The 72,089-nt window shown below is 35.8% G+C and overlaps 1 protein-coding gene across 1 annotated transcript; it reads right to left on the bottom strand.

Annotated features, from left to right (window-relative positions):
* Positions 1 to 30,054: 30,054 nt before the first annotated feature.
* LOC127809993 (beta-hexosaminidase 1) lies at positions 30,055 to 52,816 on the bottom strand. The gene is made up of 15 exons (XM_052349208.1): positions 52,383 to 52,816; positions 52,191 to 52,274; positions 47,967 to 48,002; positions 47,352 to 47,463; positions 47,191 to 47,261; positions 46,923 to 47,053; positions 43,757 to 43,773; positions 43,518 to 43,566; positions 42,557 to 42,657; positions 40,019 to 40,078; positions 32,428 to 32,461; positions 31,713 to 31,811; positions 31,287 to 31,346; positions 30,956 to 31,206; positions 30,055 to 30,390 (listed from the first exon to the last, which is right to left on the bottom strand). The coding sequence occupies exons 1-15, from the start codon at positions 52,758 to 52,760 to the stop codon at positions 30,215 to 30,217; spliced, it is 1,659 nt and encodes a 552-aa protein (XP_052205168.1). The 5' UTR covers positions 52,761 to 52,816; the 3' UTR covers positions 30,055 to 30,214.
* Between the last annotated feature and the right edge of the window lie 19,273 nt (positions 52,817 to 72,089).

Raw genomic sequence — 72,089 nt, forward strand, 5'->3', positions numbered from 1 at the left:
ATAAATAATAATAAAATAAAAGAGAAGTTATTGAAGAGGCTGCAAAATTTGTAAGGGATAAACACCTATTTATATAATTACCATAATAAAGGTATGTGGTGCTAAAATCAAAATAGTAACTAGAGTTTTAGAAATAAATAAAAGAAAAATTAGTAATGTGGAGATGGAGAAGTTGCTTACGTGGGTACATGTGATATAGGCTCATAGATAGTATACATATAAGTTAATGGCAATATATATATATTTTATATAATAAGATAAAATAGTTTTAATTAATATTAACATTATAATATATAAAATGGGAAATGGGCAGCACCCTCTTGGCTGCGACGTGGCTATCTTCCAACCCTGTCTTTTTGTGGTCTTTAAGCCACCTAATTTCTCTCCAAATTGGAGTCTTGGTCTTTAAAAAGCTTAAAAATTCAGGCATCTTTGGGAGAGAAGCACGAGCAGGCAGTAGGAGAAATTGAAGAGAGAATGAGGCACACCGCAACGAAAGAAAGGAAGAAATGAGGGAAAATTAAGGGATTTTGGAGGTTATTTTGTGTCTAAAATATTCTAGTAATTGGGTAAAATTAGTATAAATATTAAATGTTTAAATTATAAATTTTATATGGTTAAATTATACAATTTACGCGGTTATAATTAATTAATTTAAGTCACGATTGTATTAATTATTAGGAAATATTTTACTTAGCAACGGGAGCACAAAGGAGGCAGGAATCAGTCAATTACAGGCAAGTTCCTAACCCTCTTCTCATGTTCTTTAATTCCCGTGAAAGTCTCCGTGGTTTCTCGTATTTTATTCTCTCATTCACCGTGACTCGGTTCCACGCATTAATAATAATAATCCGCGTGGTAACCACCATATGACTTTTTTTTTATTAATGAGTTTATTGTTAATGGAATGAGCTAAGCAATGATGTCTTGGTGTCTTCCATTTCGATCATCATAGAGCTTCGTATCGCTCCTCTTTGCTTGTGAATGATGCTGAACCCGTTGGGGCTAGGTTCTTAGAAAGTGGCTATGATCAAGATTATGGGGTTATGTTAATAATTTATTATGAATACGGAGATGGTTTCTTGTGTATGAGAAGTTATGAGATCCTGAATGACATAATGGTGTCTATGTTGTTATGGATAAAGTGTGCGAAATGATGAGTTTAAGTGACTAAGTTTAATATCGTCTATGTGTGTCTTAAGGGTATGGGGTACAAAGTCACTGACTATCGACTGTGGGTCGTGGCAGTTGATGGCTGGATGTATGGGCGTCAGTTATCGGTTGTTACGATAAGCGTTAGACGGGCCAGAAGAATTGGTACTACTAGATTCCCGCATTGGTTTGTGCATATCATGATGCGTGTGTTGCATAGGACTGTGTTGCATTCCCTGGAGGGACATGCGTTGTGTGTGATGGGATGTGTGAGCATTTGCATGACCTGGTTGGTCTAAGAGCCAACTTGGGTACTCTAGGTGAGCCAGTGCATTTAAAGCATATCGCATGTGTGTATTCTTATGTGGGCGTAGTATGGCCTGACGCTTGGTTTATGGGGGTTTTGTCATCACGTTTATGCTACATAAGCCATTGCATTTTCTATTTGTTGCATTGCATGGTGAGGATGTGTGGCTTTGAGTGATTGTTGGAAAGTGGGATACTGTAATGCCCAGGGTTCTAATGAATTAAGTTTGGAAAATTAAAATAAAGGAGGCATTAAATTTTCTTTTTTTGTAAATCCATTTTTTTTTAATTCCACATTTTCTTTTTCTTTGAAATGAGCTAAGGGCATTATCCTTTTTAATTTCAAAATAGAAAAGAATCTTTGTTTCATTTGTATGGAAGGAATGACCCAAATTGGGGATCTTTCAAATTTCATTATTATCATGTACTTTGAATTCCATAAATTATATTCAAATGCCCAAATTAATTTTTCGTAGAGAAATCTCTTTATAATGAGGACAACCCAAGTTCACATGATCTATCAGTGTTTAAACATGGAAAACCCATTGTACCAAAACATAAGCCATTGGTCTCTTATGTTGATGTTCAAAAGAATGATTTGGAATTAAGTGACTCATAAATTAATCCCCACTATTTCCTTTATACCTTTATGGAAATGATCTTCCTTAAGGACAATCATTTTTTATAAAAATGGTAAAGAAATTCTTACTTGGTTTTAATTACTATTATTCCTTTTTTAGATATGACTTAAAAGAGATTTGGAATTTAATAACGTTTCTTTGGAGAAAATTAAACATGAACCACAAATACACCACTTATTTACAAAACACCACACTTAACTTTCTTAATTTTCTCAATGAGATTAGATTTTACAAACACCCGACTAGAAATTTATAATAAGACGAGGCGGTATTTAGGAGCTTAATTAAAATAGTCATTTTTACAAAAGCTACTATAATAACGTTAAATTACTGCTTTCCCTTTGTCCTTGCCCGAGCCAGTGGTACCTGAAACATCTGTTGCACCTGGAACGTTGAATGTTCTAGGGGTATAAACACCCAAGTTAGATACAAATATTCAAGTGAGATAACTCATTATTATAGTACGTGCAAATGTATTATGCAAAATGTCGTGGAGTAACCCGATGGTAGTGGCGCCAGGGCGTTGCAATCACCCCCGCGAGCCATCATGTTATCAAAAAGCCATAGCCATCCCTAACTTGGGAGCGTGTGGTCCTAGACCACGTATATGATGCAACCAATCTTAATGCCACTAGCCATGAACGTAGTGATGTATGTCCAAGTATAATAAAAATGCAATACAAAGGTAAATAAATGATATGCCAGCCACCCAAATGTAGATACGACATGTAAGGGATGCGGGAGTTCATAAAACAAGAGTCACTCACTTTAACAAACTGGCTCGGGTACTATTCACGACGACTTGTTGCGTTTTTTGCATAAACAGTATAATTTCGGAAACCAAATGTCAAATGTTTTTATATGGAATGGTAGAAAATAATTTAATACACATTTCTGGAAAATTTTAGGTAAAATGGAGCTTGCACGCGCCCCCACGTGCCGTCAGAAGAAGCCCTCACGCGCCTGTATGGGTAGGAAGATCTGGCGCGTGCGTTGCATGCGCCGATCGTCTTCTTTGGCAGCTTCCGGCGCGACAGCGACCAGCTCTCTATTTTTTTGGATTTTCTCACTCATCTTGACTCCGTTTTGCTCCCTGTTTGATCCTATACCTCCCTTTTTCTTTCCTCTACAAGATTATAACTTAAAATTGGACTTACCGTGTTGCTTCAGATGACCCACGCCCAGTTTTCGGTGAGTGCTCTTGCAGCTCCGGCCACCATTTTTCTCTCTTATTTCTTAGCGAAATCACTCACTCTCACTTTCAGAATACTCTTCACCTTCCTAAGAACAGGATTTTCCCCTCAAACTGCTCGGCCATGCCTTAATCTCTTGAGTTTTCTTCATCTTTATCCAAGAACTTGAATTTATAAGAGAAATTGGCCAATCCCTTCCTTCCAGCTTTCTTGCCACCTCAAGCCTATTCTTGAGGGTTCATGATGGCCTCTCCAACCAGCGGTCAGTCTGTTTGGTTACTCCGGTGAGTCTCCTTGAAGGTTTTTAACAATTTGCACTTTGGCCCAAAGTTTGATATTTTTTACACTTTGCCCCCTTAAGTTTTGAGATTCTTACCGTTCACATAACTTCTCATTTTAATCCTTGAACTCCTTAAAAGAGGTTCATTTGGCCATTTAACGTTTCCTCAAACGTTTTTATGATATTTGGAGAAATTACATTTTTACCCGATTTTCCTTAAAGTAGAGGTTTTAGCCTCGAATTTTCTCTATTCCTTGGGGCATTCCTTATTTATTAAATAATCATGGCTTACAAAAGTCTCAGGTATTACAGGTACGACCCACAGTGTGAGTGATTGTTGGGAAGTGGGGTACGGCCCACGGTGTGAGTGATTATTGGAAAGTGGGATACGACCCACAGTGTGAGTAGTGATAAAGTAGTCTATATTGGGCTACTAACAGGTTTGTATGTGGACTTGGGCGCCAGTGCGTGTGTTATGTGGGCCCCAAGGACTGTTTATGTACAGTTTACTTTATGGTTATACATTTGAGACAAGGTAGGCATTAGACATGGCATGGTATGACGATGCATTGGCATAAATTGCATAGGGTGTTATGGAAAGACTTTTTTCTTTACCTGACAACCTTCCTTTCATGAGCTTGTTGAGTCTTGTGACTCAAGTTTGTTTTCCATCATTTTAGGTAAGAGAATTGTCCGATGTATTAGGTTCGTTCGATGGAGTTGGGTCCATATTGTCGAGTCATGATAGCAAGTGCATAGCTCTCTCGAACCTAGGTCCTAGGTGTCATTGTGTAATGTTTATAATTTTGAGTTAGATATATGTTATGTAAGCTAGGTGGGCTCACGGTATGAATGTTTATGTAAGAGCGACTATGAGATGCTATGTGATTAAAAATGTATGGTTTAAATAAGAGTGGTGTTTGAGTTGTAGTTGCGTTATTGTTCGATATCATTTAAGTAATGACCCTCTCATGGATCCTTTTTGTGCACGGGGAGGCTCTGGGAGGCGGGCCGTTACAATTTACATCACCAAAACAAATAAAAGGCGACAAGGGGTCACCTTACCAAAGACCCCCTACTACTTGTAAAGAAACCATGCAACTCCCAATTGATTTTCACCAAGTATCATGGTATAGTAACACAAGCATGGACCCAAGCTCAAAATTGGGGAGGAAAATTCATGAGGTAGAGCACCGACAATAAGAAATCCCAATGAATCGAATCATAGGCCTTTGCTAAATCTACCTTCATCGCATACTAGGGAGGCCCCTGATGAAGATGGTAATGATGAAAGAGCTCATAAGCTAGCATAATATTATTCCCGATAGTTCTTCCAGGGATGAAAGAAGTTTGGGACTCCTCAACTAAACTTGAAAGGACAACCTTGATCTTATTATCCAAAATCTTAATAATGACCTTTGTAAAGGATATTATAGCACGATATAGGCCTAAATTAACCTTAGGAATGACTAATAATAGTTGCATTTTTACCTCTCCCAAAAGCTTTCTTAATTGAAAGATATTGTGAATGACCATTATGAAGTTAGGACCCACCACATCCCAAGCTTGTTAGAAGAATTTTATAGTAAAACCATCGGGGCTAAGAGCCTTGTCATCCCCCATATTAAATAGAGTCAGTTGTACCTCTTCAAGAGTTACTTTCATTATCAAACTAACCTACTGATCAGGAGGAAAAACCTTGTAAATATTCATGGCAACCTCATTTGCCACTAGTGATTCTATACGATACCAAGGCCCTAGTAGGTGCTGATAGTAGCTCACAATCAAATCAATTACCTCGACCATGGACTGGGTATAAGTACGGTTATCTTTATGTAAACTCTGGATATGATGATAGTTGTAGTAAGACTTCATTGTTTGGAAGAAGCAGGTGCAACAGTCACTTTCACCAAACTAATGAACCCGAGCCCTAAGTCAAAAGAAATCAACCTTCTATAACAATGCTTGTACATAGCTTTGACTGAACTCCTACTTTCGGCAATGCATATGAGGGTTTTAAGATCTATTAGAACCTATTAAATCCCTTTGAGTTGCTCTCAAAGGTCAAGAACACATAGAAATATGAGCTTGGTCCAAAGATTTCATAACCTGCTTAATTGCCTTGAGCTTTTTGACTTGTCAATACATTGGGGTACTAGTAAGAGAAACCTCCTAGCAAGCTCAAATAGAAGATAAGAATAAGGGGTTCTTAGTAAGACTCATGCTTGTGAGTACTTGAAAAACTCACCTTTTATGGTATTGGTTTGGATGTCAAAAAATCCTTCTTGAGATAGGTTAGCCAGAATGTTATGTTCTTCTTTTCTGCAAAGGCTATATGGGAAACACTCTAACAGACTTACTCTAAAAGAAATGATATTGCACTGGTCGATGACTTAAAAGTGTAAGTTGCTTATACTAAACAAGGGAATATGTTTGTCACTAATTATTACATTAGGATAACAGGTTTATGGCTCGAAATAGACCACTATAGAGATATGAAAATGAATTGTAGTGATGACATCCAGACCTACTAGAAGGTATTAGAATATGATCGAATGTTTGAGTTCTTGGTAGGGTTGAAAGCTGAATATGATCAAATTAAGGTGCAAATCCTTGATAAGGACCCAATCCCCACACTCCAAGAAATATTCTCCATTGTTCGTGTCAAAGAGAGTAGATGGGGTGTTATGTTGGAACCTTATTCATATGAAGCTAATACAATGGTATCTCGATGAGTTGGAAAAGGTAAGAGTACTAAACCAGGTGATACCACTTAACTTGATTCAAAGAAATAGTTAAATAGATATGGGTTGTTGTGTATTTATCGTAATAAACCACATGATACCTGAGAAAACTACTTCAAATTACATGACAAGGCTCAAGTTTTGGCTAGAATTAGGGGATTCAAGAGTTGCACACAAGGCTAAGCTAATCTTGCCAACAAAAAGAGGCTACTTCAGAATCAACCACTCAAAACAAGGAAGAATTCAAGGAATTTAATAAGGACTGGATGGAAAAGTTGAGGCGTTTGCTAGAATCATTCGAGAAACCTTTAGGTTCTTATTTTCTTGCCCAAGTTGGTATGTGTTCCTTCTTGATTAAATCTTCTAAAGCTTCAAGTACTACTCATTTGAGTTCATGGGCTATTGATTTAGGTGTAATTAATCACATGGCCCATATTGTTACTATTTTTGACTCTTATAAACTTGTTCTTGAAAATAAAAAAATTAAAGTAGTATATGGATCCCTTATTGTTATTTCCGGCATGGGAAGTCTCCATTTAACTCCCTCCATCTCCCTTAACAATGTCTTGCATATTCCATAATTATTGTAACATCTTGGTATTTTGGAAAAATTAATTGAGATTATCTATTTATGATTTATTGGTAATCTGAGGATTTGAGGAATTTAATGAAGGAAATTAAAATTTTTGTATTTTGAATAGAGGAAATGATTGAGAGTTTTTGGAAATTTTTAGGGTTTATGTGAAATTTTGGAAACAAGGAATCTGGATTAGTATAAATTTTATGGTTGCATAAATATAATCGAGGAGGCTTGTAGGCGAGGTGTTCACGCGTGTGTGCGATATGTGCTTGGGCTGCTGAAGACGTGGGTTTAAACCTTGGGAGGAAAATACTATAATTAATTTCTAGCACAAGGGAGGCTAAAACAACGTTGTTTTGGGGGTGCCATGGACTACCTTGTTGTGCACCACGTGTCAACTGATGGGGGGAGGGCCATGTGATGAATTGATGGAACATTAATTGAGAAGTAAAAGCAACAACAACATTTATTGAGAAGTGAGAGGCTTTAATTTATGATGGGATTGAAGAATTAAAGAAGCATGCATGGGATTTTGAATTGGACTTGGTTGCCTAAATAGCTTGTGAATTAGAGACATGTACACTGCAAACAAAATGTTAATTGAACTTGGGATTAATTTGATTAGATGGTTTTGTAGGCTAAATGATGATAGCACGTGAAAGAGAGGTGTAAGAGAGTTGAAATTTACTGAAATTTTGAAATAGAAAGAGGAGAAAAGCTCTATAAATACGACACTTCCATGAAAGGAAAGTGCATCCAGGATAAAAAGTTAAAAGAAAGGTTTAAGAGTCAGTAAGTAGATTGTGCAAACAATTGAGCAAGCCAGAAAGTTGTGTTCATAATTTAAGGTATGAGGTCCAATATCATATTTAAAAGTGGTTCAATAGTACTTAGTTAAAATAATTATTTTAACCTATTATGTTGAATTTTTGTTAGAAGAATTCTAACATGTGGCAACAATATTTTCAACACTTGAAGAAAGCTATTCAACGAGGTTTATTACGGCATCAAAAGCAAACTATAAGGGTCAATGTAAATTTTATGTGCAAATTTTGTGATCATAACTTGCATGTGATGATAGTGAGGGGTCTAGACATGAGACTATAAATTTTGGGGATTGAACAGAGCTTATGTTGGGGTCTATGGAAAATCATATGGAGGTAACCAAGAATCCAGGATGGATGAGGTGAACAGGCCTACATTCATGAATCATTTCATGCTTTCTTCTCCATGTTTGTTATAAACTATGATTTGTTATTTTATATATATTGCCTTTACTAAGTCCTACGACTCACTCTCTTTTAGCTGACCTTATAGATAGCCTGGGACTTAGTAAGGAAGTGGTAGTGGTGGTGGATGCATCACTGTTGGACGCTGATGAAAGGTCGAGATGGTATTTTGTTCCGAGTAGCCTAACTGCCAGTGGTTGTGTAACACTTGAAAATTTCTCATTTTTTTCCTTTATATAAGCTCTGATACCATAATGTAAAGACCAAAAATTTCTCCTTAACTCATTATAGACAATGAAAGCATGACATAGCATATAACCAAAGTCTTTTACATAACATTTAGGCCTATCCGCCCATAAGATACAAAACGACATAATTTGACAAAATATGACAGTATCCTTCTTGCACACAAAACACACAAAGCCACCTAGGTATCTTTCGGTCAGGGGATCTCTGTACACGGTATCTACCCATGAAGAATCAGACATAGCTGGACCCATGCCCAGTATACTCTTTGCCCTTACCTGGAATGATGTAAAGCAAGAGTGAGTTACAAGACTTGGAAAACATAAAGAAAGAGCGAGAAATGGTTAAGGACTGAACCTCCCTAAAACATCATGCATACCATGCTATGAATGGAATCATACATCAATCATGCCTTTACATAGGTGTAGGAAGGGAAATAACTCAAGCCAACTACACACCTCACGCACCTCATTTACACATCCAATTCATGAATCTCAAGCTATGCAATAAACGTATAAATAAATGTGCACATAATGGTACTTGGGGCTCACATTAGATACACATACTGGCACACAAGATTCTGTATACTAACATACTAGTAGCCATGAACAGGCTACCAAATCAATACCACAAGCACTGCCATATCACACCAAACCTCATCATCATCAATAATATGTGCCGAAGCATTCACAATGATATCAAATCGAGCCTCTACTCCTATATCAAGATCAAAGAAGCCGCATTTCCTTTCCCTTAACTCAACCAATCACATACTCTCTATGCAATGCAACACATAAGAAATGCAATGGCTCTTGCAACATAAATGTGATGACAAGGCCTCCATAAGCCAAGCATCAGGCCATGCTATGCCCACGTAGTAATTCACACATGCAAAATGTTGTACATGCATATACTTGCCTATCATACACAAGTCAATGCTCATGCTCCCAACAAATACAAGGCATGACCCTTAATGAATGCAACCCATGGCCCAACATCATAATGAAATGCCATACAACAAGTTGAAATACAAGAACAAACTAATAACTACCATCTGGAACCTATTCCAATAAGGCACGACATCATTCCACAAAGAAATGTAGGGAAAAACAAACCATACTTGGCTGTTGAATATAAGATGCATCAAGATGCTCATTAAACTCATTTCACTCCCTAACGAGTTAGATATTAGAAAAGACAACAGATAGCCCATCAGAGGCTTTCAACTATACTCCAAACATGCCCAATTGATCCCCTAAGAGCCTTTAGACCTGCTTTGGAACCAAGAAAAAACCACCCAAAGCTTGCCAAGAACACAACTTAGAAGAATTTGCAGAATTGGTTGATAGTTGGCCAAAAGCTGTCGATAGATTTCCTTTTGGGGTAATCTGTCGACAGATGGGAAGCCATTTGTTAACAAATAGAAAGCTTTGGCTTGAGGCAAGGGACCCGAAACATGCAAGCTTCATCAAATTGCTAACATAAACCACAACTTAACATGAAACACATCATTCCAAAAGGTTTATAAGGTGGAACAAATCCTATTGTGAAACTCAAAAGAGACTAGCAAGATCAACCCAAAGATGTGAGAGATTTACAAAGCTTTTGACATAGGCTCCAACAAGAACAACCCTTTGAAAATATGAGCGTTTTCTTTCTTAAATCCACCATACACCAAGATCAAGAGTTTAAAAGAGGAAGGGAGGTGTAAAACTTGCCTCTTTAGCAACAAAAGGAAGATGAAGTAGAGCCTGCAAAATATCAAGAGAAGAACTTGCAGCAGCCAAAAAGGTATAAAATGAAGAGTCTTATCCTCTAGGAGGACGAACTTACCATGGACCTTTCAAATACATAACTTTCTCACTTAAGGAGAAAGGGAGAAGGGAGCTTGCCTTGATTTCTTCCTCGAATGGCCGAACCAAGTGAAGAAGCTACCTGTTGGACTTGCTTCCCTTCTCCTAAAGACTCTAACACTAGAAAATACACCAAGAAAAAGGAGAGATTAAACAGAAAGAAAGAAGAAAAAAGAAGGAAGAATAAGAAAAAGAGAAGGAGAAGAAGAAGACTCACCACTCTCGGCTCTCTTTCTCTACCAACTCCCAAGCTTCTACACCTTCCCCAAGCCTTTCCCCCATCGATTTATATACCAATTAGCCTAGAAAATCGAGCCCAATCGAAGTTGGTCGATAGTTTTCAAAGGCATCTGTTGATTGCCAGAGACCACTCTTCACGATTTATTGACAGACCCACTCCAATCTATCGACAGATCCCTTCTTTTGCCTACAATTTATCGATAAATGCCACACCATCTGTTGACAAATTGATAGAGTCTTCCTTTACACCAATCTATTGACAACCTTGCTCCTTTTGTTGACTACTAGAAGACATTTCCTCCTCACTCAGTTTCTTTCTACCTCAATTTGTCACTCCTCAACCCATACACAATATCTCCACATGCAATCACTCACACACACATACAATTGACTACCCTTCCTCCAACTACTCCAAATTTGATTTAATTACACAACATCTCATTCCTTTATAACTTTGAACTTCAAATACTAAGTTTAGCTACTTAAACCCTCAAACTCTACATGCTCTCTTCCTCCTAGCCCACGAATAGCTAGCGAGACACAATTGAATAAATATAAAATTTAATAAACCAATTTCTTTACATTTGTTCTTTTCCTCCAAAATACTGGGTCATTACAGGTTGAGATTTTGTATAATTGCTTATTTTGTCATTTGGGACATGAGTTATACGATTGCATTTTTGGTTTGTCATACGTTTGTGTGAGGTGATCGAGTAATAAGCATAATGTTGGGATTCTAAGTATTTGCTAGAAAATAATAGATTTTATGTAAGTTTTGCTCCCATGATCTCATCTTACCTTTGAAATAGCTCTGAGATTCCAAGCGTGTTACCTGACCGAGTTTTGAGTGCTCTTCGCTACCTATTTTCCTTTGAGATTTGAGTTCTCGGCGAGCAAAGGTGACGGAATCTGGATCCCACCTAGGGTGCCCAAACCTTTAGGGGCATAATTGACCTTCAAATTTGATCAGTGGCCGTAGTTGTAATCGTGGGTTATGGTGGCACCCCAGAGGTGGGACTGGGGGCATCACAATTGTCCATTAATTTCTTTTTCATTCACAAAATTACTAAAGAACTTTGTTGTAAAATAACCTTCTTTGCCTTTCATTGTGTTTTTTTGAACCTAGACACGGGGAAAATGATTGGATATGTTAGAGAACATGATGATTTATACTACCTTGAAGACTTGAAAGGTAGTAGTCTAAAGGGACACCAACCCCCACTACCTAAAAAAAAAAAAAGACAACTTTAGAGAGATTTTAGAGGGATTTTTTTTTTTTTTGGTCTCTAATAAAGGTGGATTTAGAGATGGAAATTAGCCATCTCTAAATAAATTTTCTATCTTTGGCTTGGACACTAAATTAATTTCAAATAAAATGATGCTTTCAATGAGGCTTAAACCTGAAACCAGTTGGGATTGAGAATCTTAACGTAAACTGCCTGACCACAAGGCTCTATGACCCATTCAATTATTTACTCGTCCCATTTATTTTTAGTCCATTCACTACTTTCCATTTGTTTGAGGTGTGACTCAATTTAAAAAAACAAAAATTATTCTTGTTCCCATTTATGTTGAAAATTACAAAATAGTAATTAACAAAACTTGGCATTTGCAATTGTTCCAATCCTTTAATTAACACAACTTGGCATTTCAATGATCAATCTAGCAACATTTTTAGGATACCTATTTTTTTTCAAATTGATTTTTTTTTCTTTGTAATAGAATGACATTCTTATATAATATTTTGTACAAAATTAAAGAATATAAAATAAAAATAATCAAAAGTGAAACAATAAAACTAAAAATTGAACAATCATAAAGTGATAGTGCACTTTATTTTTTTGGTTAGACTTAGACAGACCCTAGTGGGCATTTGCATAACATCTAATCACAAAATTAGGTAAGATTGTGATAGTGGGCCAGAACACAATATTTATATTCTAGCATATGTGGAAGCTATGATGCACATAAACTTCTCGGGGGCGCCATTTCAACATTTTTGAAACGTTTTCGTTCCCAAAAGGCCTAGAAATGCTTTTGGGCTACTTTTGCAATTTTAGAAAGTTTTCGTGACTATTTTGTAATATAAGAAAAATATCAAAAACACGTTATCGATTGGAAACTCATTTCCATCCACGAATAGAGACGGAATTTTTTTCGTCTCTAACTCAAAATTTTTAATTTTTTCTAGAATTTGTTTCCAAACTTTGTTTGAATGCATTATAAAAGTTATGTTTATTTTTAGATTGAATAACTATTTTATATAATTTTTTATATTAAAAACTATATTTACAAAGAAAGGTCTCTATATTTTTTTATTTACGCATTTCCCTTGCATTTTCGTTTCTTAGCTTTTTGAAAAATGACATTTCCCCATTCCCTTTTCATATCGTACCCATTTCCGTGCAATGTAGTGTGGAAGCATATGAGTTCAGTGATGGAAAAATTTCCTTCTCTAAACTCTATATTAAGGGTTTTTTTTATAATAAAATTATAAAATAATTGGTATTTTTCACATATGATAATTTCATAATAATTTGATTGGTCTTTGGTAGGACCAAGAGTTAGATGGGAAGTTGGGATTTTATTATGGAGTAGGAAAAAGTAGCTTAAATTTAAGTTAGGGTGGATAAATAACTGACTAGGTTCATAGCCCCATGGCCAAATGAGCCATGTTATAAGGCCTTCGGTCACATTAGGTTTTGGGTTTGAGTCGTAGGGAAAGCACTATTTTTCAAAAAAAAAAATAGAAAGCCATGCATGCGGGAGTGAACCTTACGTCGTGTGTTGCGCTTGGGCTTTGTGGCCAGGCGACGCGCATGTGCCCAGGCCATTGCATGCTAGATGCCCTGTCCTACTGTTGTTGTGCTTGTTATTAACAATGGATTATTTTAATCTGTCTCTAATAATAGTGATGGATTTTTTTTGCCTTTATGGATTTTTCCCTCTCTAAAATCAAAATGTGACTAATTCTATGACCAGTTTAGTGATGGAATTTTTGGCTTTAGTGACTAATTTTGTTTTGTCTCTAATTAGCGACGGACCTAAAAATCCATCCCTAATTACTTAGTGACGAAATTTTAGGCATTTAGCGATTGATTTTTTCTGTCACTAAAAGCCAGTTTTTTTTATAGTACTGCCCATCTCTCTCTTTTTTGGCTTCCTCAAATAAATCATAGATTTGGACATATCATTTTCAACTGGGACATCCTCCATTCCTTTTGTTAAAGAACATGTTTCTTTTTTTGTTCAAAAATACTCTTGTTACTAATTTCCATTGTGATGTTTGTCAATTTGCAAAACATTGTCGTGTTTCCTTTCCTAATCAATCGATAAAGAGAAATAAACCTTTCTCTTTAATCCACTTTGATATTTGGACCTTCCAAAATTGCTAATGTTAATAGGGTATGTTGGTTTGTTTCTTTTATTGATGATTGCACTTGTACCACTTGGTTGTTCCTCACAAAAGAAAAATCAAAACTAAGTATACCATTCTTTCTCAGTTCCATAAATTGATTACCACCCAATTCATAACCAAAATCAGAAAACTTCATTCTAATAATGCCAAAGTCTACTTTAATCAAACTATTTTTCTTATTCTTAAAAAAGAAGAGTATTATTCACGAGTCTTCTTATGTTGAGACACCCCAACAAAATAGGGTTGTTGAATGAAAAATCTACCACCTATTGGAGGTTATGATATCCTCTTATTTCAGTCCAGTGTCCCTAAATTTCTTCGGGGTGAAGTAGTCTTCACAATTGCTCATTTTATCAACTGTCTTCCTTCTAAAGTCTTGGGAAATCAAAGCTCTATGTCCACATTGTTACTTTCCTGATTCCATCTCCATTCGAAGCCTTCTTCCTAAGGTGTTTGGTTATGCGACCTACCTCCACATCCATATCCACAAAACCAATCAATCCAAGCTAGATCCCCAAGCCACAAAATATGTCTTCATTGGCTACTCCTCAGCTCAAAAAGGCTATAAATTCTATGACTCGACTACTTGAAGAGTCTTTGTCTCCATCATTAATGTTACTTTCCACAAAGTTTCACTTTTTTACCAATCCATTCTCACTCATTTTTAGGGGGAGAAATCCTTCGAGAAAGATGGGTGTTTAGGTTCTACATCTTTTCTTGATGACCCTCTTTCATCTCATTCCTTACGCTCCTTTCCTAAAACTAAATTTGAGCCAACTTTCCAAGAAAACCATACCATTAAACACATCACAACTGCTGATCTAGTTGAAATCAAGGCCACTCCAGCATTGTAGAACTTTGAACCAAGTGCGGACCTAAAACCCCAACTTCTAGGAGCTCTTTTAACGTTGTTGAAATAATATTCAAGAAAAGTACAATCCTCACGAGTATTGAAATAGACCCAAGAGCCTAAATTGAGCACAAGTACTAAAAATATTTTGAATATGCTTGTTTTTAATGCTAATGATTTTATTTCATGTAATGACCAACCCATCTTAGAGAATGACCTTGACCTTCCCATAGCCTTGAGAAAAGGAACACAAAAGTGTACACAACACCCAATGTCAAAGTTCACATCCTCGCATCACCTTTCCACCTAAAAAGCTTTCTCTTTACCTTGAACTCATTTGAGATTCCCAAAACAATACATGAAGGTTTAGGAGACCAAAACTAGACATATGTGATGAAGGAAGAGATGATGGCCTTATAGAAGAATAAAACTCGGGATATTGTTGAGTGTCTTAAGGGAAAAAGGGCAGTTGGTTGCAAATGGGTATACATGATGAATTTTAAAGTAGATGGAACCCTTGAAAGGTACAAGACAAGATTAGTTGTGAAAGGATATGCATAGACTTATGGGGTAGATTACAAAGAGACCGTTGCTTCAGTAGCAAAGATGAACATAGTAAGAATCTTATTATTTCTAACATCTCATTTAGAATGGGAGCTTCAGCAATTTGATATGAATAATTCCTTTCTACATAAAGATTTGGAAGAAAAGGTATACATGAAACCCCTACCAAGATTTAACGAGGAATTTGGTTCTAATAAAGTCTTCAAGTTAAATAAATCCCTGTATTAGACGAAACAATCACCAAGAGCATGGTTTGGAGGGTTTACCAAGGTTATGTTAAGATTTGGCTATAGACAAAGTTAAGGCGATCACACGTTATTCATCAAACACTCTAAGGAGAGGAAGATTATTGTTTTACTAGTGTATGTTGATGACATCACTGTGATTGGGAATGATGAAGAAGAGAAAAATAGGTTGAAACATAACTAGCTTAAGAGTTTGAAGTCAAGGAGTAAGGAAAACTGAAGTACTTTCTTAGGATTAAGGTAGCATATTCTAGACAAGGGATATTTGTGTACCAATAGAAGTATGTATTAGACTTGCTAAAGTAGAGATGTACTTTAGAAGCAAGGTGATGAGCATTCCTATTGACCCAAATCACATATTAGGTTGAGAAGACAAGGGGGGACATAGTTGATAAAGGATTCTATCAAAGGTTATGTTGAGTTAATCAGTTCATGTTTTGATGATGATGATGATGTTGATAAAATCTTAATCCAAAACTTTAATTATAAATATCAATATATCAATAAATCGAGTGAGCCCTTGAAAATCATATCAAAATCTTGTGTGAACTACTCGAGATTGTATAGTGTGTATTTAGGCTACCATCTAAGTGAATGTAATGCGAAAGTTTGTTTTTAACAACTTTCAAACCACCACTTGAATGCTTAGGATTAGTTATTGAGTAGACATATATTTAAGCTTAATGATAATCTCAAACTAAGTGTGTTATCGAGTACCAGGACAAGCAATGGAAGACTCTTTTGAGTGACTCCTGTTTAAGTTAAAATATTTTTATCATTCAATCAATCGAGTGATTTGAAATTCATTATCAAGTAAATAGAATCTTCATTCGAATAACTAAACTCATCAATTGCATAGTCAATTCATCAATTGAATAATAAAGTTAATCATTTGATTGAGTCAAGCCGTAGAGCCTTAGCTCCATATGACTGATATTTTATACTCAATCAAATAATGAGTAATTCAGTCGAATAGGAAAATGCCATAGTTGATAACTTGAAAAGAACGAAGAATAAGTTCCCGTTTCATTCATTTGACTAATTGGTATTTAACACTCGAATGAGAACATGCTCAATCAAATGATAAAGAACAGTCAATTGAATAATTTATGCGAAGCTTATTTGCTAGACGATTAAACTATCTTGTTATAGAGTATTGGTATCTAACCATTCGAGTATACATTTTGGCTTAGTCGAGTACATTAGCATGAACAGAGAATAAGTCTTTGTATTCTAAAAACCATTTAACTAAGTGTTTTGATCATTCAAATAATGTCTATGCTTAATCAATAATTGCTTATGACTCACTCGAATGATGTTCATCCAATCGAGTGATAGATTTTCTGTAGGATATTAAGTTCTTAAATTAAGTTAGCAATCGAGTAGTTAGATCACTAGTTGAATACCTAAGATAGGAGAAAGAGCAGAGTTCTGCATCTCTTTATTAAATCGACGATTAGGATTGTTATACTCGAGTCATAACATGAAAAATCAAATATAAAAAATTAGTCAATCGAGTATTTCTTGTATGGCATATTTAAAAATTGATTGAAGGCTATCAAGTGTTCGAGTAGTGATATCCATCTAATTAAGTATGTAGATTTACCCAGTTGAGTGAATTAGCATGTAAAGAGAATGATTCTTTGTAGTCTAAAATGTAATCGACTGAGTATTCGCCCATCAAGTGAAGCTTATGCAAAATCGATGGACTATTTTGACAACTCAAGTATGCGCTAAAATCAATCGATTATTTCTATTTTCCACTTGAGTATTTGTGTAACGAATTTGAAATTTGTGGCTATTAACTAGTCGTTACATAGAAAAGAGAAATGACAGTTTTCAATTGTTGGTTCTTTTCTTTCACAACTTTATTAGGTCAAATTTCTTTCTCTTAATACAAGAAGAATTATATGAATATATATGTTGTGAAAAATCTTTTATCTTTAACATATATATATTATTTGTTCACTAATTTGATTGTTATAAGTTAAATCAAAATAAACTGTAAGTATGTGCAGATTTTAGGTGTTTAATTCAAGCCTCAAGCTTTTATAAAAGGACAAGAGTTGCACGAGTTCATGCTACTAACTTTCTAGCCATATCCTCGATGATGTTAAGCTTAAAGGTGCTGAAGTCTAGCCATCTGAATTTGTTCTTAGGCCATATCATTACTTGAGTGTTGCCTTCACGATCATGTACTTATTCCAACTCAAGTGAAGTCTAGTTGCCTTATGAAGCCTATCCTTACCAGTAAAGATTTAGAAGAGTGGACTGCTTAATTCCTATTCCTTTTACTCATTTTGTTATTAACCCTCGTGAGTATTGTTTCTTATCATTATGAGGAAAACATTGTTGTGAGCTTTCTTTGAAATTCTCCATCCAACAAGTGATTGTAAGGGTTCTACCTTATCTCTTAAAAGGTATGTATGATTTTTTCTTTGTCCTTAAAAGTAGAGGTTATGCCTGATCCTATAAAAGATAGTGGTTGTGGTTGATTCTTAGACAAAGCCAGGGTTTCTACTTATAACTCGTGAAAATTAAAGGTTATAGTTGCTCCTATAAAAATTGGGGTTACTGCTTAGCTCGTTGAAAGTGGAGGTTTTAGTTAAGAATGTAAAAACTGTATATGGGTTGTAGTTGATCTTTTAAAATCTAATTGCTTAGTGAATATCTTAAATCCTTAGTGAGGAGCTAAAGTAGTGGATTAGGCTTATTGGCTGAACCACTATAAATTGTTGTGTTTTGTGGTTGCTTTTTGTGCTTTGATGGTTTTGATTTTCACTTGCCATGCCTTACAAAACTAGCTTTTGTTTTTGTTTTTACCTCTATTTTGTTGCACTTTGCATTCATATAAAACAACTTTTGTTTTCAATTTCTAAGTTCTCTTATTTTTTACTATAAAAGTTTTCTCAAGAAACTTGAATTATAAATGCATAATCAAAGTTGAGACAAATTCTTTTCATAGTTTATTTCTTAAAATATTCCTTGTTATTTAAAGTAATCTAAAATGATTATTTATGAAAATGATTTCGTTGCATTCAATCCCTCTTTGAAAAACCATATCTTTAAATTAGTTTTGATACATAATATTTTTTAAAATGAAAATTTTTTCAATACATCGAATTCACCCCCCTCTTGAGTGGACACTCCTACATGATCTTTTAGGTTAGTTGGAAGATTAATTTATCTCTCACATAGTCACACACACGACTTGACATAGCTTATATGTAGTAAGTTTGATTAGTCAATACATGCATGATCCAAGAGAAGAACATCTACAGGCTATCCACAGGGTTCTCCAATACTTGAAGGCTATTCCAGGGGAATTCTTTTTCATAACGGAAATGAGCTTTTAGTTGGGCTTATACCGATATAGACTATGCAAGATCTTTAATAGATAGGAGATCTACTTTTAGTTATTGTACCTTTATAGTTGAAAATTTGATTACTTGGAGAAGCAAAAAGTAACATATGGTGGCAAGAGCAAGTGTTGAAGCTGAATTTTGGGCTAGACATGGAATTTATGAACTATTGTGGCTTAAGATTATTATAAAGGATCTATGAATTGAGGTAAATGAATCAATGAAATTATATTGTGATAACAAATCGACCATTAACATAGCTTATAACCCAGTCCAACATGATCTCACCAAGCACATTGAGGTTAGCAAACACTTTATCAAAGAAAAGCTAGATAACAGACTTATCATAACTCCTTATGTGTCATATGAGAATCAATTAGCTAATGTTCTAACCAAAGGATTATCGGCTCTAAGATTTCAGGAAATCACAAATAACTTGGGAATAGAGGACATTCACTCAGATTGAGGATGAGTGTTAAGATTCTTGAAAGCATTCCTTTAATTATTCCTAGATTTCCACACTAAGTTTGGAAATAACTAGAAATTAGGAATTTTTTTGACTTTTTTGATAGATCTTTCTGTTGTATTTCCTTTATTTGTTCTTCCCTCGTTTAGCTATGTCTATATTTAGATGAGACAACCTCCTCTATATGTTGTACAACACTATTCTCAATAGAAATTACACAGGATTATTCAATTACCTATATGATGGATGTTTTATAAGGTTAAGAAAAGGATATTAATTGGTTCAAAATTGAAGGTTAAAGTGTACATTTTTCATAAAAACACATGTTTAAGCAATAAGATGAAACTTAGCCCTAAGGAAGATTTGTTTTCAGGTAGGTTAGCTCTAGTGTAGCAAACAAGAAACAAATTGAAATCAAGAAAGAGTAAGATAAAAAGGGGGGATCACATGCAAACCAAGTAAAAAAAGACATTTGCTCAATTTGATTTGGGTTGAAAAGAAGGTTGATAATGGTATGATTTTCTATGGAAAAAGAACGCCTTCAAAACCATAGCAATAGTAAATGGGATTCAATGTAGGGATGAATATTTTTTTGGGGATCAAATAAAATGGGAGTAATCAAATTTCTCTTCCATTTCTCATGCATTTTCAGACTTAGAGGTGATAGTGAGAGAATAAGGTGATTTCTTAAAGTTTTGGGGCATTTCTTGGGTGATTCGAAAGGCCCTTACCTATAGTAATTGGAAAATCACTTATTCTTCATGGTTTAATGATTATAAATAACTTTTGGATTTATGTTTGTGCTTGGATGGGTTTAAACCCTTGCTAGTCTAATAACTCACTGGTTTGGAAGTCTTTGGTGTTGAAAATAAATGATTCAGCATATAGGGCCACAAATGTGTTTTTTAAATGTGTAATGCTATCTTAAAGTTTAGCCAATTAAAAGTGATTTATAAAGTTTATTTTTTAGGCTATTGGGTATTAAACTATCATGGAATTAATGTGTAGAGACATAAGTTATATTTCTAAATTGATGAGGGGCCAATTTGGAAATATTAAAACCTGTTAACTATTTTTAGTAGTTATATAAGGGGGTTATGGTCCCCAATTGATTGTTAAGTTTTTCTCTTTGCATCCCCATCAACAGAGAAATTCTATAGAAACTACGAATCAATTGGAAGATCAAAAGGCCCGTTTTGATCGATCATCACAATGGATACAGGTACGCTTCCATTTTTTTGTTAATTTTATTCTTAGTGATTTGACATGAATGTTCTTGGAATTTGGTTGATAATTATAACAAGTGGTATTAGAGCGATTTTCATGTTGAATCATTAAGAATCGTATTATTTTTATCCATGATTTACTTTTAGTATTATGATATTTGAGTTTTTCATGGATTCAATTTTTCAAAACAAAATTTTACATTCAGTTACAACTCAATTTTTTGACTACGTTGGTAAGTAATAGCCTCGGCCATCTAGTCGCAGCATTAAGGAAAGCAGCGGCCATTTGGCCGCTGCATAAAGAAAAGAAAACAAAGCCACGGCCAGTGGCCGCGACATTAAGGAGAGTAGCGGCCAACTGGCCGCTCCATTAAAAAAGGAATTAGTCGCGGCCTCCAGGCCTCGGCATCACGCCAGAGGTGGCTTAACCATTGCCTAGGATGAAACCCCTAGGGTTTCTTTCCAGACACAGGCCCATAAGGCCTGTGAAGATTTTGGGCTGTGGGCTAAGCCCACAACCAATCCAATTTTTTTTTAAATTAATTAATTAATTTTAATAAATTAGTTTAAAAACTGTTTTTAAAAGAAACAAGGGACTGGGCGGGCTAGTGCAGGATCCGGGATGGGTTGACCCGACCCGGTCCAGTCTTGACCCAGTTAATATTTGATTGTTGTCTTTGACAAAATATATATATATATATATATATTTTGATGCATTTTTAAATTCAGAAATTGGTTTGCTTATATATATATATTGAAATAAATTAATTAAAACAACATGTCACCAAAGTGACCTCTCTTGTAGAAATTAATTTGTTTTGAAATATAAACGGTTGTGTGGATGTAACTTGTGTGAATATTTATTGGCCCAAAGGAAGGTAGATGTTTAACATAATTTCATGTGCACCTGTGGTAATAAATGCATGATAATTGTTCGGTTTATACATGTGACCAATAAATCGGTCCAAAGGAAGATTTATTGTTTAATATGTAATTATTATCAGTGTTTGATTACTACACCAAGAGTACCACTTACAATTAATATTATTGTCCAAAGACTTGATATTAATGTTGTGCTAGGTATCTTGAGATGGGGCTCACCATTATTTGAATTTATTGATTGATTTATTATGAATATTAACTGAGCATGTTTTTTATTTGGTTATTTTGTTCTCTATATAGCTAATGTGTCTACTACTACAATATCTGCCAATATAAATTCAATTCCCATGCTGAATGGGACAAACTTCAAGGATTGGAAAGAGAACATTTCGATTGTTCTTGGCTGCGTGGATCTATACCTGCGCTCAGGATTGAGCAACCAACTCCTCTTACAGATGAAAGTTCACTTCATGATAGGAGGAACTTTGAGAAGTGAGACCGCTCAAATCGCATGAGTCTTATGATCATTAAGAGCGGCATTTCGGAAGCCTTTAGGGGTGCAACGTCCGAAGGGATAACTAATGCTAAGGAGTTCCATGCTGAAATTGAGAGGCGTTTTGCGAAAAACGATAAGGCTGAAACAAGCACACTTTTGCAACACTTGATTTTAATGAAATATAGAGGCAAGGGTAACATAAGAGAGTACATTATGGAAATGTCTCACATTGCTTCAAAACTTAAGAGATTAAAGCTTGAGCTGTCTGATGACTTGCTTGTGTATTTGGTATTAATCTTGCTTCCAGCACACTTCAATCAATTTAAGGTCAGTTACAACTGCCAGAAGGAGAAATGGTCTCTAAATGAGCTTATTTCATATTGTGTGCAAGAGGAAGAAAAGTTGAAGCATGATAGAACTGAAAGTGCTCACTTGGCAAGCATCTTTAAAGATAAGGGCAAGAAAAGAAAGAAAGGAAATGAAGCTACTCCTACAGGTCCAGCACAAAAGAAACAACAACAAGACAATAAGGGTTGTTTCTTTTGCAATAAGACTGGACATGTGAAGAAGGATTGTGCCAAATATCACGCTTGGCGTGCAAAGAAAGGTACAATTCTTACTTTGGTCTCTTCTGAGGTTAATTTAACTTCAATACCTAGAAACATTTGGTGGTTAGATTTTGGTGCTACTACTCACATTAGTGTTTCTATGCAGGGTTGCTTGAGCTACCGAAAGCCAAATGATGGTGAAAGATACATCTTTGTGGGTGATGAAAAATCGGTGGAAGTTGACGTAATAGGCATTTTTAGGTTATTATTAGCAACTGGTTATTATTTGGATTTGAAAGACACTTTTTTTGTACCGTCTTTTAGACGGAATTCGGTTTCTGTTTCTTTATTGGACAAATCTGGATATTATTGTTCATTTGGAAGCAATCAGTTTAGTCTTTCATTAAATTCAAATGTTATTGGTACTGGTTCATTATGTGCATATGATAACCTATATTTGCACTGCTGCGTCATATCATGAAACCTTGCATGTGGAATCTCGTGGTACTAAACACAAATTAAACAAAGAAAATTCAGCATCATTATGACACAAGCGATTAGGTCATATCTCAAAAACTAGAAGTGGGAGACTTGCGTCTGATGGCATTTTGGATTCCCTTAACTTCGCAGACTTTGATGTTTGCATTAGTTACATAAAGGGAAAACATATCAACACTAAGAGATTAGGTGCTAACAGAGCTTCAGACGTCTTAGAATTGAATCATACGGATATTTGTGGCCCATTCCCTATGGTTTCCTAGAATGGTCAACAATATTTTATATCATTCATGGACGATTACTCGCGTTATGGGTACCTATATCTCATTCATGAGAAATCTCAGTCACTGAACGTGTTCAAGCTTTTAAAGCTGAAGTTGAGAATCAACTCAATAAAAGCATTAAAATCGTCAGGTCTGACCGTGGTGGTGAGTACTATGGCAGATATGATGGTTCAGGGGAACAACGTCCAGGACTATTTGCTAAATTCCTAGAGGAATATGGAATCGTCCCACAGTACACCATGCCATGATCTTCTAGCATGAATGGTGTAGCTGAAAGACGAAACATAACTCTTAAGGATATGGTAAGGAGTATGATTCGTCATTCTACCTTACCAGAATCACTCTGGGGAGAAGCATTAAAGACTGCAGCTTATATTCTAAATAAAGTACCAACTAAAGCAGCTGCAAAAACACCTTATGAGCTTTGGACTGGCACAAGGTCTAGTTTAAAGCATTTTCACATTTAGGGATGTCCAGCTGAGGCAAGACCTTATAGGCCACATGAAAAGAAGTTGGACTCCAAAATAGTAAGCAACTATTTTATTGGTTATTCTGAGCGCTCTAGGGACTACAAATTTTATGATCCCACTCTTAAGTCAATTTTTGAAATGAGAACTGCAACATTTTTTGAGGATATTGAGTTTGGGGGGAAGAAATAAGGTTAGAGACATTGTCTTTGAGGAGGAATCGATTTCGATTCCTACTATTATTTTTGATAATGTACAGGCTTCTATACCTGTTATTGATCAAGAAAGAATTCTAGAACCTCAATAAGACAATGTTGAATAACCTCCCATTCAAAATGAAGTAATTATTCCAGAAGAACAATCTCAACAACCTTAAGAACTAAGGAGATCTACGAGAGAGAGAAGAAGTGCTACCCCAGATGATTATATAGTATTTCTCCAAGAACGTGAAAAAGATATTGGAACAGTGGATGATGATCCAATCAACTTCCATTAGGCCATGCCGGATTCTAACTCTCAAAAATGGATTGATGCCATGAATAAGGAGTACAAGTCTCTAGAAGACAATAAAGTTTGGGATCTTGTCCCATTACCAGAAGGTGTAAAGCCCATTGGTTGTAAATGGATATTTAAAACCAAGAGGGATTCGAAAGGTAGTGTGGAAAGATATAAGGCTCATCTTATAGCTAAAGGTTTTACCCAAAAGGAGGGCATCGACTACAAAGAGACTTTCTCTCCGGTTTCTACGAAAGACTCTTTCAAGACTATTATGACGCTTGTTTCACATTTTGATCTTGAGTTACATTAGATGGATGTTAAGACGACGTTTCTCAATGGCGACGTTGATGAAACGATCTATATGGTGCAACCTGAAAACTGTGTCAGGAGACCCAAAAAATATAGTTTGCAAATTAAAGAAATCCATATATGGGCTCAAACAAGCTTCCTCTCAATGGTACCACAAATTTCACTAAGTAATTATCTCGTTTTTTTTTTAGGTTAATGCTATGGATGATTGTGTGTATCAAAAGTTCAGTGGGAGTAAGCATATTTTCCTAGTTTTGTATGTTGATGACATACTTCTTGCCACTAATGATATATGCATATTGCATGAAACCAAGAGATATCTATCAAAGAATTTTGAGATGAAAGATCTTGGTGATGCCTCTTTTGTATTAGGGATTCAGATACACTGAGATCGTTCTCGATATATTCTTGGATTATCATAAAAGAGCTATATCAATAAGGTGCTTAAAAGATTTGGCATGCAGAATTGTAAGCTAAGTGACACCCCTGTCGCTAAGGGAGACAAATTTAGTCTCGGTCGGTGCCCTAAGAATGACCTTAAAGTTAAGGAGATGCAGAAGATTCCCTATGCTTCAGCTGTCGAGAGTCTAATGTATGCTCAAGTTTGTACACATTCGGATATAGCATTCATTGTTGGAATGTTAGGTAGATATTTAAACAACCATAGCATGGATCATTGGAAAGCAGCAAAACAGGTTATGAGATACTTACGGAGAACAAAAGATTACATGGTCACATATAGGAGGTCGGATTAGTTAGAGATCATAGGGTATTCCGACTCTGATTATGCTGGATGCCAAGACAGTAGGAGATCCATTTCAGGCTACATTTATCTTCTAGCTGGAGGAGTCATTTCTTGGAGGAGTGCCAAGCAAATACTCATAGCATCTTCCACCATGGAAGCAGAATTTGTGGCATGTTATGAGGTATCCAACCACAGAATATGGTTGCGAAATTTTGTCACTAGGTTGCACATTTTGGATGGTATAGAAATACCATTTAAGTTATATTGTGACAATAAATTAGCAGTTTTGTATTCCAATAACAACAGGAGCTCATCTAAGTCTAAGCATATTGACATAAAGTTCATAGTTGTGAAGGAAATAGTGTAGAGTGAACAGATTTCCATAGAACACATTAGAACAAACTCCATGATTGTGGATCTGCTTACCAAAGGATTACCACCTAAGGTCTTTCATGAGCACATTGTTCATATAGGTGTTGTATTGTGTGAGGATATCATGTTTTAGTGGGAGTTTGTATTCTTGTTGCTTTATGTTTGTTTTTTGAAGACATTCTTGTATTTGGATATTTTCTGTACAGAGAAATGAAGTATTCAGTTTATTTCACTCTGATATATTGTGTTTAGCATCGATCTCACTAAGACATAAGGTAGGACTAGTTGGAAATAGACATGTTTGGATCACATCACATGTAATTTCCATGCTACACATCCATGATTGATCTATGTCATTTGATTGTATTGGTATACGTGACCATTGATGGATTTTAGTCACGCTAAATGTGACAAAAATTACTTTGATCCTATATCAGTATGATTAATGGACGAGATTGTTCGAAAATACCCTTAATGGTGATAGCAAAATTTTGGAGCTCATAAGGTTGTGCACATTTGTAAGGTTACATATGTGGCCCAGTAGGAGATTGTTGAAAATAAATGATTCAGCATATAGGGCCACAAATGTGTTTTTTAAATGTGTAATGCTATCTTAAAGTTTAACCAATTAAAAGTGATCTATAAAGTTTAGTTTTTAAGCTATTGGGTATTAAACTATCATGGAATTAATGTGTAGAGACATAAGTTATATTTTTAAATTGATGAGGGGCCAATTTGGAAATATTAAAACCTGTTAACTGTTTTTAACAGTTATATAAGGATGTTATGGTCCCCAATTGATTGTTAAGTTTTTCTCTCTGCATCCCCATCAATAGAGAAATTCTATAGAAATTACGAATTAATTGGAAGATCAAAAGGCCCGTTTTGATCAATCATCACAAATGATACATGTACGCTTCCGTTATTTTGTTAATTTTATTCTTAGTGATTTGACATGAATGTTCTTGAAATTTGGTTGATAATTTTAACATTTGGAGCTTAAAACTTTATTAAGGTAGAGTTGGAAAACAAAAAGACTTTGGGTATTAGATGATTATATGTTTGAGGTGTTGAAATACTTAATATTCTTGACTTTAATCTTTGTTTTAGGAACAAAAGGTGAATTGATTAGTCCTCTACCCTTGTGTTCATATTGCATTAAGCATAGTTCACATGACATGTTGGCTTGTTTGATGAGCATGTTGTTGCTTACTTTGGTAGATATATTGTCATGGGGACATCATAGGTTATTGACTTGGGATCTAGAGGTGAGATTCCAAGGGGGTTACTGTCATTAAGACATCGGTGTATCGAGACCTTTAAAGAGTAAAGAACCAAAAAAGGTTTACTCTTGAAAGATAGACACCCATCATCATATAAATCTTGAAAACATGGAAAGCCTAGTTGGGGTTTGCACTTCATGTTTGTGTGTGCTTGGACTTACTAAGCCTCTTAAACTCATGATTGCATCTCCATCATTTTTAGATTTTTAAGAGGAGATTACAAGTGATGAAACATGTTAGGAGACTTTTATTGCATGTTTAGTTCATTAGGAGGGTAACCTTGCTTTGATGCACTTGTGTTTATTTGATGAATGTATGAATTTTCGTGAGGCTATGGAAAGTACTACCCTTTATTTTGAGGAAGTGGGAATGAGCGAAAGCTCGTCTAGTTAATTTGAAGATGCAATATTGGATGATTTTATCATTACATTCATATTTAGAGATTTTTGGTAAAACTTTGAACTACAAAGGTCCAATGTAATATTGGATGATTTTATCATTACATTCATATTTAGAGATTTTTGGTAAAACTTTGAACTACAAAGGTCCAATGTAATATTGGATGATTTTATCATTATGTTCATATTTAGAGGTTTTTGGTAAAACTTTGAATTACAAGTGTCCAAGTGTTCTTAAGAAATGGTTTTCAAAAGAAAATGATTGGAAAGGTTTCAACGTGTTTAGGATAAAAATGATTTAAATTGAGAAAGTGTATCCCTAGAATACAATTATTCTCGGGAATTATCTATTAAAATAGTATTTGTTAACAAAGATATAGACCGAAAAATGTAAGATATGAAAATCATTTCAGACTTTTGTCATTTTCAATATATTTGTTAAATTTATTTAGTGACCTATGGAAAAGAAGTCAAGAGACTTTTTATTTGGCATTTTTCATATATGCTTATATCTTTCTCCTCTTCAGATAAACATATATTGAATCTTACAGATAAAAAAATGATGCATATGTCCTCCAATGTATTTAAAAAATTTAACAAACAATTTAATAAAAATCTTGAAATATTTTTTAGACTTATCTTGACAATTTCATATATTGGTTTGGAAAACATTAAAATTTTATTTTGATACAATCTTATATTATTTTAAGAAACGCTACCTAAATCATTTAGTTGATTAGGCATTTCTTACTAGATTTTAATGCATAATATATCATTGAAAAGCTCACTTGAGGATGTACAACATATTCAAAACTCAAGTGAATTTGATACCTCTCAAGTAATAATGAAAGTTTTTTCTTCTTTTTTTTTTTGAAAAAACATTTTGGACGTCTCGGATTTAATAAAATTAACCATATGGTCAATGTCACATTGTCTAGAGAGTTGAGAAAGGCCTATGAAAATCTTTAGTTAACAAAAAATTAGCCTCAATTGACTAAAGTACCCAATTTTAACATAAATTAATTGTTTATGTAGTATATATTTCATACACCACCCAAGAAAGAGGTGTACCCTATTCAACAATGCAACACAAAGGTTATCTTGAGGTTCTTATAATGAATTAAAAGGTGTGTGGAAATCAAAAAATTGTTGAGCAAAACAATCACCACTTCAATGTGGCATCAAAATACTGAAAAACATATAAAATAAACTTATGATTCATAGGAGACCATTAGAAGATGTAAGGGGCATTTACTTGCTAAAATTTAGTTACAATTGGATAAAGTTAGACTAATTTGAACTAAATCCCATTTTTTTTTATTTTATTTCGAACAATAGTTTGATTGGATGATTGATTAAAGGTGGCATGGCCCAATACAATGATAAAACCAACATGACTTGTTAAGGGCTAATCATGAAAATAATTTAATTCTTTTTGTAATTTATAATTTTATCCAATTATTTTCATTTTAATAATTATGTCCAAATTAATTTAATTAGATATAATTTTATCTAATATGTAAAATCGATTTAGAGAGATAACTCATATTGAATTGACATATTATATATCATATAATAATTATTATGAGATCCACATGTACACATAAATAAAATATATATATATATAATATATAAAAAAAATAAAAAAATATACAAATTTTGTATAACAAATTATATTTTTTTCTTATATATATTAAATTCTATACATATTATTATTATTATTATTATTATTATTATTATTATTATATAATACCTGACATTTCAAGTGAGTATGAACATATTCTCTTTGAATCAATAAATAAACTTGTACCTAATTAAGTTAATTTAAATATAATTGTTAAAATTAAAAAGATTAAATAAAATTATAAATTCACAAAAAGAATTGAATTATTTTCATGCTCTTTTGTTAAAGATGATGGAACATTGATAGATATACATGGACAGAAATTAGAAAGTACTTTGTCCCATATATAATATATATGTCATTGAACTAGGTGGCAGGAGAAATCACGAGATTTCCTAGATATATATATTCGGCTATGGTCAATGAATATGAGATTCTTTATATTTTTCTCAATAAATATTAAATAGATTAATAAGATGACACCATACATAACCCTTGCCTCCTAAGGATAAACTTGGGAACACCAGCTTGACATTTGCTGCTCACACTACACCCTATATATAAGCCTTGAGAACTCCTAATAAGTCATTAATATCATCAACCACTTCACCTTTAAATTCTATTTAAATATGACAAATAATTATCCGAATCCCATATAAGATGCGGCTAAATTAAGGGAGCCACATTTTACTTGTAGGAGGAGTTTCTTTCGCTCAAAATTCAAAGGCTTTTTGTCATCTTATCAAACTTAAGGAATGAAGTAGTGATTACAATGCATTTGTTTTCATACACAACTTGTTGAAGAATTCATAGAGACAGAATATATGACACTGAACTGAATAAATGCTTTTTTTCCCCCCTTTTCTGAGGAAAGTAATTGAGAATGGTGAAGTTTAATGTTGAGAGGAGAGTTAGTGAGTTACCATTCTTAGAATTTGAAACAAAGAGTCACCATTGAAAGGGAAAAGGGAAAGGGGAAAGGGAATGGGAATCCCCCCTTTTATTATCATACACTGCTTTTATGGCAAAACCCTAATCTTTTTTGAATTTTCAAAGATAGCAATCCAATCTTGCTTTTTCCAGCTTTTTATTAAGTACCATACAGCACCACCAAATGACAATAAAACCAATCCAACACAATGTTGCACTTGCACTTAAATATCATCAGAGAAATAGAACAACATTACCTTACCTAAAGGCAAATAGAGTAAAGACTTATTGCTCATAGCAGGAGCCTGGGCCGCTTGGAGGATTTCGAGCATAGAAATTTGTAACTGGAGCAGCTTGAACACCCCGCCTAGTCAACAGACATCTAAAATATTGCAGCCTTGGCAATACACTTGCCGTGATGTTTCCTGCAGATATGCTCTCTCTCTTGCTCCACAAACGCTCTACAGCACAAAAATGTTAGTAAGTGTCGTGAGCATACGCTTCAGAGTCACCCAAATGAAAAAATAAATGGAAAAGCCCAATAAAAAAAGCAAAAAAGAAAAAGATCAAACATCCATATATAAAGATCAAGCAAGCTCAAGATCATCAAATAGAAGACTAAGACCCCATTCGACATTGCACTGCATTTAGTTCGGAAGCAATATGTGGCACTTTTAAGTCTTTTAGGCCGTGTCTGGTATCCAATTGTGTCCTTCAAGCACTTTGGCACTTGCAGGTATTTCACCAAAAAGGACTCTCAGGTCATGCAGCAACTATAGTTTGTAATGTAAAAGAGGGTATGGAAGTGCCTTTCACGTATAGCAACCATGCAGTATCAAACTATTATACAACCACCTCTTCTCTACATAGTTTTCATATCAAAAGGAATCAGACGCCAGTGCACCCCCAAATGGAGCCCAAGAAGGATGTCAGAACCAAAATATTTAATCAACCAACTCACATTCATCAAAGTACATTTGAGTTCCTACTAGAGTTAGTTCCTTGATGGAGTATCAACTTTCATACCTGCAGCTGCCGCAGCCCTAGGCCATATTGTTTGTTGAACATTGGAGGCATCAGCTGTCTCGCCCCACATGCAAACTTCTCCCCCAAGAACAAGTTGTTGCTCAGATGCATCATTTATACCTTCCAGTGGCTCAGCATTATAAACTTCATCCCAGGGGACATCTAAGTGGTCTAGATACCAAATACCTTGATTGCTGAAAATGCATCTGAAACCTTTTGCAACAGCCTTTGGACAAACACCACCACCCAACCTGCATATATAGATTAGATTGTTTACAAGCAGTGTATGTGGACTGGTACGACTGCAAAACTATACATCAAAATCACTCACCAGTTATGCACCACTGTCTTTGGGTTGAGTTTCGAAGCAAATGTATTGAAGGTTTCTTCCCTGAGATAAGATGAAATCCTTACTGTCATATTTGCTCTGAATTAACCTCGTGTTAGTAACAGTTATAAACAAAAGAACATATCATAACCTATTTAATTATCAACCCTTTGATTAGCTTAAGTGTACATGTGGAATTACTGAAGGGCTTCTAATATAACGCATAATAAGCAAAACAGACATTTGCTGATATTTCACAATCTCTTATCCCAATTTCCATTGGCCTATGAATTTCCCTAAAATCTTAATAAATTCAAGAAAAGAACAACTGAGAAAGAACCCTCTTGAGAATTTCTTCCCATCTACTTCACAAATCGAAACCATGTTCCTTCTTTTCCCTTTTAGTTTGGGTATAAAGTCAGGACATACCAATTTACAGGGGTCCAATTCTTTGATACAGCAATTTCTTGAGCCTTGAGTACAAAGTACTGATATGCCTCGTTAGCTGTCATGTTGTGATCTTGAAGCCTGGAACAACATTTAGGAAACATAAAATAGAAATCTCTAAACTAAGTATCAACTCAGGCTCATAAAGGTCATTAACTGATGAACATATGACTGATTTCGAAGAACATAAAACATACTACACTGTCAGTGTGCATGTGTACGAGTGCTTTTGCTCTTCATTTTTATTTTGAAAGATAAAATCCTGTTCTATATCTCTCAAAAATAACCATAATATTTTTCCTTTTTTCTGAATAATAATCATCATATTGTAATTTGCAGTTATTATGTCTAAAGATAAAGTGGTAACTGTTAAATGAATATTTCTTATGGTACTAGAGATTATTGTTGTTTTGCAAGTCACAATGTTTGAATGTTTGTGAATCCAAGAGATCAGTGTACAATTCCAGAATGGATTTCAAACCATGATAACATAACTTGCGTGATGACCAAATACAATTTAAATAGTTATGCATAATTGTGGATGTCCTGAACTGATTGGATTACAACATTCTGTTTCTAGCTTCAGTATGTAGTAACTATAAATTAACTGCAGGGAAAAAATAACTTTAGGAATTGCATGCCAAGTGTCATTGACAACCATGGCAGAGAATCACCAGAGGTGAGGAACATAACATACCATTGTTTCACGTGCGGAGTAGAGGTCCAACAATCTGCAGCATAGCAGCATTTCAATGAAAAAAAGATCAGGTCAGATATGCAGTTTGTCAGTAGTAAATCATCACTTCAACTAAAAGGTACATGTCTATAACAAACCCACGCATTAAAATGAATGTGCATGTGCATCTGTGCATGAACAAAGGGGAACATAAAACACACACACACAAACAAAGTCTTTGGTCTAGATTCTCTTCATAAAATAATGTAAATTTATATAATGGTAACAGAGATCAGTATGGACTTTGAATGACATTACACAATTATAAACCTAGAAGCACATCTTTCTTTGCATCTCAGTGGTTTGCTAGGTTTCTCATATAATCACCTGCTTATAACCATATACAATGACATATAGAAGAACGACATATAATAGCAGCAGCCTCTAGATGTGAATTGATCAAGAAATTCGAATTTGTGAGTCACTGAACAAAACCAAAATAACCTAAGAACAATAACCTTAGGTATGAAGCAAGATGAAATCAATCAAACTCACTGTTTGTATTGAATGGATGACATATAAATACAGCGGCAAAGCTATGTTTTTCTACTCCTAATCCTACTAGATATATGATGCAACTTCTAATTAAAGTAGGTTATAGATAAATAGGATATAAAAAATTTTATCTTTAAGTAGCACATATCTTCTTATTACTTATTCGGCTCCTTGATAATCTAATAACTTCCTGGATAATTGGCTGCTTATCCTTCCTCTATTCAAACACCAAGACCTTCTTGTCTAGGACTCTTTACCCAGGTTCATTCTCCAACCAACCCCCCCAGCTGGTGAATAGATGTCTCATTCCCAGCTTGCCAATAAGATATTCAAATCCCAGTCTTGACATAAAATATATCTGCCTCTTGACTTGCAATAGGTGGATAGGTCAGTTTTATTCCTCCTTGATCAATTTCCCTTTGGATAAAGCTTCTATCAATCCTAACATGCTTCATCCTATCATGTTGGATGTGATTATTAACAATACTTATAGCTGACTTATTGTCACTATAAAGTTTTGTTGGTGAAGTTAAGGGCATTTGTAGGTCTTCCATCAATCTTGTCAACTAAATTAATTCACAAATACCTTTGGCAATTGCTCTAAACTCTGCCTTTGCACTACTTGTCATAGCCTAGACAACCACCTTCAAAAGGTTGTTGTCTAGCCTAGACTCATATACCTAGGAGGGCGTGTGTTACTGTAGGCGTGTGCTGGGAATTCCACATCAGTTCGCTAGGGGGGAGTTCAGGGCATGTGCTGGGAATCCCACATCGGTCAATGTAGGTGTGTGCTGGGAATTCCACATCTATCCGCTAGGGGGGAAGTCTTTGGTATATGAGTCTAGGCTAGGCAACAACCTTTTGAAGGTGGTTGCCTAGGTTGTGACAGTATAGTATCGAGGCCAGGTTCACTGGTCCGACAGGTGGGCCCAGGGGCACTACTGCAGTGGGGACACTGCACTCCCGAGTGAGGGAGGGGCGTGTGTTACTGTAGGTGTATGTTGGGAATCCCACATCGGTCCGCTAGGGAGGAGTCTTGGGTATATGAGTCTGGGCTAGACAACAACGTTTTGAAGGTGGTTGCCTAGGCTGTGACACTGCTTCTTGCCACAATTGATTGTTTCTTACTCCTCCAAGTGACTAGATTCTCCCAAAGTTTAGTGCAAAACCCAGATGTTGATGGGCTATCCACTATGGATCCTGCCCAGTCAGCATTAACAAATCCTTTAGCACCTCTATTATCACTCTTTTGAAACAATAATCCCTTTCCAAGTGTTCCCTTTAGGTATCTCAAGATATGATAGACTGCATTCATGTGTTGTTGAGTAGGTGAGTGCATAAATTGGCTCACAATACTCATAGCATAGGCAATATCTAGACGAGTAAGAGATAGGTAAATTAGCCTCCCAACTAACCTTTGATACCTTCCCTTGTTAACAAGAGGATCATTATCAGTTATTCTATACTTCCAGTTTCTCTCAAGGGGTGTGTGGGTTGGTTTGCTTCCTAGCATCCCAATATCTCTTAGAAGATCAAGAGTATACTTTCTTTGAGTGATTAAAATGCCTTGTTTGCTCCTTGCTACCTCCATCCCAAGAAAGTACTTCATGGTACCCAAGTCTTTAACCTCAAATTCCTCTTAATCTGTGTTTAAGTGCAGTAATCTCCTGAGAATCATCACCTGCAATAATAATATTATCTACATACACAATCAAAATAACCCTTTTTCCATTTGCTGCATGTTTAGTAAATAATGTATGGTCTGTTTCTCCTTGTTTGTACCCAAACTCGATAAGAGTTGAACTGAATTTTGAACCATGCTCTTGGAGATTGTTTTAATCCATAAAGCGATCAGCACAGTTTACATACCTTTCCCACATTCTCTCATTTCTCAAATCTAGGTGGAATCTTCATATAGATTTCTTCCTCCAACTCTCTGTTTAGGAAAACATTTTTTACATCTAGCTAAAACAATTCCCCATCAAGATTGATAGCAATAGATAACAGATCTCTTATGGAATTTAACTTTGCCACAGGAGCAAAAGTCTCCTCATAATCTATCCCATAGATTTGGGAGAACTCTTGAGCCACCAGCCTTGCTTTATATTTGTCTATGCTTCCATCTAACTTGTATTTGACAAAAAATACCTACTTACATCCAACAATCTTCTTATTCTTTGGAATTTCAACAATCTGCCATGTATTATTGCCAATGAGAGCCTTCATTTCTTCCATAACATCCTTCCACTTGGGGTTTTCTAAAGCCTCTTGAATGTTTTGTGGGACATCCACTTCATCAATTGTTGTGGTAAAAACCCTGAATTGGTGAGACAATCTAGAGTATGTTAAGTAGTTAGAGATAGGATACTTAACACAAGATCTTACCCCCTTCCGAATAGCAATAGGAATATCCAATCACAATCAGCCTCGATGTTCTCCTCACTTGTTGGACCACCCTTCAGTTCTAATAATTGGTTGAGTTGAGGAGTAGGACCTTTTTGTCCTCTAGAGTAGACCTTTGTAGGCTTCTCCTTCGGGACTAGTAACCATAGGTTTAGCCGATTAGGTGAGGTGGTGATTTGAAGGAAGATTAAGAGAGGGGATAGAATTAGGACTGATTGATTTTGGCTGTTCAACTGTAGCTGATTGAGGAGAATCAGCTGCAACAGCTTGTGTTAGATCAACACCCAAGAAAGGTGAGAGAAAAGAAGAGACATAGGCATAGACATTGTGGGATCCCAATGACCTTCTTCCCTTGGTGTTTCCTTTTGAATGGAACCACTTGGGTAATAGGATTCATGCTCAACAAATGTTACATCACATTTGAGAAAGAACTTTTGTGATAGGGGACAATAGCATTTGTATCCCTTTTGAGTAGGAGAGTAGCCAAGAAAGATACACTTGATGGCTTTTGGTTCAAGTTTATGATGATTAGGTTTGATATGATGAACATAAACAATGCAACCAAATACTTTTGGAGGGAGAGAACTTAGGATTTGAGCATGAGGGAAAAAACTCAGCAAGTTATGTAAGGGAGTTTGAAAATTAAGCACTTTAGAAGGCAACCAATTTATCAAATAAGAAGCTATTAGAATAGCTTCTCCCCATTATCTGTTAGGAATAGCACTAGTGAACATTAAGGAGCGAGCAACTTCAAGTAAATGACAATTTTTCCTCTTAGCCACTCCATTTTGTTGAGAAGTATAAGAGCAAGTGCTTTGATGAAAAATCTCGTGTGGTAAGATATTGGGTAAACAAATAGGAGAAATACTCATGGCCATTGTCAATACTAAGAATGCAAATAGAGGATTGAAATACATTGAGGATCAACTTGTGAAAGTTTTGAAAGACAACACACACCTCAAATTTTTCTTTCATAAGATATACCCAATAAACCCTAATATGGTCATCAATAAAGGTAACAAACCATCAGGCACTAGACAAGCTTGGAACTCTTGCTGGTCCCCATGTCACTGTGAATCAAGTAAAAGGGTTTGGATGGTGTGTGAGGATGAGGTAGATAAGAGTTGTGTGTTTGTTTGGCAAGAATACAATGTTCACACTGAAGCATTAATTTCTCTTTATTGATGAATAAACTTGGATACAAACGTCTTAGGTAGAGATGGCAAAATGGGCCCGGCCCGACGGGCTGGCCCGTTGGGGCCCGGCCCGGGACCGGGCTAGGGCCAGCAGTTTGCTGGCCCATTTAAGGCCGGGCCGATTTGACCCGGCCCGCTTGGCCCGGCGGGCCAAATGGTGGCGGGCCGGGCTGGCCCGCTTGGCCTGCCGGCCCGTTAATCGCCCGCGGCCCACAAAACCCCCCCCCACCCTTAGCCTCGCCTCTCTCTCGCCCTCGCCCTAACCCTAACCCTAACCCTTGCCCTCGCCCTCGCCTTCACCCTCGTCTCGCCCTCTGTCATTCTCGCCCTCGCCCTTGGCTCTCGCCCTCGCTCGCCCTCGCCCTCGCCCTCGCCCTCTGTCTCGCTCGCCCTCGCCCTCGCCCTCTGTCTCGCTCTCGCCCTCGCTCGCCCTCGCCCTAGTCATCGCCCTCGCCCTCGCCTGCGCCCCTGTTTCGCCCTAGCCCTCGCTCTCGCCCGCGCCCTCTCCCGCGCTCTTGCCCGCGCTCGCCCTCTGTCACGTCCTCGCCCGCGCTCGCCCTAGCTCTCGCCTGCGCCCGCGCTCGCCCGCGCCCTCTCCCGCGCTCGCCCTCTGTCACGTCCTCGCCTGCGCTCGCCCTAGCCCTCGCTCTCGCCTGCGCCCGCGCTCGCCCTCGCCCTCGCCCTCGCCCTAGCCCCTGGCCCGCGCCTCTTGCTCTCGCCCTCGCTCCTCAGTCGCCCGCGCCCCTCGCCATCTCTCGCTTACTGCCTCGCTCACGCTGCCTGTCTCTGACTTTCAAAAATTTGGCGGGCCCGTTTGGCCCGCTTGGCCCGCGGGCCGGGCTAGGGCCAGCAATCTGCTGGCCCGTTTTTAAGCGGGCCGATTTGGCCCGGCCCGCTTGGCCCGCGGGCCACTTGGTGGCGGGCCGGCCCGGCCCGTTTGCCATTTCTAGTCTTAGGTATGAAAAACTTGGATGACCAAGGCATTTGTGCCACAACAAAATTTCTCTTTATTGTGGTAATTGATTTGTAGGAGAAGCCTTGTTCTTTGAAACCCAATAGAGCCCATCCTTTTCCTCAACATTGCCAATCATCTTTCCCGAAGACCAGTCTTGAAAAATACAATGAGAGGAGTAAAAAGTTACACTGCAATCCATGTCCTTAGTTAATTTGCTAACTGATAGCAAGTTGCAAACCAGACACATATACATCCCCTTTCCCTCTAACTGAAGCCATAGTACCATTTGCCATAAGAACTTTTAACTCTTTATCATTGAGTTGAAGTTGATTGAATGTGGTTGTAGATCCGGTCATATGATCAGATGCATCTGTGTCTACAACCCAACAACTTCCCTTTAATTTTCTAGACCACAAAGAGAGTGCTAGATTACCTTTCTGTGCCACCAATGCAGTAGGATTGGTGGCTAAGGCATCTGACTCTTTTGCTAGGTGAGAATTGCTTAAAAGCTTTTGCAAAAAATCCACCTGTTTAGTGTTCAGATTTATACCTCTATCAGTGTTAGGAACAAGTGCTGAGATGTAAGCTGATTTTTCTCTCTCCCTTTTACTCCTTGGCTTCCAGTTTGCTGGTTTCCCATGCAATTTCCAACAAGTATCTTTATGTGGTAGGGCTTATTACAGTGGTCACACCACTGTTTTTCCTTAGGATTGTCTTCCCTTTTTGTTGCTCTTGCAAGGGCAGAGCTTGCACTTGGTTCTGTTGTTGTAAGCATCACTCATTTCTTGCTTTCTTCTCTTCTAACCTCTGCAAATACTTCTCAAAGAGAGGGAAGAGGTTTGGTGCCAGGTAGGTGGCCACAGACCTCATCTAGGTCTGAAGTGAGTCCCTAGAGAAAGTCAAAAATCCTTTCTTTCTCCAACATCTTGCTGTATTTTTGGCTGTCAGTAGAACACTCCCAACTTGGATCATAGAAAGATCCATCTCCTGCCACAATTCTAACAAGGTATTATAGTATTCGGTTACACCAAGATTACCTTGTTTAGTTGTTTTGATTGCTGATCTAATCTGAAAACACTGGGCTGTGTTTTCAAGATCATAATAGATCTCTTGGACAGCATCCCACACTTCCTCAGCAGTCTTGTAGAAGAGATATGTTCGACCAATCTTTGGCTCCATTGAGTTGATAAACCAGGCCATGATTATTAAGTTTTCAACCTCCCATCTTTGATAATCAGTAATATCTTTTGGTGGAATTGAGACAACTCCTAATAGGTAGCCATACTTACCCTTGCCTTTAATTACCAAACTAAAGGTGTGGCAATCTGATGATAGATGAACAGCCGGAAACACTGCAGCCAGATTTACTGCAGGTTGAGAGCTTGGACTAAGTGAGGATTCTGCAGGTTGTGTGAGCTGCATTCTCCAGGTTTGATGTGGTCATGATCTCTGAATATTCCGGCTAGGTTTAACCGAGCTCTGATACCATGAACAAAACCAAAATAACCTAAGTAGAATAACCTTAGGTATGAAGCAAGATGAAATCAATCAAACTCACTGTTTGTTTGAATGGATGACATATAAATACAGCAGCAAAGATACGTTTTTCTACTCCTAATCCTACCAGATATATGATGCAACTTCTAATTAAAATAGGTTACAGATAAATATGATATAAAAAATTTTATCTTTAAGTAGCACATATCTTCTTATCTCCTATTTATTTGGCTCCTTGATAATCTGATAACTTCCTGGATAATTGGCTGCTTATCCTTCCACTATTCAAACACCAAGACCACCTTATCTAGGACTCTTTACCCAGGTTCATTCTCCAACAGTTACTCTTAACATGATTGCTCAAAGCTGAACACAACATATTCCAGAAGTTATACAGAAAATTGCAGAATAAATTATTAATTCAAACTCAAACTACTTTAATGGACAAAAAAAAGTAAAAATGTGCAGAAGAATTAATTTTAATCTTTGGCTTATGATCTTATCTCTTTTACTAATCTTATTCAGTTTAACCATTCCCATTTCACTCTAGATTGAAATTAAAATGTCAGATCGGACAAGAAAAACCATTAGGTACACCAGATTGTCCCGAAAAGGTGAACTAGGTTATTCTAGAATTAGCCCATTTACAAACTCCACGGAGAGATGAATAAGCATTTCACTGTAATATTGAAACAACTCAAAAATTTAAAAAGCTTTTAATCTGACACTTCTTTCAACACAGAATTACTTGAGCATAAAATTAGAACATTCAAAATGTGATCCATTCAACAACCAAACCAATTCAAATTGAATTCTCCATTTATTTTGAATGCTAATTTAATTTAAACAGTTCATGCAATAAGGAAATTTTCACTAGCAAGCAGGTCTTCGTGCATTTTTTTAATTGATAAATGAAGTTTAGCTGCAGATATATGTGTGTGGGTGTCCGTATAAATGTAAATAGAGGAAGAGGTTCCCCAAATAATAAACCAATCAAGCCATTAACCTGTATGAACTTCATCACCACCCAAGTGGAAGAGCTCAAATGGAAAAATTTTCCTCATATCTGCAGAATGAATTATCCCAAGTTAGAATTTCTGATTACCTCTGATAACATAACACACAGTCTTCTTGCAGGAAACTGAATTCTTAGTCTAAAGGCATACAAGACAAATGCATGGTACATTTGGAAGGTGAAGATTATTCATTAAGGTAACATTTGTTAAAATGAGCAAGATTCAAGATAAGGTTGGAATGTTTTTCAGGCCAAGATATGGAATGATCAAGATAAGGTTGAGAAGCATTCCAAAATTTCTATCAAACTGTTTGTTAAATTTTTTAGAATCCATTGAGAATTGTACTTTTTCTTTCCATATGTTTGTTAAATGCATATGATAAACACTGAAATAAGAGCTTTTTGCTAAAATATTCCTATTACTAAATTCATTCAAAACTATATGTTAATATCAACAACAAAATTATGTTTAAAATAGTATTTTATTATTAATGTGAATTGTCAAAAAATAAAAATAAAAAATAATATTTTATTTTCTAAATCCATGTTCAAAAATAGATTCTAAAAAGTAGAAATAATTATTGGTGGAATTACAATAATTCCACTTAGATAATTAAAAATTGTCAAAACATAAAATTAAAAAAAAAAAAAAAAAGACCAGCAGATGAAGGAATATCGAAGAAGAAGAAAGAAGAGGAAGAAGAAGATCGCAGGAAGATCTGGAAAATCGAAAATCGAAGGAAGGGGACGATCTAGAAATTTCCAATCAACTTTAAATTTTAATTTCCATTCATTCTGAACACTATAAATTTCGAAGCTTGAACGAAACCTAGCCCCCAATCTATTTCATCGGGATAGAGCGACAGAGATGAGGGGAGGATTGCACCTAGCCACCATTCCAGCGTTATCGTTCGTCCTTGTTTGCCCGTGACATAGCGCTGTTTGGGCGGCTATGCGATCTAGTCGCCTAGGGATTGATAATGGCAACAAGTACTAGGACAAGTTCTACAAACACCAAGATGAAGAAATTGGTGAACAGGGGAAAGTTCGGTGGAGAGGAAGAAGATGAAGATGTGAAAAGAAATGGGTGCGGAAGAAGATAAAGATGTGAAAAGAAAAGGGTGAGAGTTTTATACAAGGGTATATGGGTAATTTGGGCTTATCTATAAAAGGTAAGATAAATTTATCTGTAAAAATTTAGATAAGAGTCACGTGAGGGTTTTTTCAGATATTGTTAGATAAGTTTAACAAATATGTTGGAAAGCTAAAAAGTCTAGAATGCTTCCCATATCTTACATTTTTTGTCTCGTACAATGGTTAACAAACACTACCTAAGATGTAAAGCACAACTAGTATAATGCTAGGAAGAAACTACAGTAGTTGGACAAGGATAACTTGGATGAGTAAATGTGCTCTTGAAGCAACCAGATGTTGGCATGGCCCTGAGCAACAACTTCCAGTTAGAAACCAACTGTGCATATAGCACTCAGAAATTTCTTATGCTTAGTACAGCCATAGCTTTTCAGGCAATGATGAAGGAAGGGAGATCTCATATTTTCCCACTGTGCATTGGCATGCTATGTATACTACAGTTTCAAAATTTAAAGTTTAATGAATAATCTTTTATTCTTGGTTGCATACTTCTTAATTAATGCATATATCATGTGAAGTAAATGCAAATAAATATCGTGTGGCACTGTGGCAGCCAACCTTCTGATCTATGAACCATGGGGAATCCAGCTGGATAAAGCAGTTGATAATATGAAGTACACTCCAATTACAAGTTATGTAGTTATCTGTGAAATGCTTGCATATAAAGAATCTTCAGATGAAGCTGACACCAAAATTATATTTGGGCATATAAGTTTTCATAAGAACCATTACAAACATGCTTTTTTAGTATAAAGATAACAGCTCTTAGGGATAAAAGTCGTCCTTTTCAGGGTTAAGAGGGCTCATGGGCAGGAGGTTTAGCATATTGTAGATTTCAATTTGTAATAGGAGCCATAGAAAGAGGCACATCACATAATTCTCAGGGGAGTTATCCAATACAAAAAAGTGCCTGAGGTCAGCAAGTTATAGTTTTCAAAATATTTTAAAAATACTAAAAATTGTTTCAAATCAGCATCCATGATGGCAGAGAATTTTATCCAGAACGAAACTCACTCATAGGAGCGAGTTACTAGTGCTGAAAGACCTGCAGTGCAAAAGTGCAAAAGCACTTGGACTTGTGAACTCACTCCTGTCGGGAGTGAGAAACTTAGAAACTGGCTCCTCCAGGAGCGAGTTTCCTCCTGTCTAAAATTCCCTGCCATCATGAATGCTGACTTGGAACAATTTGTTGTATTTTTATAAGTAGCTTGAAAGTTGTAGTACTTTTTTAAAGTAAGTTTTAAAATTGTAGTATTTTTATAAAAAAAATCCAAAAAGATAATAGGACATACTGATTACACTGTGTAAAAAGAAATAGCATTTTTTGACCCCAAAAAAGAAAAACAAAATAGATAAATTGTGCCAATAGAGTTTAACCTGTCAGAATTCCAGAAATCACATCAAAAGTAAAGTTTTTTGCAACATCCAGAGGCTCTCTGCAGGAGGGTGAAGGCCAAAGATCAGGATACCCAGCACCCCTGCAGGGAAAGCAAATAAATAATATGTCAACTCAAAGGATGTTTTCAGCATTTAAGTTTTTCAAAGGATGTCATGAAAAATTCTGACATGCTAGATTATTGAATAATCCTGAATAATCTTCTCAGGAAAAAGGTACATGTTGGGTTTGCAAAAGCTTGGTTTAAATAGCTTTAGAGTTCAGAGATGACTGGCAGTTTAATAATTCCAACATGTTTGATTGGTGAATAATCCCGATTAATCTTCTTAGGAGAAAAAATGTATAAGTAGGATTTGCTAAAGCTCAGTTTTCTCAGTAGCCTCAGATTTCAAAAATAACTAGCTGTTGTCACATAATAATGTTGACTTACCCCGAACATAATATTGGGAAATAATGATCTGGTTAATGTGAAAAATATAATAGCATCACTATCCAAAGTAAATTTGAACCACAATCCCCCAGGATAACAGGTCTCACAAAAATGAGGAAAAATGGGGAAGACCTACAAATCTGCAACCTGCATTTCTGTCATTATTAATGTCTATTTCATGCATCCAGCTGTGCTTTATGCAAAATAGATTTCCTAGGGCAATACAGGCAGTGCATAAAAAAATTTTGCTACCAGCATGAAGTCATTTCTATGCGGTAGAGCATAAGTCTCTACACGAACATCACTACCAGTATGTAAAGATATTAGAACATTCTGCTTTGCAACAAAAAATACTACAAGAGCACAAAGCAGAGAGAGACAAGACAAAGCCCATTTGGCATGGAAAGATAATAATCTTTTCAAACATTCAGAATTTTCAAGGAACCAAAGTTAGTTATCAAACAGAACAAAAAGGGATTAGAAGCACAAGTTCATCTCTAGTAATTTTTTACCATGATTCTGCATGACCAGGTACATCCACCTCAGGCATAACATTGATACCTGAGAAAAAGTTAGTCAATGTTAATTGAGAAAAAGGGCTTACCCAAAAAAAAATGCACTAGAAGACTATGTCTTTGAAGGACAAGAAGAAAACTGTAGGAGTAGAAATCTGGTTGAGCCATAAATGCACATACTTATACATAAAGGAAATACCAACTCCAAGGCTAACAAATTCAAAGATAAGACGCACCTCTCATCTTGGCAAAGCTTCAAAATTTTGACGGCAGGGAGACATGGAATGTAACATACTGTTAGAATATTACACACAAGTGCATGAAATAGGAAAACAACAAAGAAACAGGAAAAGACACACAAGATGAATTAAATAACTTGAGGAAAAAAAGACAATGCATAATTTTTTTTTTTTTTCTGGAAATAAAAATTCATGAAGCACATATATGAAATAAACTAGAGGCAGGATAATGTAATTTGAAACAGCCAGCTCAAATGGTAGAACTAGAGCTCTTGTTAGAGAACGACAATCATACAATTCCATCCTACAACCAGCACATCCTATTCCAGAAAGATCAATATTTTGCCAATGTTCCATGATGGGAACTAAATGGTGGAATTGCAAATTATAAGGCACGCATACAGGACTTTCTATTGGATGATGCAAGGAAGACTGAGAATTCAGCACCACAATTCACCACAACACAACACATACAGATGGATAATAGGGCCCAGTAATACAAAATCAAGTTTATGCATGTGTTAGTTGTCCTCTCTAATTAGGGAAGGTGTCTAATTTTGAAACATCTTATGTTACTGAAGTTATTGGAACTTTTATCTCATCATTCCCTCATTAGAGGGCTGCATCAGGAAAGGGCATCCAGCATAAAATTTTGCGACATTGTCCTTTTACATGGATTTGTATTGTCAATGTGACTTTCAGAAGTCAATTGACATTATAATGCCGTGCCACCAACCCTTAGTTAGGATAAGGTGCAGTTTATGATGATGGTGATGACTATGTTACTGAATTCCAACACAGGGGTGCATAATTGTCTAAGGTTAAGTTGCATTTATGATCCACAAGCAGAGAAGAAACTAACAAGCGACCTGTATTTTCAACAGAAAATCGAATGGTCCTTTCTTGCAAGTCCATGAAACAACCTTGTTACACGAATTTTAGACAACTTATATGACTACTTATTTAAATTGACATTGACCAAAGCCCATCAAAAACATAAATCTGCATTACTGACATGGGAACTCTGCAGATAAACCAGTAACAGCACAAGTAATCAGTATTCACCCCTTTCAACTTGATGAATTCTAGCATCCATGGCAATCAGGATTTTTTGCACAGACACCAGTTAGTGCCTTTGTCTTCAAAAGATACATTAGATTGTTGCACCATGGTAATAGCAGGTATCTCTGAGCCAGTCAGAGAAGAAATGGTATGACTCATTGAAAAACCTTCCCGGGTTTATGCCTTCCACCATTCTATGGAAACAAGAATGGCACCAACATCAACAATAGCAGTAAAGGGAAAATTGGAGTATAGTACATACAATATTTTCATATATAAGTAATGTTTACAATCTTGTTATAAATCCTTGAACCGAAATTTCTTCTTGGACAAGGAGTACAAGTCTTTATAACCATGAGTATAGTAAATTGGTTGATATTGTTGATCATTCTTTTTATAGCAACACATGCTAGAGAAGTGAACAATCTTCAGTTTGAAGGCACATACAGTAGTTCATATTCCCTCAACCAAAAGTCACAAGCTCAACAGAGGATAATGCCAGAAAAGTTGAACAAGCTATTAAGAATAAGCAGAATCTATGAGCTGGGTGTTTTGTACGGGTTTGCTGCCCTCTCTTTGGTGGCTTCTTTGTGGTATCTTACTTATCAGAACAAAATAAAAGCACTATCTGTTTATGCCGTCAAAAAATCATGACAAGGATGTCTTAATTTGTACATGGATGAGCAGTTTACTGCAGAAAGGACTTGTTCAACTAAATGACATTCAATTTTCTGGATGTATGAAACTTAAATTTCAATCGAAAAGAATTTTTGTGGACAGATGGATGGATATAAGAAGCTTATCAACATGCACCACTGGCTGGAGAATACCTCAGACCAATGCCACAGATTCATCAAGGTTATGTCTTTAATTTATGGGAGTTTAATGGAAAATACCCCATTAGCCACAGATTCTGGAATGTAAAAGTTATAGTGAGGAACTGAGGATGCTGTTTTTGTTTTGTCTAGACAGGCAATTGAGTTACTTGAATCAAACTGCAAACTAGCTAGATAAATCTTGTTTAAGGTATAATAAGGATCTACTCATTCAATTCTGTATCAACTTATGACTTCTGAGAGTTGCTTACCCAAAGCATGTTTACTTAGCTATGTTTTAGAATAGCTCACACATCATAAAATCTAGTCCATTTTACATTTCTATTATTTATTCTGGTACTGTCGGCATCAAATAAGAAGTATCTTCACCAACTGTTGCCCAACATACAATATATTACAGACTTAACAAGATTATAAAGGAAAGCACTAGAACTAAAGCCCATCTTCCTCTCAAAAAGGGATTCAGATAACCTCCAACATATAGCTAACAGCTAAATCACAAGCTTACACCTAGTAAACAAAGCTTCTCAAATACACTTCTATTTCAACTAAAACAAAGACCTAAAGTACAACTGTGGCTGCTGATACCATGGTGATCGGTTTCAGTAGACTACTAACAATACTATCTTCATTTCATTATACTAAAACTTCATATCTTTTTCCAAGACAGGCAGATATTAACTCCTAAAAAAGGAAATGAAAACATTACCTTTTACAATTGTTTATAGACAGTTGTCTTACCATATTTCCCTTTTCCCCCTCCTTTTGAATAGTATAATATTTAGTAAAGAATCACATGGTTTAAGCTTTCTTATGAGGCAAGAAGATGTCATCATTATCATCAACTGCACCTTATCCTAACTAAGGGTCAGTGGCACAGCATTCATAATCTCTCAACTTCTCAGAGTCACATTGACAATACAATCCCCAATCAGCGCATTATTTCTTTACGTTATGTTCGTTGCAAGATTACCCAGTTACTAAAGGAGTCACTACTCTAACAAGTAATTAGAGGCATGATGACAATTTGAATAGTTTCCAGCATGCTGTAAGTGGAAGTAGAAGATACAGAACATATTTACATGTTGGACTTTGCCTCAGGAAAAGGAAAAAGGAAAAGAAAGTATAGTTTATTTACCATAAATATATATAATGACAAAATTATCTTAAAAGTTATCTTTTACATTGGAAAGGATATGGAAAAAGGTTTTATTATTACTTAAAGCTCATGTACCTAATGGTAGGATAGGATACAGGAAACTTACTTGACAATTTCATAAGCATCTTCTATGGTGTAGCGCTCCCACTTTGTATACGCCCCCTTCCATAAATTTGGATATGTAGTCACTTCTAGTGGAAATGACTCCTCATCTATGATGTGCCAATGAAGCACATTCTACTGAATGCAATTCTCAGTGAAAAAAATTGCACATAGGATTACAAAGAAGAGATAGGATGATAATTAGACAAGAATGTGCATTAAATTCTAATTTGAATACAAACAGAAGAAGAAATGATGAGCATAATTTTTACCAGCTTAGCATATGACATGGATTCAATTATTTGCTTAATTATATTGACAGGTAAGTAGTGCCTTGAAGTATCTGCAAGATTAAACACCATCAGCATCAAAATATTTCAGTATGGAATTATAGACAATTCACTTTCCCATGTTGTCAAAGAACTGAACTCACCAAGGAGAAGTCCACGATATGCAAATCTTGGTGTGTCATGTATGTACCATGGTGCCTTGTATACTTGCACAGTTTTTGTTACATAATCGTAAGCACATAATTGGCTGAATGTCTGTGGAACAAGCATAAATGGAAGTTCAAGTGCACTTATCCAAAAAAATAAAAAATAAATAATTAAGAGAGAGGTTAGAAGTGTTAAAAAGAAGTCCAGAAGGAACTTCACATTACCCTTTTGGCTACTTAACATACATGTTATTTTTGGAGGACACATTTCATTGCATTAGTTACATAACCTCAATCAGGAAGCCCATGATTAATGAGGACATCATTATTTTGACTATAACACATGTGAGCCTCAAAATCAGATATGTAAAAGTTGAGCATGATTGTGCAATAATAGGTTGTCTGCATGAGTTATTCATGTTATTCAAAAACTCAGTTCCTAAAAATATTAGTCATCTTAGTGAAAAAAAAGATCATCCTTTTTAAGACATATATTTGACAATGCAACCATTAAGACATTGAATAGATGCTTAAAGCAGCCTATCTGGTCAGGAACAATTCATTTATCTTTTAATTATCTTGTCATCATTTGATGGCCATAATAAAACATACCTCCAAACCACGTAAAGCACCAAAAACAGAATTAGCCTGCAGTAAATACAATGCAAACAATATTTAGAGAAATGTAGTAAAATGAAATTAATGTTTGCACATATAATCAATATAAAGTATTGAATTTATGAATAAACTGTGCTTGAATTGTCAAATAGATGCCCATCTGTGTCACATTTCCTTGGCTACTGCATTGCATAACATTAAAGCTAGAAGTTCTCAGCCATCTTAACAACCTTGGATTATGCATGCCGCTGCATGGCAGGCACTTTCTCCCGGAAGCTTAATGCCAATGTAGGTTGGCGGCAAGCTCTGGGGCTCCAGTGGGTCATTGGACATGGATCTGACGCTTCACAATGCAAAAGTATTAGTTTGCTCCATGTCACAATAGAGGGGATAGTCATGGTTAGATCTGCCCCTACCTATGCAAGGGGACCAAGAACCCATGATTCCTGTCTGATATATATTACTAACATTCTTGGCCTAAGCCCAAAGATTAGAAACCTAAGCTAATTTGGCTAGCAGATTAGCAATGCTTCTACTAGCCATCGCCCTGTAAGTTTTTCATCCCACATCTAAAGCACAACATAAAGAGGTCAAACAAGTATACTTTTTACAACAATAATTACAAGCCCTAATCCCACAAGGTGAGGTACGCTACATGAATTTAGGCGTCCAACCATCTCTATATCCACGATCATATCTTCTGCAGGGCAATTATATATTATGTCATGTATAAGGGTTTCCCAACGAGTTTTCTTTCGTCTTCCTCTCCCTCTTTTATTGCAAATTTCCTCCATTTTGTGTATTCGCCTCACAGGTGCTTCTACTGGTCTTCATCTAGCATGTCAAAACCATCTTAATCATGACTCCCTCATCTTATATTTGATAGGCGCTGCTCCATCATTATTATGTATAATTTCGTCTCTTATTTTGCCTTTTTCTATATGGGGGCACAATGGACCTTCCATCATAATATTCCCATCTTTGCTACACTCATATTGTGTCACTCATATTTTGCACATGTTGGCACTTAATTTGCCAACATTCTGAGCCATGCAATAAAGTGGTCTTATAGCCGTTTGTTAAAACTTCCCATTAGCTTTAAAGGAATTTTATATCACATAAAATGTTGGATGCACTTCTCCACTTTTAACTATCCTACCTCGATTCTCTAAGTAACATCCTCCATAATCTCCCCTTCTTTCTCAATAGTTGATCCAAGTGTTCTATTGGTCTTACTTCCCTTGACATTAGAGACACTCTTATTCTAGAATTCACATACCTTGGCCATCTTCAGTGCCATCTAACCCCCTGCTCAAAAAACTAAATCAATCAATCAAAGCAAAGTTCTATCTGGCCCAACACTCTGAACTTCACCATCACACCCGTACACTTTCTTCCAAAAGAAGAAGACAAACCATGCATACCACCTTTGAAATTAATTTTGTTCCATCAAGGAGCTTCCAAAGAGACAGAATGTAATCTCTGTGTGTGTGTATGCATGTGCGTGTGTTAAGAGATGCAACATGGTGCTCTCAACTCTCAAGTTCGAGAGAATTAAAATCAAAAAGAATACAAATCCAGCAACTTAAATTTTGTGTTATTGAGTAGAACTAATAATTGCATACTAAAGCAACATGGATAGCACTCAAAGGAACTTCCATGCTTTATTATAGTGTACAGACCAATTTGGCAATTAGATGAGAGATATATTTTATAAGTTTTTTTTTTTTTTTGGATAAAATATCTTTTGTAAATAATTAAAGCAAAAAATGTTGCATGAATAATCTAGACTTGACATGCAAAGTTATGATTTGTTGAAAAATAAGATGAAAAACAAAAGATCCAATCACACTCAAACACAAGAGATTTTTACATGAAAAACCCTAAAAGGGAAAGACTACGACCGTTAGGACGACAAAGAAAAAATATTACTATGTAGTAAAGTTTACAACTATAAAGCTCAATATTCTCTCTTTAAACTCAAATCTCAATTACACCTAATTCCCAGCTCTCACTGGTCTCTTACAAGTAATTTGCATACTTTGAATAACAAGCTAAACATCCTATTTATAGAATGTTTTCTTGTTCACCAAGGCTAAGGTTTCCTTGCCTAATAAGAAGTGAAAATTGACTAATAAATAGAATTACAAACTAAACAAAAAACCAAGTAGGAATAGGAAATGAACTTATTAGGAAATCTAATCTTCAAGACTAATTAGGATTTCTTGTTGAAAATCCCAACAAACCACCACCTCAGCAAGAATTCCTAAAAACATTCATCCATTCTCCAGCAACAACCATGACTATCTATTATCGATAATCACCATGACCTCAATCACCAAGATCATTGTACCCTACCATAAAAGGTACAACCACTTAGGCACATCCCGCATTAAGATTTTCACGGTACAATGTCGAAAAATACCTTGATGAAAAACTCTGGTGCAACCCTCATGCTTGGCTTCCTTGGGAGCTTTTCAGCCATTGACATCCTTTCCACCACACACCTTGCATCATCGCCAAGCCAATGCTTGTGTGCAAACTTGTGGACCCGCTAGAAGTATCACATCCTCTTTCATGACAACTTTGGTGGTCTAGCGATATGCCATGAGGATGTATCCATCTCTTTAGGGGACATCTTCATCTCCCTTTTCACATGACCAGATTGTTTGTACTTCTAGCAAATTACTTTCTTCTTGAAGTTCTCCTTCCAATTGCTAACAAGTGCTAAATCCTCAAAAGTTTTATCTTCACTTCTCAGTCTCTTTTTCTTAGAAATTAATTTATTTGCCACTTCCTCAAACCTTACAGTTGGACCCCCATGCATCAAGATAGGTTTCATGTGTGCATAGGAAGATGGAAGTGACTAGATGAGTTTTAACGCTTTGTCCTCATCATCTATTTTAACTCCAATTGCTTCTAGTTCAGCAACAATTCCATAAGTGCCCCCAGATGATCAAAAATTTTCATACCTTCAGTCATATGCAATTTGTGAAACTGCTCCTTCAGGTAAAATCGATTGCAAACGCTTTTTGCTTGATACAATTCTTCAAACCTCTCCCAAAGTTCCTTCACACTAGATATTCCTTGAACATTAGCAAGAACATTCTTGGCTAGGCATAATCGAACTGTACTTGTAGCATTCAAATCAAGTTCCTCCCAATCATCATCGCTCATCACGGATTTTCCAGAACTAGCACTAGTCGTTTCTTTACTAGATTTTTCAGAGCTTTCAGGAGTTGATTTGCCCTTCAACACCTTGTGTAACCCATATTGGATCAAGATATCCTTGAATTGTATTTGCCACAAGCCAAAATTGATCTTCCCATCGAACTTTTCAAAATCAAACTTCATCATGCTTGACATATGTTTTGCGTAATAGGCAACCAATAACCAAAGCTCTGATACCACTTGTTGAAAAATAAGATAAAAAACAAAATATCCAATCACATTCAAATACAAAAGATTTTTACGTGAAAAACTCTAAAAGAGAAAATCACAACCGTTAGGACAATAGAAAAAAAAATATCACTATGTAGTAAAGTTTACAACTATAAAACTCAATATTCTCTCTCTAAACCCAAATCCTAATTACACTCAATTCCTAACTCTCACTGGTCTCCCAAAAGTAATTTGCACACTTTGAATAACAAGCCAAGCATCTTATTTATAGATTGTTTTCCTTGTTCACCAAGGCTAAGGTTTCTTTGCCTAATAAGAAGTGGAAACTAACTAATAAATAGAATTACAAACTAAACCGAAAATCAACTAGAAATAAGAAATGAACTTATTACGAAATCTAATTTTTAAGACTAATTAGGATTTCTAGCTGAAAATCCCAAGACGATCAATTTTCATCAAGAGTTGATAACTACAGGCTACGAAGATGCTTTTTTGCACCACACGTGCACCAAATTTTACGCAAGAATGTCAGCTTGTCACACTTGATAACCTTACGGAAGAACAAGAGCACGCCCATTTCAATGCCTGATACATGTTCGAAAGAAATTTGAGGAAAATTCCATATTAAAATTTTTCATTAATCCAGTTGAAGTTTGGATTTGGACATCATTAGAGAATTAGATGCAATGGCGGAATCAGAATCGAGAAAAGATTCTAAAGAAGAGAAATTCAAATTGATAATCGTTCCATCCAGTCTTCTTTAAGCTATCAGTTACCTCGTACGTTAGCTTAGGATTAAAGCTCGTCTGTGTTTACCTCGATCTTGGCCCCGCCAACAATAGAATGGTCATCGCCCTTGGCCACCGTCAAAGAATAGCTCTCATCCGTACCAAGTTTAAGCTGTCAACAACAGCAAACCTATCTCAAAACCACTTGAAACAAAAAGACGTTTAACTCCGCGTAAAATTCCCTTAAAATCATTCAATTTTCGAGCGGAATCCAAGCCACCTCTTCTTTATCAGAGCGAACAATGATGCTGAGCTCGCTGATATCGTAGGGCAAATCGCGTGTCAGTCTCAACTTGGAAAAGCTGGAGCTGTGCTTGAATATGATGGCTTTGTACCTCCTGAAGGCCTCCTCAACAATGGTGGAAACCGTGGAATTGTCTCCGTTGAAATAGAAGGCGAGCGAGAGATCGGGATCAATGGAGATCGTGCCGTTGCCGAAGGTGAAATTGGAGGGCAGAGGCCATAGGAAGACCTGGGATTCGTCGGATTCTGAGGTGGAATTGAGCCCTAGAATCCTAGCATCAGCTAGGGCGGATATAAGTAGTAAAGTGTAGGTACAAATGAGTGTATACAGTGGCTTTGTGGAACCAATTGCCATTTTCAGGCGATGTTTGTGAATGAAAGTGATGAGCTGAGAATGAGAGAAGGATTGAATTTTCTTCTGTTCTGTGGAGGCACCCTTGTCAGGTTGATGGAGGGACCGATCTTACGCGGACGAGTGCACCTATGTTGCGGTGGATATGACTTGACATCTGCTACGAGTAGGAGTGTTCAAAAAAATCGTTGAACCACGGTTACCGGCTGAACTGAATCGGCCGATTTTTTGAATTGACAGTTTGGTTTGGTTTGAAAAATTACCAAACTGCGCGGTTCGCGATTTGACAGACCGACGATTCGATTCAAAATCGAACCGCCCGCATAAAATATATAATTAAAAAAATAAAAATTATAAATATAAAACTCGCCCCTCTTCGTCCTCGGCTACGAGCTATCTCTCCTCTTTCTCTTCGTTTCCCTCCAACCAAACCCTAACCCACCCACCTGCTGCATCGTTTTTCTCTCTTTATTCCTTCGGACATCGTTGATCGGCGCCAACCCATCGGTAGCCCCCACGTCGCAAGCTCTGGTCGCGGCTGACGCACCTCAAACTGAGCGTTCCACTCGCCTGACACCCGTCGCCTTTTTCCTCCTCCCATTCCAATGGCCGGTTGCAGGTATGCCGAGTCTCTCTTTCTCTCATAGTTAATGATTCTGTTGTTTACTTATTTTGAGTCACAAAATGCTTCTGAGGAAAAACTTTCAGCGATTGTCGATCCTTCCTTTTAGCGACGTCTTGTATTTTTTGCATTTTTATTTATTTTTTAGAAAATGCTATAGCGTGTATATCTGTATTAGCTTGGATTTTTGATTTGTTCTGTTAACATTATATTGTTCTAGTTATTTGTGTGTCTGATAAGTGCCTTGATCTAAATAAAGTAGTCTAAATCTGTTGTATTGAGAATGCATTTTGCAGTTATTTTGTTCAGCGAGTCGATCCTTGTGTTGAAACCGCTGAAATCGAACCGAACCGAACCACAAAATACAGTGCGATTTGGTTCGATTTTCCACACCAAATCAAACCATTCAGTTTGATTTAGTAGCAAATCGAGCCTGCGGTTCGGTGCATTAAACCGGTCAAACCGAACAGCGAACACCCCTATCTGCTAGGCTTACTTTTAATTTGGTTATATTATTATAAACTAGTGGATCACTCATGCGATGCATGGATATCGTAAAAAAAAAAAAATGTTAAAGTGAAAGTTATATAATTTAGTAGTTACAATAAATGAAAATCACAATAAAGAAATAAAAAATAAATAAAATAATCGTGTTATAATTATAAAAATATAACAAAAAGATTACAGATTTTGAAAGATTTCTTTATATACATTCAAGGGTAGACGAACAATTAAAAGCACGTAACTCTATCCCGAAATCATGTAAAAAAATAAATCTAAATTAACATGTAATACAATAAGCAATGCGTAAAAAATACAAAAATTATACAATAACATGGAAAAAAAAAAAACGATAACCTATCTTTTTATTCTAAAATATGCATTCAAGGGTAGACATTTTTTTTTTGGATTTTCACATGTATTTGTCTCATATGTGCATACCACACGAACCCTCAAGACCTAATTTTTCTTAGTTGCATTCACATCACTCATTTGACAGAATAGTGGTGCTATGTTACACCAGAAGACCAAACTGGGTAAAAAAATACGAATAAAATTTACTAAATAAAAAGATAAAATTTGAAAAGAATAATCGAGAAAGAATAAGAGAGGAAATGGAAGAGTTGAACGGGAATGGAGAGGAAGAAGAGAGAGAGATATTTACTTTTTTTTTTATTAATTTCTCTTTCTTCAAATTATCTTATTTCTCTCAATTTATCAAATCACATGCCACCATTAAGTTTCTCTTTTTTCCCACATTTTGCCACACAATTTGAATCTTACTCACTTAACATAATTTTCAAAACACAAATTTAATTTGTATTTAATTTATCCAAGTCCAACATATAGCACATCTTCAGAGTAGACTAATGGGAAAAAAGAGAATTAAATAAATGATAATAATTAATTAAGTTGAAAAATAAAATTATGACATTTAAAATTATAAAAAATAAATTTAAATTAATTAATTTGTATGTAAAATAAAGATAATTTAAATAATCAATTAATTATATAAATAATAATAATCAAAATTTCAAAAGTGATTATCCATACATGACTTTACATATTTCTCCTAATAATTAATTATCACATTTAAGACATATCAAATTTTTAAGGAAGTAAAAAACAAAAAAAAGTTAAAAAATAAAATTATAACATTTAAGTTATATATAAAATTATAATATTTAAAATTATAAAAAAATAATTTAAATTAATTAAACTATATATAAAATAAAGATAATTTAAATAATTAATTAATTATATAAATGATAATAATCAAAATTTCAAAATTGATTATCCATGACTTTACATATTTCTTCTAACAATCAATTACCACATTTAAGACAGGTCAAATTTTTAAGAAAGTAATAAAAAAAAAAAGTTAAAAAATAAAATTATAATATTTAAATTATATATAAAATTATAACATTTAAAAATATAAAAAATAAATTTAAATTAATTAAACTATATATAAAATAAGAATAATTTAAATAATCAATTAATTATATAAATGATAATAATCAAATATTCAAAATTGATTATCCATACATGACTTTACATATTTCTTTTGACAATCAATTACCATATTTAATATAGATCAAATTTTTAAGAAAGCAAGAAAAAATAAAATAAAGTTAAAAAATAAAATTATAACATTTAAGTTATATATAAAATTATAACATTTAAAATTATAAAAAATAAATTTAAATTAATTAAACTATATAAAATAAAGATAATTTAAATAATTAATTAATTATATAAATGATAATAATCAAATTTTCAAAATTAATTATACATACATGACTTTATATATTTTTCTTGACAATCAATTACCACATTTAAGACGCGTCACATTTTTAAGAAAGCAACAAATAAAAATAAAGTTAAAAAATAAAATTATAACATTTAAGTTATATATAAAATTATAACATTTAAAATTATAAAAAAATAAATTTAAAATAATTAAACTATATATAAAATAAAGACAATTTAAATAAATAATTAATTATATAAATAATAATAATCAAAATTTTAAAATTGATTATCTATACATGACTTTACATATTTCTCCTAACAATCAATTATCACATTTAAGATAAGTCACATTTTTAAAAAAATAATAAAAAAATAAAATTAAAAAATAAAATTATAACATTTAAGTTATATATAAAATTATAACATTTAAAATTATAAAAAATAAATTTAATTTAATTAAAATATATATAAATAAAAATAAAATAAAAAATTTACTTGGCAATCGGTATTCGACAGTATTATCTAATATCTCAAGATTTCTCCTGATTTAAAAAAGTCTCATTTTTTTATAATTTATTTTAATTAAAATTTTATGCTAATATTTAAAAATTAATAATATGGATAAATTAATAATATTTATCTTGGCTCTTCATATACCAGCATGTTTACACACTCTCCAAATACTATTTAACCATGAAAAAAACTATTTACATGTTCTAAGAACTACATATTTTTACAAATCTAGACTTAATTAATGACCTATAAAAATTTTATTTCAGGTAAGCAAAAAAAATTAAAAAAATATAATAATAAAATATTAAAATAGTAATTAAAAATGGACGGGAAAAAATTTAACGACTATTTTATTATAATATATATAGATGACATGAACTTTTTTTAATACAAAAATAAAAAGATTATTGATGGTTTCCAACAAGAGCTATTCTCACTGGCCACCACCGTTCATAATAAAAAATAGTTGAAGGAGAGACCACCATGGTCTATGATTAAAAATAATTAAGAGATTGTCTCTAGAACGTAGATTAATTGATAAAGAAAGAATCGTCGGGGTGTTATTTTTTGGGTATTTAGGTTTCGTATTCGAGTCCTGACCAGGAAATAGTTCAGCAGATAAGGAGCGACCCTAAAAAATAAAAATTGTTTATCACCCTCACGTTTGTGATTGTACTAGGGATCGAAATCTACTTGCTAGGTTCCCTAATTTACCTCTTCTGCTAAAATTGTGGGGTTGAACAACAGAGACGCTCGTAATAATGTGTTAGAAAAAAATAATAATAATAATTAAAATAGCGACGCACAATCTTATACATAATTGAAAAAATACCATAGATATCATGCCATTATTGGGTGATGTTTGACAAATACATAAACATAAGTAAACCATTCTTCTCTCTCATAACATATGCACTTTGGAACAAATCATTGTGTGTAGTTTGTTCCAAAATGCATAGTAACGAGAGAAGGAGTGAGAAACAGAGAGAACTTTCGTTGATGAATAATTTTTTGAGTTTTGTTTAATTTTATTTTTAATTTAATGTAATTGGCTTTTACTTAATATAACTTAGTTTGATTAAGGTTATTTAATTATTTTGCAACAAAACTATGTCATTTTTTATCTAGAATGGATGGAGTTAGATTCTAAATTGATGGAGCGCGTGTGTGTGCAAAGAATTGAAGATATAGGGGCTTTCACGGGTAATTTTAAAATCTAACAAATTTCCAAGTAAATAGGTCAAACAACATGGGTTGTGGATGAAATTTACCAAAAATATTAATATATGTTCGTATATTTATACAAATAGCTTATGCAAAAATGAAAACAAAATTCAATTGTATACTTTAAGTTTGGCAAGGATATTGTGTTGACTTTGACTTACAAAATTTCATCAAGTTTAGAAATAAATCAATTTTTATTAGTTAATTTAATAAAATAGAGCCCTAATCTATTGTCCGACGCTGATGTGACAACAAATTATTAGGGGGTGTAAGACCCAATTAATTGGAAAAATAGATGGATTTCCGAACTTCTATAATTAATTGGATCTCACATTCCTCAATAATGTATTGGGTCCCACATCCCCCAATAATCTGTGTGCCACGTAATTGTTGTCCAATGCGGGCAATAGATTAGTTTTGTAATAAAGTATTATAATAACTATTTTGTATAAATAGATATTAAAAGTACTTAATTAGGATTTTGATATCCAAAATGTAAAGATTAAAAAAAGATGAAAAGTATCTTAAAGAAAGCAAATGTGATAGAGAGTTGTAGAATTGAAGTGTGATTCCTGGTTTGACTCACTCTAACAAATCTTGGTTGAATAAGGATGAATTCCTCCTTTTACCCTTTTTTTTCCACACATTATTGTATTATTTAATTTTCTTAAATTGTTTGAACACAATAAATGGATTGCAATAAATTTGACATTGATCGAGGAAAACTAATAAGCTAGGAGTCTAAGTTAAAGAGGAGTGGTTGAGTAATGATCGATTTGAGTCAATGGATTAAGGAGAATTTCGAAGTGACAATAAAAACTACATAAACCTTAGGAGGCATTTGATAGAGAACTCAAGAAAATTGTTAGACATGATTTGTGAGGAATCCTAAAAGTCGATTTCTACCATTAGGGTTATAGTTTAACTATGAATGATGAAAGCCCATAGTAAACTTAGTGGCCTCAAGGTGTTTAAAATGTTGAATGAAAATAAGCGGAATACATGATTCAAGATTTTGAAATTCTCACATGTGATTGAAACCCATGTTTAACTTTGGTTTTCATGGCGATGGATCAAGGGTTAATTTTTGAATGCCAACCCCAACTAAACAACAATAAATATATATATATATATATAAAAGCTTAGGCAATCCAACCCCAACTAAATATTAATATAGCCCAATCTTAGGACCTCTTCTACATTCGTCCCTACCTTGATCCCTTAAGTAATGGTGGTGAACTAAAAAAAATAGTTGAAGTAAGATGCTTGGTAAACTATGTAATGGCAAAATTAAGAGATTTTGTAACTTAGATATCTATATAGCAAGCTAGGTTCAAGGAATGGTACAAACTACGCAAGTGTAATGGTCTAACTATTATCACTACAAAATAAAACACATTTTAGTGATGGAAATTTTTCATTACTAATTAGAGACGGCTCAGTGACGGATATTTTTGTCACTAAATAATTTTAATTTTATTTTAATTATTTAGCGATGAGAATATTCCGTTGCTAAATAAATTTAATTTTATTTAATTTTTTTAATTATTTAGTGAAGAAATATTCCCGTTGCTAAATAATTTAAAAAATTAAATTAAAATTAAAATTCTTTAGCAACATAATATTTCGCCGCTAAATAATTAAAAAAATTAAATAAAATAAATTTGATAATAAATAACACATCTATCAAATGCTTCCAATCTCTCAAGAGTAAATCTTAACAACATTTAATCATCAATCAAAGTTCTTGCACTCATGATCATCACACAGATGATTGTTCGGACTATGAGTTGCAAAACTTACACGATGTGGTATAAATTATCTTTCCTAAAATTCGAATTAATTCATCTCTTGGTTTAACCATTTGCCCAGTCATGGCCCGCCTAACTGCTTTCTTGCTAGCCAATTGAGTGATATGCTAAAGTAGTGTAATTGAACCTCAATTTTATAAAATAATTTTAGGTCAAAAGACATGTGAATAGGGTCCCACACAGTGATAGAGAAAGAACAATCTTGTCACTTCCCTATAACGGTTGTACAAGCACATGCTGTATGGCTTGCATGCTACGGTAGAGCTCTCACTAATCAGGGATGTCACACTCAAAACACCATACAGATGTTAGCCCAGTCACCACATAGGCATTAGCTTAAGTCACTCAACTCACGAGTGTTCACATCCTACTATTCTCAGGCTTAATATGGAATTCAAAATATATCCATATTCGACTTCTTCAAATAAGCCTTATCTTAGCCGTACTAAGGCGACAATAACGACCTTGAATACCCCTCATGTATTGAGGCACTTACACTGACCACATAAGTCCAGGAGTAACTTGTCTCATCCTGCACACCACATAGATGTTAGGACGATCGTTTGCATGAAAAGATTGATCCAAGCCTGGTGACGTTCATGAACATGTGCAACTATTTCAATGTTTTCAATATTAACAACACAATATCATATAATGAAAACATAAAGTAGATAACAAATATTCATCAGCATAAATCAATATGAATGTCGTAAACAATTATCAAATGTAGAATTCAAGTTCTACGTAATCCCATACGCCTCACATGGGATTCAAATACATTCCTACTAAGTGACTTTGTCAATAGGTCAGCCAATATTTCATCGCTAGGAATATAACTCAAGATCACTTCCTTATCCCTGATTAATCCTCTAATGTAGTGATATCTTCTTCTTATGTGCTTTCCTTTATCATGGAATTTGAGGTCATGTGCGAACTGCATTACAACTATGTTGTCAATACAAATCTTGACAGGTTCATTAGCCTGAGCTGTTACCCCGAGCTTTCAGAGGAAAGCACTAAGCTAGGATGCATGTCTTTTAGCTTCTGAGCTAGCCACATACTCTGCTTCCATGGTCGACTGAGCAACACAATCTTGCTTCTTACTTCCCCAAGAAATAGAGCCTCCACCAAGAGTGAAAACATTGTTGAATTTATGACTAGGTATGTCACAATTATAGAATATATTTATTGCAAATAAAGCAATAACTCACCAACCCTTAAATTGTAATAATATTTAATGCAATTATTGAAAACTGCACAAGCACTCCCTCAATATTATAAACAAATATTAGCAACAACTTTAAGATCAAGGGACTGCAAACCGGTGACAAGACGAGGTTGATGGCAACTGAAACAGCCGAATCGGAGGGACACAATAGACCGAGTCACATCTTAGCGTTGTCCTGAAAGCAAGATCGCCCTGCAACTGGCAGCCGGCAGGCTATAACGAAAGCTTCAGCAGGATAAAACGGTCTCTCCAACAGAACGACGGCCTCGAACGGTTGGAGCTGGAAGAACTCAATAAAGGAACTTGCTCTCTGAGGTGAATGCAAATACAAGATGGAATTAGAGAATGTTGGAATGCTTGGATGATGAAGAATGAAACTTGGGCAGTCTTTTATAGTTGCACCAAGGGCTCTAAGAGCCACAAAATCAATACAACAATTAATTAAAATCATAAAACTTATTAAAAGTTGTGACTCTTGGAGCAAATGAAAAGCCTCAAATTTAATTCAAGAAATTAAGTATGGCTATTCAAATTTCTATAAACAACAAATAATAAATCCAACAAATTCACTTACACTCACTCACACGGGCCCAACAAACATATGCTATTGTGGAGACACTATCATCTATATTGCAACGCCCCGCTCCCACCACTGGTGTTACTAGTGAATAATCAACCAAACTATTCACTCGCTAAGGCAATAATGAAAAGATGTACTATATTTCAATAATAAACGTCCTAGATGGGAACTAGGCTTCAACCCTCCCTTCGCTTCACTCAAGGATTCAAACTCGAAACCTTGGTGAAGCGTTACCCTTCTCTAGCTCTTAATGAAGAGCCAAGGATGACCTTTCCCAGGATTCAACAAAAACAAGCAAACCACAACTTGTCTTACTTTATGTAACAACCCGTTCCCACTTTCGGGCGCCACGAGTAAATAATCGACCGGATTACTTACTCGACGAACCAATTGAAGGGTTGGACTATGTTTTAACAGAAAACGCCCTAGGTGGGAATTAGGATTCGTCCTTCCCTTCGTTCCACTCAGGAAATGGGTCCCAACTCAAACAAGAAAACACAGCGGACCGAGACCTGAAACCCGAATGAGCTTCACCTCTCTTCAGCTCACCTCATAGCAAGCCAAAGGTGACCCAGACACAAAGCTAGCATAACGAACACTTCGCCGAGTATTGGGGATTTATGAGAACATACCTCGCTGATCTTTATTCGGTCCGAACTTGGCTTTAACAACTCAAGCCACATATAAATCACGCAGACTCACAATCATCTATCACACTGATGATTACAATAATTAGATACATCTAACACTCAACAACATATACATTTACTCACGAGGGTATACATACACAACACCACATGGCTACATACAAGAGATAATAAAATACACAACTCGGGTAACACCGCTAGTTGCCACAACAGCCTCCCGGCGCCATCCTTGCGTGCATCTAGACTTGTAACATCTACACATGAGGTGAAACCTCATGAGTCATAAAGACTCAGTAAGGGTGCAATGCATGTAAATATGAATATAACTATGTTTATGTATGTCAAATGCATGCAAATGAGGCTAGGCCTATCCATCCTCACAACCCTCCAAGGTTTGAGGCATCAACCTATCAACCTCCACAACACTAGTCCTCCATATGGCCATAGGTACATTAGATCTCACATCACGCAAGATAACCATTGCATGCAAATGCTTCATAAAAACATTATCAAACATATTTACCAACTTGCAAGGCCACCTCCACATGGGTCCATCCCTTACTTGACTCGAAGCATCATCTCTGCCTCGGCACAAATTCCAGTCTGAACCTCAAGTTCCTCTAGGATCACTGCCTTCCCGGTCGAACCTAGAGGCAAACATACAAAACCCCAACTCTATTAACATCACATTAGGGCCTACGCGTTTATTATTCACCGCAAGAATCATCCGTAAACAACTACAAACAACCCCAACCATGGGTTTAAATCCAACTAACTCTTCACATTATAATATTCCACAACATCTCACATAAGCAAATAATTCAAAAAGAAATGATTAATTACCTCATCCAATTTGGAAGGAAAAATCAGCTAATTGCTCACGCCGCCGTTGCCTCATTGACTGCCATCTCATGCCCGAAATCCCATTCTCGAGCTTCCAGTATGCTCCACGAGCCTTGCAATAATTTCTAGAACTTTTTCAGAATTTTTTGAAAATTTCTATCATTTTTCCTCCAAATTCTCCATTATTTCTTTTCTTTCTCTTTTATTTTTTTTCTTTTTTCTATTTTTTCTTCTTTTCTCTCGCGTGCCCCTACTCTTCTTCCTTCTTCGTGGCTTCTTCTTTTTCCTCGCACAAGTGACCTGCGCACACACCAGCCATCACCGAACGCCGCCAGCCACTCGCTTGGGCTCTGCCGCTACCGACTCCACCGTCGGCTGCCTCTATCGTGCCACCGCAGCCCACACGCAGCGCCATCGAGGGCTGCATCTGCTACAGCCATGATCGCAGCAACCAGCGTCGATGCAACCGCCATTAATGGATGTCGAGCTCTTGGCCGCCTCGTGCGCCACCGCGAACTAGCTCCGCCCGACGTTGCCTCCAATGCCATCGTTGCTCTCCGCCACTGCAACAGCAGCGCCGATAGTAGCCTTCGCTGCAACGCCTCGGCCTGGCCTTCCAAGCACAACCCAGCCACATTCGCCGCCGCACCAGATAGCCTTCGCCACCATCGCCGCCTACAACTGCTGCTCGCGCAACCCACCGGCCGCCTCAGCTTATTCATGAGCCACCGCCGCTTGCTGGTTGCTCTACTCGGCTTCCATGGCTGGCTAGCCATGGCTGCTGCATCCTTGGGTGCTGTTTGGGTCCCTGGCCAAACCTCATCCGGCCTCTTTTCTCTCGATCTCGCACTCTCTCACAATCTCTCTTCCTCTCTCGCGAGCTCTCTCTAGTTTCCTTCCTCTCGGCCATTTCAAAATGGCAGATACAAACACTAGGAAGCTTCCTCACACACACACACACGCTATATATATATATATATACTAATTACATATAAACCCTCCAAAAATCTCATAATTCCACTTAAGCAATTGATAATTGCACTTGAGGATTTTTATAATAGCACTTGGACCCTCCAATGCTTTAATTAATTACTTTTAAGCCACTTAGATTATTGATTTTCCCAAAAATTATTTACCGACACTTACTCGGGAATATCGATTTCATCCCTGCGCCTGCGTGGGACCTCTATTCGACCCGAAAACGCTTCAGGGTTGTCTTACTCTCAAAACCAGACCACCCCTAGGGTCCCCTCAGCTTCCCGGAGGTCCCCTACGACCATTCGGGACTGTGACCCATTCGAGCTTATACCGAAATTATTCTGAAAATTATTCCCTGTCAGACCGCTTCAACGTCATTATTCTCATCTCGAGATGCTCACCAATCTGTTACCCTCTTCTTTGGACATCCAAGTCCCGAGGCACTCTATGCCGCCAACTTGACAAATTTCATTAATTAATTTTTTGAAATCGATTCTAGGACTTCCCGGACCACTCGAGATTCTTTCAAATCATTGGAAATTATTATTTTTCATTATCATGTAATATGGGGTATTACACTTTACCATGGCACAAGGCCTTAATTCTTAGAAAAATATATTTGGTCCAGTTATTAACCCATTTTCTCATTCTCAAGTTTCTTTAGAAAATATTTGGATTAATCTATTTTTGAAAAACTTAATCAATTTTTGCTTAGCTAAACCTCCATTTATTTTCTTTTTTATTTACTTCAAAAATACACCAAATTTCCATCATTTAATAAATAAATTTTTGGGACTCAAAATCACAACCTCTTTCCATCCATTTTCCCAAATTCAAGGAAAATACTCATTGATTTTATTTTTCAAAAAGATTGGAATTTTTCCAAAAATGCTTCAAAATTCACATTAATTTAATAAATATTTTTGGAGCTCAAAACCCACATTTATTTATTTATTTATAAATATGCTTTTATTCCAAAATTTCTAGAAATAATAAAAAAATGAAAAAAAGCAGCAAAGGGCGACAACACACCAGCCGCCAGCCCACAGTGCGCCTGCAAGCCTCGAGCTGGGCCGGCCGTACGTGCGGACTGCTTGCGCGTGAGCCCCACGCGCGGTTGTGCCTGCCGCACGCCAACCCCGTGCGCGTGCATCTGCTACATGCGCCTGCTGACAGCGGCAGTAGCAGCTTCCTGGCCCATTTTTTTTCTATTCCTTTTTTTTTTAAACCAAACTGTCCAGAATTTAAATTTCAACTAAAAGAACTACATCAAGCACAAGATTTACCCAAAGATCCATACATCTCCATTTATACACCATGGCTTTACATGTGTTATAATAACATGCATTCTTGGACCTTGCATCATAGACAAAATATATCAAGCTACACTACACAAGCAAAATACATACACCTTCACATAAACTTTTCTTACTCCAATATCCTTTAATCCTCCAAGATACTATTTCCTTTGGAAGTTTCCCCACTTATAAGAGCTCAAATGACCTTATGAGCCATTGCTCAATAAGGGTGCAATGCATAAGTAAATGAAACATGAGAATATGTAATGCAAAAATGCAATGCAAATGGGTAGTCTCCGATGCTCTCATAACCTCCATAGGTTAAGGCATCAACCAACCCTACCCACATCACTAGTCCTCCATATGGCTATAGGTACACTAGACTTCTAAACTGATCAGAAAGATATTCACTGCTTCTATAAGTTCGAAGAGTTTTTAAGTTCTTATCCATCTGATTTTCAACCTCATGTGCAAAGCATCTGAAGCATTCTAAAGTTTCTAACTTGTGAGAAATCAGATACACATAACCGAAACATGAATAATCGTCTATGAAGGTAATAAAGTATGATGCACCATGGCGTGCCCTTACATTCATAGGACTACATATGTCGGAGTGTACTAACTTCAAAGGACAAGATACACGGGAAGCCTTACCAAAAGGTTTCCTCTTGGCCTTGCCGGCTAAGCAAGGCTTACACATAATGAGTCTTACTTTACAAAGAGATCCTAATAAACCTTCTCGCGTTAGCCTTGCCATCCTTTCTTGGCCCACTTGACCAAGGCTTTTGTGCCACAAATTCATAATCAACATTTACGATAGAAGTAGAAGAAACCAAAGCAATAGAATGGTTATCATAAACATGATCCAAATTAAGTTTGAAAAAACCATCCACTAAGAAACCACTACCAAAGAATGTATCATCCAAATAGATATTCATGCTAGGATCATGGAAAAGAAAAGAATAACCTTATCCTAATAAACATGCTACTGATACTAGATTACACTGGACTCTAGGAGCATACATAACGTCTTTTAGGAGTAGACTCTTGCCATTCTTCATCTTGAGCTGGAACGAACCAACTCAAAGAACTTCTTCTTGTGTGCCATTCCCAAGTGTGACACACTGAGTTCCCACTGGCACCCGGTGGTAATCCACAAACCCTTCTTTCTCAACACTTATGTGTCATGTTGCTCCTGTATCCACAATCCACTTAGGACGTGAGTATGCAACTAATGCATGCGAGCAAACATGAATCAAAGGGGAATAAAAAGAGAAATGTACCTTCTTCGATTCTAGACAATCCCAAGTAAAGTGACCATTCTTCTTATAATTGTAGCATTTCAATTTGGACAAGTCTTTCTTTCCACGTGCCCCTTTCTTGGCCTTTTTGCCCTTACCAAGCTTAGGTGTAGGACCCGATGCCCTTGATCCTTGTCTCTCTCGTTTGGGCTCAAAGCCCTCACGCTTGTCAACCTTGGCTACAAAAGCCACAACATAGTTCGCTTCGATGCACTTCGCCTCAAGCTCAAAGTGACGTGAAATATCATCAAAATTTTTGATATTTTCACTGTGCATCATAAGGAACTTCATCTGAGACCACTCAAGGTCAGGTAAGGATATGATTATCCCTAGGAGTTGCTGCTCATCAGTAAGCACTAGTCTTGCACTCTGAAGATCTCTAATGAGTGATCCCATCACTTTTAGATGCTCGACCATGCTGTGCCTCGGGTCCTTGACATACTGTTAAAATTTTAATTGTAAAGCATAAAGCTTTGTTGCATATGTCTGACCAAAAGTGATCTTTAACTTTTGTCACATTTTCATAGCAATCTAGGAAAACTCAAACTGGCCCATGAGGTTAGTCCGCATGCTGACAAGCATCGTAATGTGAGCATAACGGTCACTCTTAAGCCATTTATCATAGGCCCGCTGTGTCGCCAAGGAAATATTTTCCCCTTGCGACATGGGACGTGAAGTCTCCAAAACGTCCCATACTTTCTGCATTTGAAATAGATATTGAATTTGCTTTTCCCATGCGGAGTTGTTGGACCCATCCAACTTATCTATCTTTGTCATGCTTCCAGCAACTGAACTAGTGGCTATTAATCACTGAATTAAGGACAACAAAAGACATTCAATGCACATGTTCAAGGCAAACAATTAAATCAAACATTTAGTTATGCACTTCAGGATCACGAGATCGCTAGTCTTCAAAGTCATCACCCTTAATGCACGACTAAAAATTGTCATGACTCAATTATTTATGTGGAACTGATCCACAAAATCCAACAATATATTAAGACCCACACAAGACCTAAGATCGATACTAAACCAAAATTAATTATCAATAAGTAAATAAAACTAAATATTTACAAACAATAGATAATTAATTAAGTTAATTTCTATTGAGTAAAAATATGCGATGTCACATCTATTTATAATTTTTAGACTCAAAATTAAACTTATTAATCTATGGTCTAAAAGAATAATCTAAACAATTATCATGACAAAATTAAAACACATAATAAATGTAAATTAGTATTCCAAAATTGGATATTCTAAAAATAATTTTGGATTTTTTTTTAATCTCAAAATGAGTTTATTATTTAATTTATAATTTTAGGCTCAAAATTAAACTAATTAATTCATGGCCCAAAAGCATAATCTAAATAATTAAATGCAAATCCATAATATGACCCAATACAAAATTGAGGCCCAAATAATTTAAATTAAAAGAATTGGTCCAATTTGTTAATAAAACAAATGGCCCATATCCAAACCCAAGCCCAATTGAAAAAATTCATTAGCCCAGCTCTAGATCTTCTCATGGATCTTTTAATCTTTTAATGGATCAGGTCAACCCAACCCAGATTCGACCCAACACTTAGTGGGTCATCTTCCTCAACACATCATTTAGGGTTTTCTGTGCCTTGAACCAGTGCCGCCGCCGCCTGTGCCTTCATTTCACCACAGGCCACCTTTGCTTCTTCTTTCGACGCCGCCGACCCTCGAAGTCCAACGACCGATCAGTGGCTCACAACGCCCACCGTTGGTCATCAGCCATACCCGAAGACAAAAAGAGCTGAGGCCATGGTGAACACATCAAGCCATGGGTGCCGATGAATGTCGCGACATAGGTGAACAACCTCGATGCCCACGACCACAGCCACGGCGAACTCACGAAGAATCGACCCCTCCAATCATACCTCACTGGCGAGGAATACCCAACATTATCGGTCCATCCACCATGCCAAGAGTGTTGGAACTCTAAACCAAAATTGCTTAAAGATTTCGTCAAGCCCAAGTTCAACATTCTGGAAGATCCAAAAGTCTTTTATTTGAATTAAATTATCTTGAGAATGTAATGTTTTATTTACTTGTCTTTTAGACTTCTCTTGTAATGGCTATATAAACCAATCGTTGTTTTTTTGCTGAAAAAAGAAGAAGTTGAACTGCTCTCCTATCATATTTTCTTGTTCATACTTCTCAATTCTATCCTAAAGCCTTCAATTGGTATCAGAGCTTTCAAAAAAAAAAAAAAAAATGGCAACAAGAAATATAGCCACTCCATTTCCGCATATCTTCAATGGAGAAGATTATGACTATTGGAGCGGCAGATTTGAAGTTTGGCTGAAAGCATTCGACTTGTGGAATATAGTCGATAAAGGTTTTGTTGAACCTGAGAATGAAGAAGCACTGAGTGATGCTGAAAAGAAAGTTTTGATGGAGTACCGAAAGAAGGATACAAATGCTCTGAATCAAATTAATCTCGCAATAGAAAAAGTGGTGTACGAGAGAATTTGCAAAGCAAAAACATCAAAACAGGCTTGGGAGATTCTACAAAAGGCTTACAAAGGCGATGAACAAGTCAAAAATGTACGGCTTCAGATTTTGAGATCAGAGTTTGAAAAATTGGAGATGAAAGAAAATGAAAGTGTTGCAGAGTATTTTACAATAGTTGGTTCTATTGTGAATCAAATGGCCTCAAATGGTGAAGTTTTGGATGATCTCAGGATTATTCAAAAGGTTCTTCGTTCTCTTCCAGAAAAATATTTCAACTTGGTTACTGTCATTGAATAGACAAGAGATCTCAAAAGCTTAACTTTGGAAGATTTGCAAGGAGTCTTGAAAGCCCATGAAGTAAAGATTAACTTGTTGTATCCCCTATCGAAACAACCGGACCAAGCTCTTAAATCTCAAGTTACAACTACAAAGAGGTCATGAATCATCAAATTGAGGCAAAGGCAAAAATTTCAGAGGACGTGGTGATTCGAGTTCTCGTGGACGAGGAAGAAATAATCAGCACAATGATAGTAATCAGAATGACAGTAATGAAAATTTTCAACAAAGAGGAAAGGGAGATCGTGGTTATCAAAGAGGCCGAGGACGCGGATATATTGAGTGTAACTATTGTCATAAACCTGGACACAAAGTTGCTGATTGCTGGCACAAACAAGCAGATAACAAGAAAAGTCACTATGTTGAATGTGATTACTGCCACAAGCCTGGACATAAAATTATAGATTGGTGGCATAAACAAGCTAATGACAAGAAACATGAAACAGGTTTCTTTCATCAAAGTAAGAATGAAGAGACTCTGTTGCTTGCTTCTCATGACAGCACGGATGATGAAGTGTGGTACCTTGACAGTGGTGCTAGCAAACATATGACAGGTAACAAAAAATTATCTTCTAGTTTATCTAGAATTGATCACGGTGAAGTAATGATTGGTGATGCTAGTACTCATAAAATTGAAGCTGTTGGTGAGATTTCTTTTAAAACAAAATTTGGAAATGTTGAGAAAATGTCTGAGGTTTATTTTGTTCCGGGTTTGAAAAGTAACTTGCTTAGTGCCGGTCATCTTATGAAGAAAGGATATAATTTGCATATGCATGATAATGCTTGCACTATATTAAAAGGAAATCAAGTCATTGCAAAAATTGCTGTGGCCTCAAATAACTTGTTTCCTCTCAAACTTGAGACCACAAATTTATCTTGTTTTGCTGCTGCTAAAAAAAATGTTCCCAAGCTACGGCATGAAAGGTTTGGGCACTTGAATTATGGAAGTTTGAAGCTATTATCAACAAAGGAGATGGTTAAAGGGCTGCCTAAAATTGACCAAGTTGAAGAGATTTGTGAAGCATGTCAACTTGGAAAGCAACACAGAGATCCATTCCCACAACAATCAAGTTGGAGAGCTAAAAGGCCTTTAGAACTTGTTCATTCTGACATTTGTGGAAAAATGCCAACTGAATCTCTTGGTGGCAGCAATTTCTTCATCACTTTTATTGATGATTTCACAAGAAAGGTGTGGATTTACTTTCTCAAAGAAAAGTCACAAGCATTTCAAGTTTTTAAAGATTTTAAAGCAGAAGTTGAGAACTATACTGGGCTTCGTATCAAAACCTTGAGAACGGACCGTGGTGGTGAGTATATTTCAAATGAAGCAGAAAAATATTTCAGAGAACAAGGAACAAGGCATGAGTTGACAGCTAGCTTTACACCACAGCAGAATGGTGTAAGTGAAAGAAAAAATAGAATTATTGTTGAAAGTATGAGATGTATGCTTAAAAGAAAAAATTTACCAAATAAATTTTGGACAGAGGCTATTTCTTGTGCAGGTTATCTTATTAATCGGTCTCCAACAAAGTATTTGAAAGATTGCACACCACATGAGGCCTGGTATGGAAGAAAGCCTGATATTCAACATTTAAAGGTGTTTGGAAGTGTTGCTTACTCACTCATTCCATAGGCAAAAAGAAACAAGTTTGATGATAAGTCTGAGAAATGCATATTCGTTGGATACAGTGAGAGAAGCAAAGCATACAAGCTGTATAATCCAAAGACCAAAAAGGTTGTGATAAGTCGTGATGTTCGTATTGATGAAAATTCAAGCTTTGAAGATACAAAAGAAAAAGCAATTGAGCTGGACATTCCTTCAACCACAGAAAAAGATTCAGAAGAAGAAAATCATTCTTATTCACCAAGGACTCCATCAAATTTTTCATCAGAATCTTCACATACATCTTCTCCAAGTCCTCCAAGAAGAATGAGAAGTGTACAAGAGCTTTTAGATTCAACAGAGCCTGTTGAATATGATGATTCTGTATTTTTTGCTTTCTATGCAGGAGAAGATCCAATCTCCTTTGATAATGCAAATAAAGAAGAAGTATGGAAAAGAGCCATGAAGGAGGAAATAATAGCTATTGAAAAAAATGAAACTTGGGAGCTTACAAATCTTCCTCCACATAAAAAACCCATTAGTGTTAAATGGGTATACAAAACAAAAATGAATGCAGATGGCTCCATCAACAAACATAAAGCAAGGCTTGTAGTAAAGGGGTACGAGCAAAAAGAAGGAGAAGATTTTACAGAAGTTTTTGCTCCTGTGTCAAGGCTTGATACAATCTGATTAATGATCTCTCTTGCAGCTCAAAACAATTGGAGGATTTTACAAATGGACGTAAAATCATCATTCCTAAATGGTGTGCTAAAGGAAGAAGTCTACCTTGAATAGCCTCCTGATTTTGTGAAAAAAGGAGAAGAAGATAAAGTCTACAAGTTGAGAAAAGCTTTATACGGGCTGAAGCAATCACCAAGAGCTTGGTACAGCTGCATCAATTCTTACTTCGAGAAGAATGGTTTTCAGAAATGTCCATTGGAACACACTCTCTACACCAAAATCAGTCCACATGGAGGCTTCATATTTGTAAGTCTTTATGTTAATGACCTTATTTTCACTGGTAATGATTTAAAGCTGCTGAATGATTTTAAGCTCTCAATGAAGAATGAATTTGAAATGACTGATCTGGGTGAATTACATCATTTCCCTGAAATTGAAGTTCATAGATCCAAACATGGAATTTTTATCACCCAAGAGAGTTATGCAAAAGAGGTTTTAAAAAAATTCAGAATGGAAAATGCAAATCCTGTTTCAACTCCTTGTATCACAGGATTGAAATTGAGCAAAGATGGTAAGGGAAAGCTGGTTAAATCAACTATGTTTCGAAGTTTGGTTGGGAACTTGATGTACTTAACAGCTACAAGGCCCGATATTATGTATGCTGTAAGTTTGGTTAGCAGGTTTATGGAGAAACCATTCTCTAATCATTGGGAGGCAGCAAAAAGAATCCTGAGATATGTGAAAAAAACTCTTGACTATGGTATTTTCTATCAAGCAAATGTACCTGTTAACCTTGTTGGCTATACTGACAGTGACTTAGCAGGAAGTATTGATGATAGCAAAAGCACTTCAGGTTATGTTTTTGATCTAGGGAGTGGAGCAATAGCATGGTGTTCAAAGAAACAACCAACGGTTGCACTCTCTACC

Source organism: Diospyros lotus, chromosome 9, assembly GCF_014633365.1.
Source record: "Diospyros lotus cultivar Yz01 chromosome 9, ASM1463336v1, whole genome shotgun sequence".
Taxonomy (NCBI): Eukaryota; Viridiplantae; Streptophyta; class Magnoliopsida; order Ericales; family Ebenaceae; genus Diospyros; species Diospyros lotus.

What these genes read in the sequence shown, in the direction of transcription:
- LOC127809993 (XM_052349208.1), bottom strand. Translation starts at nt 52,760, where the DNA reads ATGGCAATTGGTTCCACAAAGCCACTGTATACACTCATTTGTACCTAC. An exon ending in AATTGGACCCCTGTAAATTG is followed by an intron (nt 31,347 to 31,712) that starts GTATGTCCTGAC and finishes ATCTTATCTCAG; the next exon opens with GGAAGAAACCTTCAATACAT. An exon ending in TAGGGCTGCGGCAGCTGCAG is followed by an intron (nt 30,391 to 30,955) that starts GTATGAAAGTTG and finishes TTTGTGCTGTAG; the next exon opens with AGCGTTTGTGGAGCAAGAGA.